Genomic DNA, 71,656 nt, shown 5'->3' on the forward strand with positions numbered 1-71,656 from the left:
CAGACTCGGGCTGTGTCATCACACAGACTGCTGTTGTGACGGACACCTGACCTCCCTTGTCACTGCCCTTTATCTTGTGCCTGGGCTGTAGCTTTGCTGACATTTCTGTGACCCACCTGACATGCTTTCAATAAATTCCTTTTCTGCTCAAGTCAGCGAATTGGTTTCCATTACCTGCAACTGAGAATTCCAATGAATCCAGTTACTTTCCACAAGAGTCGTAATTCAAGGAGCTCAGTCTTGCCTGAGTTTTCTTTAAGTGTATATTGGGCTAGCCTTCTCGCCAGCCGCTAATTAACACTGTCTACTGAGCCCACAAAGGGAGAGCAAGCCCTGAGGTGGAAAGTCTCCTGCTGCATCTTATATTTTGGTGCACAATTACACGTTCCATAATCTGCTGCTGGCCCATGTCCCACTTTTGTGTGAATTAGGAAAAGGCTTGGCCATCAGCTGGGGACACCTTGTGCAGGGGATAACCTGCATAGCATGTGCAAAGGCCCTGGTGGCACATCTCTTCACAGCCCTGCTGAGCTGCGGCTGGCTGGACTGGAGGGGAGAATGCGCGAAGCACTTGTTTACAAATGGACAGACTCCATTTGGTTTGGGCTCAGTAGGGAAATCAACTTGGAAGGCATGGGCTTCACAGAAGCTTGTAAGATGAATGAAGCACAAAATGGTTTGCAAGCTGGAATCCAAGGGTGGGTTTCCAGGGGAGTCTTAAAACATCCTGAATTTTATATAAAATGTGTGGGGACATACATTCTTTGTAGAGAAAGTCTAATTATCAGCTTGTCTAAGTGTTCTGTGACCTTCCTACCGTACACACACATAAATTATAACTCTAAAACCACTGGTATGACCTGATCTTTCATTTTACAAATAAAAAAAGGAAGAAATAGAAATGTTCAGAAAGGTCACAGAACTCATTAGTGGTCAAGTCAGAATGAAAATCCAGGTCCACAGCTTAAATAACAGAAATCTCTCTTTAGGTAGCATTTAGGTAGCATTCACATGGTCATGCCAACGAGGTGTCTTCAGTAAGAGAATTCCACCTGGTCTGGAATGTACCAGAAGTGGCAGGAAGCATGAGCAGTGCTGGTGTTCCAGACACCAGGCTCCCAGTGCCCCAGTCACCTTGCCCACCCCAACCTGGCCTAGAACAGGCCTGCCTTGGTGGTAGGGCACATCAAGGGCCACCAGGGATAAATCGTGCCCCACTACTGTTCCCCCGACTCTCCTGTTCACACACTTGCATGTACCTACACCCAGGGGCCAGAGACACAGGAAACCTGTCGGCTGGAAAGTCACAAGTCACCCAGCTAGTGCTTTAAAGCAAGGAAAAATAATGTTTTTAATTCTTTTTTAAATCTTAAACCCACACAGATATACTTGGCCCCCATATTACCATCAAGGCCATGTGTGGGTGGGACAACCTCGTACATTCACATTCACCTTTCTCAGACAAGGCCTTCCTTTCTTGGGTGCCTATGATATTCATTTATCAGCTTAAAAATATTGGGAACAGGGCTCCCAAACAGCAACCCCCAATGGCTTGTTTCTAGAGTTTACCGATTCCTTTTTCACAAAATCGTAGGAATTACCCCAACAAACACGACTAACTGCTAACATATGGGCCAGATACTGTACTAAGTACCTGACATACATATTATAATTTCATCTTCACACTAAGGATAAATACTATTACTATCCCTATTTTATAGATACAGAAGTAAAGCCAAAGAGGTAACTTGGCTAAAGTCACAAAACCAGGAAGAGGCAAAGCAAGGATTTATATCCAGGTCTCGTGGACTCCAGAGTCTCAGCTCTTAGCTGCTCTGCTATGTTAGGCTAAATTGCCTCTCAGGAGAGGGGGTGCTGGTTGGGGTTTGTGAGAATCCTTGATTTTCTCCAGGGCTCTTCATCAAAAGTTCTAAACACAAAATGGAAGGATGCCTTCCTTAAGTCCTAGGTCTTCCAGTGAAAATAGGGCTTCAGAGAGTCTTCAACTATTGGCCCTGAAGAACTTCAGAGGTTTCTTCTAATCTTCTTATATTACAGGTGAGGACATAAAGAATCAGAGGGAATAAGTGACATGTGTGGGACACACAACTAGCAGGTGGTCCCTTGACCTGCCAAACCAGGGCCCCAGAGTGGGAGACATTTTGTCCACTGTTGTATGGGGGGGGGGTGATTTTAGGGGCACACAGACAAAGCTTTAACTAATGTGGATTCTCAGGGCAGCTGGGTGGCTCAGTCAGTTGAATGTCTGACGTTGGCTCAGGTCATGATCTCATGGTTCATAAGTTAGAGCCCCACCTCAGGCTCTGCACTGCCCTCTCTCCATCAAAGTAAATGATGAATGAATGAATGAATGAATGAATGCAGTGGGTTCTCTTACTGAGAAAAATATCCCTAGACTCCCCTGTTAGTCCTGATTAAGGAGATTCTGTCCATTCAGTGTGTGACTATGTCTGCAACAGTTCTTCAACACTTGTTAAACTCCCTTTTTACAGAGAGAGGGGCCTTTGGTGGGAAACAGTATAAGAATCAGCAAGAATGTGGCAACATTGTTGTATTTGGTTTTTTATAGGTTACCCTATAATTATGCTAGGTGATACAAGTTTTCCATTTATACTTTAATTTAAAGTTTCCATTTAAATATATGTATCTAGGTTAAACAAAAATTAAGTCAATTTAAGGAAAACATTAAATGAATATTGGCCGCTTGCTATGATGCAAAGTAACCTCGAAAATTTCAATGAAAGTGCACGTTACTTCATCATCACTTTTTAAGCAAATGACAATAACTACAATTTTAAAGCAGAGGAGGACTCTAATCATGGTGTGTTCACGGGACCAGAAATCACGCTACGTTGGGCTTCAGCTCCATACTCTGACTTCCTGTCTTTATAACCCCGCCCTCATCACTCACGGGCCCTCAGGGAAACTATTAGGCCACCTTGGGAGGAGTCTCGAGGACAGGGACGGAGCTGTTTACAGCAACGAAAGAGGTGTGCCGCCCCCTGGTGGACAGCTTGGAAAGCTGGGTCGCCAGCTTTAGTGTGTATGCGCATAGGCAGGCCTGACACTCAATTGTTATGAGGTCCTTTTCTGTGTATTATATGTAAGCACACATGTAAACATAGATCTGTAACTGTCTTTGAATTTCACTTCAGGACAGTAAAAGGGGTTTTATGTCTGCTACGACTGAGAACTACTGTCCTAGAAAACTAAGACTTGCTCCCTACTTTGAGGGCTTACTTACAGCCAAGGCTGAGGAGCCCCTAAGGCAGATTTCATTGTACCAAGTGTTATTCCCTTGCCTAACCAAATGCTCTCTGGTCTTCTGTTCAAATCCTGCCTCCCACGAGGCCCAGGCCTCCCTCCCTCCAGCTCACAGCTCTCGCCCTCCTCTGCAATCAGCACACACTTCTCTAGAGCCTCTTCATCCAGGATCACTGTAAACACTCACTTTTCCAGAGTACCAGGACTTGAACTAGATCCACCACAATGGACTTTGTACAAGTTACCTAACCAATCAGAGCCTGGTTCCCCAGCTATTAAAAATACCCCTTGGTGCTGCTCTGAGATTCCACTAGACGATTCACATGAAGCATTTAGCATGATCCTGGCAGGGAGTAGATGCTCGGCGATGTCAGGGGATGGTGGGGATAACCGACAGCATCCCTTCCACCAACCCCTTTCCCCCAGTTTTATTTCAAGACGTGTCAGTAAATGTATACTGACTGATAAAAACAGTGTCAGGATTTGCAGATAGAACTTACACATTCACCAAGCTGACACAGTATCTGCTCTTGCCATCCAATTCAGCTAAAAGATTTTCAAATTAGAGAAAGCAGCAAATGAACAAATAAGAAGGCATGGGGTGCCCTCTAGTGGCATAGGAGGAAAAGTGCATTCTGGAAATGGAAAACAGAAAGATTTAGCATAATTATTAAGAAGAAGGACAAGTGTTAAACTGAACCACGCAGTAATGCCTGAAAGATACAAGTGGGAACTTACTCTCTCCTCAGTGGACCATTATGGATGACTTTATTATCTGACTTTACCCCACATGAAGTGGTTCACTCAAGGTCAGGTCATTAGTCAAGCATAGAGCTGGAAATTTAAACCAAAGATGCCAACCACAAATCTGGAAATCTCTCCCCTATTGGGGGGCAACCGCTCCAGAGTCAGAGCCAAAACTCAGGCATTTTACATCCTTCACAGGACTTAACACAGTTACGCATAAAATAGATAGTTGATCAGTTATATAATGAAATAGTAAACACTTATGAAATGATCATTCTGTGCCCAACACTGTGCAAAGTGTTGTTAATAGATTATTTCTTGTTCATAATAACTGTATGAGATAGCCTACTTTGCAGATAAGAAAACCAACTCTGTAACTTGCCTAAGATCACAAAACCTGGGCTCACACCCAACCACACTAACTCCAGAGCCTGGTCTCTTATCTACTAAACCACTAGTTTTCAAACTGTTTGGTCTCAGGATTCCTGTATGCTTAAAAAGTAATAAGGACCACAAGGAGCTTTTGTTTATAAGGACTATGTCTATCAATATTTATTGCCTGAGAAAGTAAAATGGGAATTTCAAAAATATTTACTAATTGATTTAAACACTGCAATAGGCTTCCTAATGTTAATATATTTTTGTGAAAAATAACTCTATTTTCCAAGATTTAAAAAAACCATTTAGTGAGAAGACTGACATTGTTTTACATTCTTATGGATTTCTTTACTATCTGGCCCTAAAAGGACAGCTAGTTTCTCTATCTGCTTCTGTGTTCAGTCTGCTGGGATATCGCACTTCAATTAGCTTCTGCAAAACTCCACTGTCCACTTGTGAGAGAAGAGAATACAAAGGGCAATAACATCTTAGTATTATTACTGAAATACTCTTGACCTCTCATGCACCCCTGAAAGGGCTCCGGGGACCCCTGGGATCTCCAGACGCTCTTGCAGAACCACTGCCATCTATAGGGCAAATGAACGAAGGGCCCTGCCTTCCTGAGAGTCACTTCTGCAGGGAGTTCATTCCACCTGAAACACTCCTATTGACTTCTCACATGCTTTTTCTTCCTTTTTCCTTTTTTTCCTCCATTCTTGTTCTTTTCCTGGTAAGTGCATGCATTCTAAGTCAACTTTTTCTTCCTCTATGCTCTGGATGCAGACCATTGGGGGGATGATGAACCTTGACACAGCATCCTACAAGCAGTAAAGAGGGGTTTTGTTTTAACCCTAGATGCCTCTAAAGACCAAGTATAAACTTTTAATTCCTATTATTCCATGTCTAGGGAAAAGAACTTATGAAATATCCTTATTCAATTTCATCCAGACTAAGACACCTAGTATTGAGCAGTGATACTTCCAGTCAGGTTTCACTAAGAGAAATAGTTCTTAGCAGCAGAAGACAACCATACCTCACACCTAGAGGGAATCTTGGCTCCCAGTTGCCAACCCTCCCCCAGCCCCCCATCAGCATCAGGGCAGAGGGTGCCCCCCTCCACCTCCACTGCCTCCAGTGATCCTCACTGCTGCTTCCAGACTACACTCCATTTCTCTGTCCTAAAACCCAGCTCGGAATCTCACATCCAGACTACATAATCCATTTGTCTGTCTTGTTGCAAAGACTGGGGTCACTTTCTTCCACTCTTGGAGATTTTGGCTCCCAGCTCAGTGCCATTCTAATACCACTCTGTTTATTCCTTCCAGGACCCTGCTCTCAAAATTACTGGACCATTCTCCCATGAGCTTGTCCCCCATCTGCCTGTCACTCATTCCTGTGGTCACCTGTTAAGACATTATCACTACCAGTAACTTCAAATTCTCCGTAACCTGACCTGCAAGCACCCCAGTCTCCATCTCCCCAGCTCAATACTACGCTATTCTCAACAACCTTTTGGTCCCCCAGGGATCTGCACTTAAAATCCAAACTCATTTTTATGGCCTGTAATGTCCTACGTGATTTGGTGCCTGCCTACCTCTCTGGCATTGTCTCCTAACCCTCTCTCTACTACTCACCATGCTCCAGCCCCACTGACCATTCTGCAGTTCCTCAAACATGCCAAATCCATTCCTACCTCAGGGCCTTTGCACTAACTCTCTCCTCCACCTGGAGAGTCCTAGCCCTGGATGTTCTTTGCCCTCCTTTCTCACCTCCTTCAAATCTTTTTCATAAGTAACTTCTCATTGAGGACCTCCATAATCTATTTAAAACTTCAGCCCATCCATCCATCCACTCACCCACAGGACATTCCCTCTTCCCTACTTTATCTTTTCCATGGCACCTATCACTATCCAGCATATGGTATAGCTTACTATTATTTTGCAGATAGTTGGTTTCTTCCAGCTAGGATGAGGGCAGAGATTTTTATCTGTTTCGTTCAGTGCTATATCCTTGGTACCTAGAACATGCCTGGCACATAGTGACCGCTCAATATTTTCTGCACAAATGAAGGGAATTGGGCTGTGCAGATTTGAAACAACAAAAATAAGAGCTTATTAAGTCATCTTATACACAAAATTTTAAACAAAGTACCCACTCTCCCTCTTTACCCAACTGTCCCCTTCAGCATCTCTCCACGCCATTTTCAGCCCTCTGCCTCCGCCTACAATGCCGGACTGAAGGACGATTTGTTTTACTAGTTATATGCCCAGTTTTCAACCTAGGAATGCGAAACACTGTGCTCAACTAGCTTTTGATCTTTCTAGGAAGATGAAGCTGCCTCTTAAGCACATCTCTGCTGGATACCTCCAGGTTGGTCTCCCATAGAGCCTCCGACAGGCTGTCCCTTCCAGTGTCAGTGCAAGTGTGCAGGAAACCAAAGGCCAGCTGTGGCCTGGGCTCTGAACTGCATACCAATGGCAGGAAGCTCCCACCTCTGCAGTGGCCCTGCAAGATGGAGGGGAGGGATGACACGTGCCATCACCATAGAAACCCCTCCCACTCCTCAGGCACCAGAGGAAGGCTGGGCCTGCAGTCTGTTCCACTGTGTGCTCAGAGAAGTGGCTCGTCAATCTGGCCTCTTCTTACAGGAAAAGAGGCCTCTTCATAAGGAGTGTAGTCACAGATCCTCCTGGGAGCCTGCGCATACAGGGAAACAAGCAGCCACTTTGCTGCCATACTTCCTGTTGTAATTCAATCCCATGAACTGTCTGTCCCAGGTAAGGCTGTGGACTTGAAGACTGCGAAGATAAACATCCCCTTGGCCAACGCTTATTCTGTCTGGAGCAGGGGAATGGAAGATCTGTTGCTTGAGCACTTGTGGCTAAGGTCTCCAAAAGTCACCAGGTACAGCATGTCCTAAAGGTAGTTCTGTGCTTGCTGAAAGATGCAGAACCAGCCATCAGGAGACAAATGAGGCCTAAGAGAGGAGGTGGTCAGCTTTCTGTGTGCAGGGAAAAGCCATGTCCACCATGGGAGAGAGGGGTTCCTCCCCCTCCTACGGCCCAGAGTAGCTCCAAATGAACCACACCTGAGGACTGGGACCTCCAAGACAGGGAGAATGGCATTTTGTCCCCCAGATGTGTACCTATTGTAGGCCAACCTGGGGCCATCCACAGAGCCAAGCAGGGCTCTTAGGGGAGCATTCTGGGAGCCTGAGAATCTGGTTCCTTTTCAGCGCTCTTACCAAAAAAAAAAAAAAAAAAAAAAAAATGGAAAGGGGGGATCACTGGCATATGGGGACTTGATCTTAAACACTGTTGCCTGCTCCTGGTACAGAGATTTCTCACCTGCTAGAATAGCCCAGGACTGTAGGGCCTGAAGATCCTCGGATGTAGTATGTCCAGGAAACCACCCCATCCTGTCCTCTGTGGCCCTCAAAGGGTATGGAAAGAACTCTGGTGGTTATTAAGGGAGGGAGCCCTGGACAAAGCAATAGGAGGCCCCACCCAGGAAAACCATGGAAGAGGCAGGGCTGCCAATCTTCTCAGAGGGCTGGAAGCTCCCCCGCCATATGGAAACGTGGTCACACACGCCTGTACACAGAGTGGATGCCACCAACATTGCACAGAGCTCCACGCCTAGACCGAAGCCAGGACACTGACCCTAACCAACACGCAACCTGTCGCATGAACAGAATCTCTTCTCCCCCCAGATGGCCTCCCCGGCACTGGGCTGCAGGAGGCCCACATGTGCCCAACATGTGCAGGGAAGAGGGGAGGAGTGTTCACCACCCATGTTTCAGTCCCAGCTCTAGCCCGTGCAGGAGGAGAGAAGAGCCTGCAGTGAGTTTGAGACTGAAGTTTTATTTTGTTTTGTTTTAATGTTTATTTATTTTTTGAGAGAGAGATAGTGAGCGGGGCTGGAGCAGAGAGAAGGGGGTACAGAGAATCCCTAGCAGGCGCCGTGCAGTCAGTGCACAGCCCAATGCGGGGCTCAAACTCACAAACCGTGAGATCACAACCTGGGCTGAAATCAAGAGTTGGACACTTAACTGACTAAGCCAATCAGACGCCCTGAGACTGAAGTTTTAAAATGATCAGGACTGAGGCTTACATTCAAAGTCAAAAATTAATTTTAACAAAAAGTAACCTAATTTTAACAAGAAGTAACCTTTTAACAAGAAGAAAGCTATGGAATCCAGTAAGATGCTGTTAAGCATCACCCACCACCCAGCAGGGAGGAGAAACCAACAAAATACGGTCAGTAGCAGTAAAAAAGGAAAACCAGTTCTCGAGCCCACCCTGTCTACACAGACCTTCAGAAGAACACAAATAGGACTGGAGCTGCCTATCAGGTCAGGGGGCAGGAAGCTGGTCCCCTGGGCTTGTGCTCTGCTCCCCCCACCCCCCCTCTCTGGGGAAACCTGGAATAAAGGCAAACTCCCTGGCCCTGACTCTGCAAGATGCTAACAGTGGGCGTAGTGTCATCATTGGGCCTCTAGAACCTGGGTCTCCAGGTACGGATGACATATTCATTAATTTCAGCAAATACCTGAGCACCCAGCATACGCCAGGCACAAGAATGTAAGAGCAAACAGGGCAGACCCGAGCCAGCTCCCAGTGTAGAAGGCAAGCCAGACAAATGGACAGACACAGCCTAGCATGTGAAGTATGAGGAGCAGTTTATGTGTCTGCAGCTTAACTGAGCAAACAAGAGGGAACCTAGCCTAATCTGGGGGTGTCAGGAAACGATTCCCGTCAGAAGAGTAGCTCAGTAGCGAGCAAAAAGATGGGCAAGTGTGAGCAAGCAAATCAGAAGAAGACTCATACTTGTCTCCCTCAGAACCACCATGCAGCCTTGGGAGTCATGCGGGCTTTATCTGGAGGGCAGTTGGGCATCATTTAAGAATGCAATGAGGAATGACTGCTTAATGGGTACAGGCTTCTTTTTTTTTTTTTTAAGTTTATTTATTTTTGAGAGAGAGAGAGAGACAGAGCATGAGTGGGGGCGGGGGCAGAGAGAGGGAGACACAGAATCTGAAGCAGGGTCCAAGCTCTGAGCTGTCAGCACAGAGCCCAATGCGGGGCTTGAACTCATGGACCGCGAGATTGTGACCTGAGCCAAAGTCGGACGCTTAACCGACTGAGCCACCCAGGCGCCCCATTGAGTACAGGCTTCTTTTGGGGAAGGATGGAAATGTTCTGAAAATAGGTAGTGGCCATGGCTGTATAACACTGTGAATGTATTAGAAGCCACTGAATTGTACACTTCAAAATGGTTGAAATTTTTAAATGGTGAATTGTGTCATATGAATTTTACCTCAACTAAAAACAAAACGTAAATGATGCCTGCAGGGAATTTTCAATTCCAACCAAAATGGAGTAACAAGAACCAATTTACCTTCCTGCCAGCCACTGAAAACAATACATGGGAGATGGTTTCCAAGAGAATACATATCAGGCAACAAAGGACAGCAGTCCCTGAGGAATGGGAAATAAATGAAGTGAGCCCCACCCCCGATTGCCCAGGTCACTGGTTTGAGAGTTTCTAGGCCAGAGTGGGGAAGAAAAAGAGCCAAGCCAACCCCTTGAGCTGGAGACACAGCAAGTGAGGGAAGACCACGGCAGCTAGTCAGCGGGCCAGAGCACTAGAGAGGAGAGCACTGCTCAGAGAGAACCCTGGAACTGAGTTCCCTCTAGGACTTCTGTGCTTGTTCGTGAGAAAACCTCCCAAGGGTTAGAGGGAAAAGCACCAGAGCTCACACAGAGCTGGGAAGCATGTCCGTTCCCAACAGCCAGGCTGGAAAATCTCACAATCCAGGAACTGTGGACAGAGTTTTAAGAGTCTTACCTCATTCCTCAAAACATTTAAAATAGAACTACCATATGATCTAGCAATCCCACTTTTGAGTATATAACACCCAAGGAACATGAACACAGCATCTGGAAGAGATACCTGCACTCCTGTGTTTATTGCAACACTATTCACAACAGCCAAGATGTGGAAATAATTTAGGTGCTCATCTACAGACAAATGGACAAAGAAAATATGGTACAGTATGTGTGTGTGTGTGCATATATATATGCACATATGTGCATATATGTATACATATATGTATACATATATGTATACATATACCTATACACACACACACACACACACACAATGTAACACTATGAAGGCATGAGGAAGAAGGAAATCCTACCATGTGCATCAACACAGACAAAGCTTGAGGGCATTAGGCTAAGTGAAACAAATCAGACAGAGAAAAACAAATATAATCTCCATTACATATGGAATCTAAAAAAAGCCGAATTCATTGAAACAGAGAATAGAGTGGTGGTTGTGAGGGACTGTGGGATGAAGGCAACAGGGAACTGCTGGTCAAAGGGGACAAACTTCCAATTAGAAGATGAATAAGTTCTGGGGATCTAATGTATAGCATGGTGATTATGGTTAATAATACTGTATTATATAATTGTAAGTTGCTTAGATCTTACCACAAAAAATGGTAATCATATGATATAATGAAAGTGTTAGCTACATATATACATGTATCAAATCAGCACCTTATACACGGGTGTATGTCAATTGTATCTCAAAGCTAGGGGGGAGGAAAAAGCATGGATATTGGGGCCAGACAGACATGAGTTTGATTCCAGACTCCAACAACCTATCAGCTGTGTCACTTAAATTTTGAGAGCCTCAGTTTCCTCGTCTCTAAGATAGGGATTCATTTGGTATGCCTGGGTGGCTCAGTCAGTTAAGCATCTGACTTTGGCTCAGGTCATGATCTCATGATTCGTGGGTTTGAGCCCTGCATCAAGCTCTATGCTGACAGCATCTGGAGCCTGCTTCAGATTCTATATCTCCTCCTCTCTCTGCCTCTCCCCAGCTTGTGCTCTGTCTCTGTCTCTCTCTGTCTCTCTCGAAAATAAACACTTAAAAAAAAGAAAAAAAGATAGGGATTCATTTGACAATTGTAAAGATAAATGGAAGAATATATGTTTGTTTGCTTTTTTTTAAAAAAAAAAGTATTATCTCAGTAGTAGGGGGAAATTAGCCCTAGTGTTGCCTAACAAACTTAAAAGCAAGTTAAGCCTGCTTAAGACTCTCTCTCTCTCTTGGGGCGCCTGGGTGGCGCAGTCGGTTAAGCGTCCGACTTCAGCCAGGTCACGATCTCGCGGTCCGGGAGTTCGAGCCCCGCGTCGGGCTCTGGGCCGATGGCTCAGAGCCTGGAGCCTGTTTCCGATTCTGTGTCTCCCTCTCTCTCTGCCCCTCCCCCGTTCATGCTCTGTCTCTCTCTGTCCCAAAAATAAACGTTGAAAAAAAAAAAATAATTAAAAAAATAAAAAATAAAAAAAAAAAATAAAAAGACTCTCTCTCTCTCCCTCTGCTCCTCTCCACCATTCGCACATGTTCTCTAAAATAAAAAAAAATAATAAAAAAAAATTTAAATAGTAAACAAAATGTTTTAAAAAAAAAAGAGGGGGGGCGCCTGGGTGGCGCAGTCGGTTAAGCGTCCGACTTCAGCCAGGTCACGATCTCGCGGTCCGATCTCGCGGTCCGGGAGTTCGAGCCCCGCGTCAGGCTCTGGGCTGATGGCTCAGAGCCTGGAGCCTGCTTCCGATTCTGTGTCTCCCTCTCTCTCTGCCCCTCCCCCGTTCATGCTCTGTCTCTCTCTGTCCCAAAAATAAATAAACGTTCAAAAAAAGAAAATTTAAAAAAAAAAAAAAAAAAAGAGGGGTGCCTAGGTGGTTCAGTCGGTTGAGCGTCTGACTTTGGCTCAGGTCATGATCTCACTGTCTCTGAGTTCGAGCCCCCCATTGGGCTCTGTGCCAACAGCTCAGAGCCTGGAGCCTGCTTCCGATTCTGTGTCTCCCCCTCTCTCTGCCCCTCCCCTGTTCACACTCTGTCTCTCAATAATAAATAAATGTTAAAAACATTTTAAAAAATAAAATAAAATAAAATAAAATAAAATAAAATAAAATAAAATAAAATAAAATAAGTTTACACAAAAATAAAAATACCCAGCGCACGCATGCGCGCGCACACACACAGGTAAAAATTCATGTCTGGCATCCAAGAAAAATTTCCAAGCATAGGGGTGCCTGGGAGGCTCAAGTCAGTGAAATGCTGGACTTCAGCTCAGGTCATGATCTCATGGTTCATGAGTCTGAGCCCCACATCAAGTTGTCTGCTGTCAGTGCAGAGCCTGCTTTGGATCCGCTGTCTCCCTCTCTGCCCCTCCCCTGCTTGCTTGCACACATGTGCTCTCTCTCTCTCAAAAATAAACATTTAAAAAATAAATAAACAAAAATTAAATTTAAAAAACCCATTCATGGGGCGCCTGGGTGGCTCAGTCGGTTAAGTGTCTGAGATTAGGTCATGATCTCACGGTTCATGAGTTCAAGCCCCACGTCAGGCTCTGTGCTGACAGCTCAGAGCCTGGAGCCTGCTTCCGATTCTGTGTCTCCCTCTCTCTCTGCCCCTCCCCTGCTCACAGTCTCTGTCTCTCAATCATAAATAAATGTTAAAAAAATTTTTTATAACAAATAATTAAAAACCTATTCATAGTAGCAACTAAAAATATTTTTCAAAAATTGCCAGGCATAGTAAGCCATAGGAAAACACAACCTGTAATGGGGTGCGGGGTGCAGGGCAGGGACCAAAACAACTGAAACTGAAACTGACCCAAACTGACACAGATGTGAGAATGAGCAGACAAGGACATTAAAACAGAGATAACTGTATTCCATATGTCCAACAAGTTAGGCAGAAACATGGAAGATTTAAAAAAAAAAAACACAAACACACACACAAAATCAAGCTTCTAGAGTTGAAAACTACATCTGAAATTAAAAGGAAACGATACCATCACATTTGCTGAATGGGAAAACTCACCCTGGCTACCGCCTGGAGAATGGCTTTGGGGAAATCATATTAAAATGGGTATAAAAAGCTGTTAGAACATCCCAGGGGAGAAACGGTGGCCTGAAAAGGAAGAACACCAGCATTGGAAAGACCTGAGCCTTTCTGGAATATTTAGGCCGTGGAAGTGGCAGGACTGGGTGACTGCTCGGGTGATCAGTCGGGGTGAGGAAGTCAGGAGGACCATGGGACACAGCAAGCAGTTCCTCAACACCAGAGCACCAACTGTGCCCCAGGTGGGATCAGCAATGGGCAGAGCAGATGCAATTCAGGAGGCAACAAGGACTCATGCTACCTGCAGGGGCCATGCCAGGGGCAGGAATGGTTCCTGAAGAGCTGAAGGGCAGGGGAGGGAGGCTGAACAGGGAACAAGCACCGGGAGGGGCCCGGATCATGCAAAGCCTCACAGGCCAAGGAGGTGAGTTCACATGTCCCCCAACGTACAGTGAGAACCTACTAAAAGGCTTTAAGTCAGGGACGATTATAGTTGCATTTAAAACACCACTCTGGCAGTGGTGGAGAACAGGTAAGAAGGGGCGTGAGCAGAAGCAGAATGGCCAGTTAGAGGGCTGTGGTCATCACAAGAAATCATAGCTTGGGTTGATGGGGGGTGGGAGGGAGAGGAGGGTGGGTGATGGGTATTGAGGGGGGCATCTTTTGGGATGAGCACTGGGTGTTGTATGGAAACCAATTTGACAACAAATTTCATATACTGAAAAAAAAAAGAAATCATAGTTTGCATTTAAGGGGTGGAAAGAAATGAACTAACTAGGAATATAAATTAGAAGCAGAAACCTCAGGCTGGCTGTGGGGATGGATGTGGGAAGAGAAGGAAGTAACAAAGACAGCTCCCGGGTTTGTAACAGGAGTAAACACGCCATTTACTGAGGTAGAGAAGGCCAGCAAGGGACAGATCGCAGAGGGAGAAAACTAGAGCTCCAGTTTAGACATATTAGATTTGAGATCTAGTAAGCAACTAGAGAGAGTTCAGGGGAGAGACCTGGGTTAGAGATACCAATGCAGCACAGAGGTGGGATTTCAAAACACGGGAATACAGAAGATCACACAGAGTTTGTGAAGAAGAGAGGCCAAGACTGAGCCCTTAGGGTCGGACATTGAAGAAAGATGTGGCAACAAAGAAGGGTCTTTAGGTACAGAAGGAAGACTATAGAGTCTGGAGGCCCCACCAAAAAGCAAACACATGCGAGAAAGGGCGGGGGGAGATAACCAAAGAGGGGAAGTGACCCAGGGCAGATGTCAAGGGATGACAGGGCAAACACCTCTGTTGCAAGATGCAGGTGGCTTGTAGAACAAATGGCAGCAAGAAGAGGACATTCCTGACTGTGGGCTCCCACATGCTCTACAAGGGGGGAGGTTCAGCACTTGAGAGACAGGGGTGGAAGCAGAAACAAATAAGTTTAAAGAGCAGAGCAGTAGGAATACAGCAGACTCACAAAGGAAGAATGGAGATTATGTAAACCTGCCAGGAAACGCTGCATGCCCAGGTCAACACACAAAGTTGGTTGATCCTGAACCCGTACAGATGCCCACTGACCCCACTGGGTCATTTTCCCCAGGAATGATCTTCAGCTCTATAAAGGCTCCCATGCCAAAGCATCATATCCCACCCCAGCCTCCTTTCAGGCTGTTTCAAAATCAGCTCCACCAGCCCAAACCAAGTCGCAAACTGGGTGTTCAGGCTTCCCAGAACCTTAGGGGATCTAGGTAAGGTTCAAACCTGATGCACCAAACCCCACAATGAAGCCTGTGGGGAAGAAGATAGGGATTCATTTGACCATTATAAAGACAAATGGAACAATAGATATTTTTCTTTAAAAAAAAAAAAAAAAAGTATTACCTCAACCTCTCCAGCCTCCAGAGAAAATAGCGCTTTTTCTTTTTTTCTTTTTTTTAAGTATTTATTTTTCAGAGCAAGAAAGCGTGAGTCAATGAAGGGCAGAGAGTGGGGGACATAGGACCCTAAGCAGGCTCTATACTGACAGCAGTGAGCCCAATGTGGGGCTCAAATGAACAGTGAGATCATGACCTGAGCCAGTCAGATGCCCAAGCAACTGAGCCACCCAGGCACCCCACATTTTCTCTTTAGGTGGTATAATCCTATTAATATATAAATTTTTATAAGTTTAAACAATGCTAGTCTTCCATAGACACATGCAAGATTAACTCTGGTAAGGAATGAATGGATAGCTTTATGGATATTTTTACACTCACAAATAAACCTAACCAGAATAATAACTAAGAGGTCAAGCCCATTTTGAGTGTTTGTGCATTAGCTCATGTACTCCTAACAACCTTTCAAGATAAATTCTATCATGGGTCTCATGAATGAAGTAAAAACAGAAGTTCAGGGAGATTAAAGGACATGCTCAAGGTCGCAAACAAAGTTCCTGAGCCAGGATCTCACTTTTTACTCCTTATCACTATGCTTTTCTGTCTCAAACATATTTAAATAAAAGGGATAATATTAAATTAAATATATTATTAAATTAAATATTATATTATTATATATTAATATTAAATAAAATTAATAATATTAAATAAATAATATTAAATAAAAGGGATCCCAGGCATCAGAGTAGCTCAGTCGGTCAGACATCCAGCTCTTGATTTCAGTCCAGGTCATGAACTCATGATTTGTGGGATCAAGCCCTGCATCAGGCTCTGTGCTTTCAGCACAGCTTGGGATTCTGTGTGTGTGTCTCTCTCTGACCCTTCCCCACTATGCATAAGCACACTCTCTCTCTCAAAATAAACTAAAAAAAAAAAAAAGTCATCCTAAATATAACCCACTTGGGATACTGAAAAAGTTCCATGGTTATCTCTCCACGTCCACATACATAGTTCCTTTTTAATGAATACATTTCATCCCAGTGTACCGTCTGTATCATATTTACCCATTATAAACTAAGCAGCAATAAACATCTTTGTGAACACATCTGAGCACCCTCATGTGAGGGGTATCCCCATGCATTGTTGATGCTTTCCTGTGCTTTCTCTCCACCATTTGCCACCCTGTCAATGCCAATTCCTCTTGAAGCCTTACTGTTCTCTGCCATCACTTCTTCAAGGCCATTTCATCATCTACGGCAGACTCCAAAATTGGTCTCCCCGCCTCCAGAGTGAAGTTCTGAAACCCCTTCCCTCTTTAAAACTTTTTCATGGCACCCAACACCCCTAGGACAGACACTAAACCCCCTTCCATAGTTTACAAAGCCACGTGGCCCTAGCTTAACTCTCCAGACTCTTTTGTTCCCAACTATGCTCCTTGCCCAAATCTCAAGTAGAAAAAGGGAAAAAAAAGGGGGGGGGGGGCGGGGTTCATCTAATAGGCTGTGTTCTCTTGCCTCCTGGCACTTGCAAAAGCTGTTCCCTCAGCCCAGAACACTTCTCTTCCATCAAGTGTTCATCCATATGTTCATCCTCAGGAAGCCTTCCCTGCCCTTCCCTAAACTGGGCTGGCAAGCACTCACCAGCAACTGGTTCTTCCTGCCCCTACATTCATCTTCCTATATCATGATGGCATTTCATGCCATTCTCCCCCACTGGGCAACAAGCCCCTGAGGGCAAGGGCAACGTGTTACTTAACCATCACAGTCTTGGTCCCTAGCACAAAAGGGCCTGAGTAAATGATTGGTTAAAGTAATGGCAAGAACAAAGTCAACTTGGGAATTTCCATGGTTGTACCAACCCTTTTGTGACTTGATAATGTTGCTCAGAATTAGTATGATAGACAATATTAACATTAATATATTTAAAAAGCTTTGTGTTCCTATTGAAGGTTAATTGGAACTTGAAACCTGAAAAATGCCAGTAGAAGAGTATGGTAGGTATGGGTGAACCTTATGTAGATCAGAGCACCTTTAAGATCCAGTGTGGTCCAACTGTCCAACTTGACAATAATGAACTTTAATCTTAGAGCATCATCGGTTAGATAGACTAGAATTGCAAACAGGGCTTCTCATAAGCCTTTTTTTTTATTTTTTTAACATTTATTCATTTTTGAGAGACAGAGACAGAGCATGAGTGGGGGAGGGGCAGAGAGAGGGAGACACAGAATCCAAAGCAGGCTCCAGGCTCTGAGCTATCAGCACCGAGCCCAACGCGGGGCTCAAACCCACGAAGAATGACATCATGACCTGAGCAGAAGATGGACACTAAATGAACTGAGCCACCTAGGTACCCCAAGCCTTTTCAAGTAATAAAGCCAAACACCTTATATTTAGGAAACTGTATACAAAACAGCAACAATCCCCACAAAATAAAAATTATATTAACGAAGAAGCACCTGTTTAAAGTTCAAGTTTCAACCAACAATAAGTGCTTTGTATTCTGATGGACAGCACATGAAGAGAGATTACTCCATGTTCAGTCTGACCAAGGACAGTTAACTAGCTGGTAAAGGACTGACTAGCTGCCACGCTCTCAGTCCTTTGCTCACTCCACAAGAGATCCTTTCCCAAAGTTTCTGAGTTTATTGTGGAGTATGAAAACCACTCAATCATGCTCTGCTTTTCACATGGCCCTGCTATATCTGAGGATGCTAGATCCAATACTCTTCCTTAAAGCCATGTGTCCTAGTAGCCCTATTTTATGTTCTTTTAAAAGTCTTTTTAGGAGCACCTGGGGGGCTCAGTTGGTTAAGTGTCCAACTTCGGCTCAGGTCAAGATCTCGCAGTTCATGGATTTGAGCTCATCATCGGCCTCTGTGCTGACAGTTCACAGTCTGGAGCCTGCTTCAGATTCTGTGTCTTCCTCTCTCTCTGCCCCTCCCCAACTCGTGCTTTCTCAAAAACAAACATTTTAAAAATTAAGAAAAAAAATTTAAAAATTAAAAAAATGTCTCTAATTCGAGTCAGACTGATTCAATTATATTTAAAAGATAAAAGTTTTAATCATAGGTTTAATTTTTTTTAATATTTGTTTATATTTGAGACAGAGTTTGAGCGGGGGGAGGATCAGAGAGAGCGAGAGAGAGAAAAGCAGAATACAAAGCAGGCTCCAGGTTCTGAGCTCTCAGCACAGAGCCCAACACGGGGCTCAAACCCAAAGGCTGTGAGATCACAACCTGAGCCAAAGCCAGATGCTTAACTGACTGAGCCACCCAGGCGCCCCTAAAAGGTAAAAGTTTTAAATTCAGCATCAGTGTCTATATGTGTTCCTGGTATTTCATGCCTATCTTGCCACTTCCTGGTTTGCTTCCTAATAATGAAGACAATAAAGTACATGCTGAGAGGTGTATGTTTCAGGGAAAAGTGGCAGCTTCTAAAATAAATTGTTAAAACAAACAGAAGCGTTTTAAGGTAACTTTTTCAATCAAATAAACTATTACCAGATTACAGACCTTTGTTAAACACTCCCACTAGTTTTCAGTTTCAAGCAAATTGCATAGGATACCAGCAATGATGGAAAAGAAAGGTTCAAATTTTAACTTGACTATGTATGTTACATATCTCTCCAGGGAAAGACTTCCTATATAGGTTGGTATTAAGCAAGGATCAATTTAATTGCCTACATGGACCAAGCAAGTAAAGTGATCAGAGAAGAGACAGAAGCAACACTTGAGTTCTCCTTTCAGGCCATCTCGCAAAGGGTCTGTAGGACAGAAAGCCCACACTCCACCTGCAAGGTAGCCTACACTCTGCTGCCAGTCTCAGTATTGGAAACAAGGGCCAACTATTACCAAATCTGCTTTTCCAAGAGAAGCTCCAAAACCAAAAGGTATGTGAAATTTTGGAATTTTAAATGGGGGCAACATTTGGTTTTTTTTGGGGGGGGGGGGATCATCCCTCTCATCCCCCCCCAAAAAGAAAATCCATGAGCAACTGTTTGTAATCTAATATTTTGATTCCAAACACAGATTTGGAATCAAAGTAATAACTCTTCATGTCTCTAGCTTATCAATGAACTTCTGAGCTTCACTGTCCTCAACTGAAAAATAGGGTCATAAACACAATAATGCTTATTATAAACACTTCAACCAGGTCACAATATAGTGTGAACAACTAAACGGAGTTTCCTACAGGTGAAGAGTGGATATTACCATCCGTAAATTATCTGCTGCAATCTTTAAAGCACCTAATTGAAGATCTCAGAAGATTTAGAGCCTTTCAAATTCTGATTACTGAATACTGAGATTTAAAGTCATTAGAAACCAAACAGAACCAGCAATAAAGAATGCTTAGCAATAGATATTTAACGAGCTAGAAGTGGCTCTTCTAATTAAGAGATCTAATAACTGTCACTAGTTAATAGCCACAGAAAGGCAATAAAGTACACATTTAGGGATGTATGTTTCAAGGAAAACAGCTTCTGAAGGGAAGCAGCTGCTAAATTCACGATTAAAACAAACCAAAAGGTTTTAAGGTAAGCTTTTCAAGTCAGATACACTTCCGTTGTCCGATGACAGACCCTTATCAAACACTTCCACTAATTTTCATACTGTTTTAAGTAAATTCCACAGAAAACCAACTACAATATTAGGAAGAGTCTATTAAAGAATTTCTTTATTAATACAAAACATACAAACTATTAAGTGCTAAGAAATTTAAATATCTAAGTCATAGCAAACAGGTGGCAATTCAACATCCAGGGTCGACAGAACGCTTGGAGACTGCAACAGATCTAGAAAACAGGAATTTCTTATTCAATATCTGCAAACCCTTAGGTCATCGTCCATCTCAACATAGACATTAGTTGTCAATTTTATCTTCTTATTTTCCCCTTTGCATATTGAATCCCTACCCCACCCCAGTTAGACATTGCACGCATGCATACATACACATACACTCTCACACCCACACACTGCTTTGAATGTGGCTAAGATCCCAGAATTAATCTTCATTAGGAAATGAATCTTAGACATGCCTGAAACTATTGTTTTTAAGGACCCACACAAGAGCCAACAATATCACTAACTTATAAAATGGAATACGCTATCCCATCAGAACAAATAGAAAACATACTGATGGTTTTTAATCACCAGTTTGAACCAAGGCCTCAAACCTTGGCCGTAAGGTTTTGTCATTCTATGCTACTGTGCTCAGGGGTCTTGGTTCTAGATTAGCTTTAGATATAACTTGGAATTCTCATTCCAAGCAAGTTTGTTATACTTCAAGTTATAACCTAAGAAGCCATAGGCTAAACTTAATCTTGTTTTCTGTATCTAAGACTGTCTACATTCCAGAATGACTTAATTTTGGCTGGGCATTTGAGACTGAAAACAGTACCAATTGAGAGTTTTCATTACTCTGAAACCCTATCCCTGAAGTTTGAAAGACAGAAATTACCTGTAGGTTAACCTTCCATACAACTCTGCCCCCCATGATAATGAAAGTATTATGACACAAGTAATTTGCAGCTCTTCTAGAAGGACACTTGTTCACTTACTAGACTCCCATGGTTGAGAGGGCATCTTCAGAGGTGAAGGGGGGCCCAGGTGTAACAGCTTTTCAAGTTCCCTCTCCTCATCAAGGATCATGAGAGGCACTCCATTCAAGGGGAGGTGTGCAATCTGGTGCTCTTCAGGCAGGTCAAAACTCTCAAAATCTGCCACAAAGACAAAGCACTTTATCAGAGCAGTGGTTCTCAGAGTGGTCAGTGGACCCCTGGGGATCTGAGACCCTTTCAGTGGGTCCGTGAGGTCAAAATATGTTGTTAATAACATTAACACATTCTTCCACTGTGCTGACATTTGCAATGATGGTACAAATGCAGTAATGGATGGAATTGCTTGCTGTGCCTTAGCACAAATCAAGGCAGCGGCAATAAACTGTATTTTGTAGTCCTTATATTCCTCAATACCACTGGCTTGCAGTAAAAAATGCCAGCTTCACATATCACTTTACCACATGCAGTAAAAAGTATTAATTTTGTCAGCTCTCGACCCTTAAGAACATGTCTTTTTAGTATTCTGTATGATGAAATGAGAAGTACTCCATAAAGCACTTCTGCTGCATACTCAAGTACCACAGTGAGCTCAAAGAAAAAAGATTTGTGCCATTATTTGGTTTTCAAGCTAAACTAGAGGCTTTTATCCTGAAACACTGTTTAGTTGAAATAACAATGGAAAGACAAACTGTAGTTGCTTAGACTTGGGTATTTGTAGCACATTTCCTTAGAGGAATAAAGAAGTCCATCACCTCAAGGAAAACAGTATCTGTTGCCAACGACAAAATACACAATTTCAAGGAAAAAAAAAAAAAAACACTAGAATTTTGAAAAACTTATCTGTAATCATTAGCTTGACAACTTCCTAATATTACACGTTTCCAATGAGATCAGTGGTGACATTAATGAGTGCATATTTGACATTGCATAATGAAACACTTCAACATTTGGATGATCTACATTTCCCCGTGAATCATCATTTCTACATGATCAATGCATGATTAAATGTATCTTTTATTTTTGCATTTAAATGCAGAACAGCCCAATGGATTTTATTTTCGGAGTACGAAATGTTCACTGACAGGGTTTCAGATTACACATTTCAACCATACATTCAGAAATTGCCACTTGTTAGGTGTTAGTGTTATAGGAAAGAACTCTCCACACTTATCTAAAAAGACTATTAAAATGCTCCTCCCTGTCCTAACTACATATCTTCAGGAAGCCAAATTTTTTTCCATGTACTTCAACCAAAACAAGAGATGCAATGGATTGAATGCAGACTTACAATACAAGTGTTTTATGTTAAGCTAAATTAACCAAGTTTTCAAAAATATAAAACCAAAAAAATATATATGTATACACACACACACACATATACATATATATAAAACCATGTCGTTCTTCTAGATGTTTTAGAGATGTTTAAAAAAAAAGTTACATAATGGGGTTTTTTTTTGAGGGTTTGTTTTTTTTTAATCAGTGTTAATTCCCAATACAGGATATTTAAACAACACACAAAAGGTCTTTGGGGTCTTCACTAACTTTTAAGAGTGGTCACAGACGTAAAAAAAAAAAAAAAAAAAAAAAAATCAAGAACCATTGTGTTAAGTAACACTCTTTATAATCCAAGTGTCTTACTTCTTAGAATTATTTCAAAAAGATTTTTCTTAGGGCACCTGGCTAGCTCAGTTGGTAGAGCATGCAATTCTTGATCTCAGGGTCATGAGTACGACCCCTATGTTGGGCATGGAGATCAAAAAAATTAAAAATTTTAAAGTAATTTTGAAAGAGGGGAGAGAGAGAGAGAAAGCACACACGAGTGAGGGAGGGCCAGAGGGAGAGGGAGGGACAGAATCCCAAGCCAATTCCATGCTGGACTGACCATGGAGGCTCAATCCCAGGACAGACCATGAGATCATAACCCAAGGCAAAAATCAAGAGTCAGATGCTTAACCAACTGAGCCACCCAGGTGCCCCTAAAAAATTTTAATTAAAAAAATACAATAGATTTTTGACAGTAACTAAACTAGAATTTAAATATTGAGTCTTTCCTTTTTTCAAGGGGGTTAGCATTTCCTCAAAAGAACAAAGATGGGGGAGAACCATTATTTTCTCTAGTCTGAAACTTCTCTAAAGCCTAAATACTAGGAATTACCCTACTCTTTCCAAGACTGCTAAAACCCAGAAGTTAAAAAGGAACTGCGGGATGGTGACTACTTAATCTGAAACCAATGAATTATAAAGGAAACCATAAACAGACAAAAGACTCCAGAAGAAAAAGTCTGCAACCTAATAAAGCTAATCTCCTTTATCCACAAAAGCTGCTGAAAAAGTCATTATCAAAGGAAAACAAAGATACAAACAGGAAGTTAAAAAAAAAAACTATAGAAGGCCAATGATCAAATATGCTCACTACATGGACATGCACCCCAATTTAAAACCATAAGATACCCACTGCCTTTTTGATAAGGTTAAGAGTTTTTAAACATTTGCCCGTTAGAGACTGTAGGGGAAGCAGGCATCCTCATCCACTGCAGGTGGGTTCAATAATTTATGCTATTTTGGGGGGCAACTTAGTAGCTCTTTCCTCAAACACAGCATATTGTAGTCATCCTTCTTGATCAATATGTATAAATCTACCTCACCATTTTCCTTAATGGCTGAATTGTTATCATTAGCATGGAAGCACTACATTGTTTTTAAAAATTTTTTTTTCCACGTTTTTATTTATTTTTGGGACAGAGAGAGACAGAGCATGAACGGGCGAGGGGCAGAGAGAGAGGGAGACACAGAATCGGAAACAGGCTCCAGGCTCTGAGCCATCAGCCCAGAGCCTGACGCGGGGCTCGAACTCACGGAACGCGAGATCGTGACCTGGCTGAAGTCGGACGCTTAACCGACTGCGCCACCCAGGCGCCCCTGGAAGCACTACATTGTATCAAAACTTAATCACCTCCCCTTTGAGATGACTCAGCAATCCTTCAAGTCCACTCTCCAGCTATCCTCACAAACTCACAGTACAATTTCGAGGACACTAACTGCAGAATTGTATTATATAAAAGCCAGGGACAAGCTGGATGTGTACAGGATGACTAAATGCCTTTGGATGAAAGGCCGAAAGTTCCAGTTCAGAAATGCAGAAGGCTCTGTGTGACCTTCCCGAGTTTCAACCGTATTGTTCTTCTCTCTGCCTTCATTTCCCAGAACCCCTCCAGTCCTCGGCTCTACCTCAGTATCTCTGCACACACTTCTGTGCTGTGTTCGTGCCCTGCCCCTCCCCTTCTTCACCTGGCTATCCCCAGATAGCCTTTAAAACTCAACTTCTGTCACTTCCTAAAAGAAACCTTCCCCACTCTTCCAGGTGAGGTTCAGTTCCCCCTAAGGGACCAGTTTTTCTCCTTGCTCACTTACAGTGAGAGGATTCGTTTGGGGTTTCCCTCCCAATCACGGGCTCCCTCAGGGTGGGACCTGTCTTTGTTAACCACTGCACCCAAAGCCTGGATACAGTAGCCTCTCCTCAAATGGGAAAAGCTTGAAAAGGTGGTTCTGTAACAGAAAATACTTGATTCACATAGCAGGTTGAAGGAGTAGAAACACGTTTTCACAGACTATGTGGATTTTTTCAGACATTGTTCAACTCGACATAAAACCCACTTTCAAAAACCCTTGCCAGGAATAATGTCCACTTTACACTTGTTCACTATTAGTGAACACATCTTATCTCCCTTATGTGGGAAGTTTTTGAGGTCGGGAACAATGTTCTCCACACCTTCGCACCAATTCCCCTTCAGACCTCAGAGGTTCCTTACAAAGAAATCCACCACCAAATACATTTGTGCAAAGACCAGATTCAGAGAGTCTTATTACAATTTGGGGTCAGAGGTCTATTCATATCAAATTAGAGCTGAACAGGATTCTAAGAGAAACTCAAGACTAAAGCATTTTTGTAATACAAAAAAAAAAAAATATATATTACCTAAAGGATTGAAGGGAATGAATTTTTCTATTTCAGGATAGGAGTCATCCAAGGCTGGAACAGTGCTTTTTGCTTTGACAGTCTTCTCAGTTACCTAAAACCACCCAAGAAAATATGAATGAGAGTGGAAACCTTGTCAATAGATTAGTACAAGAGATCATAAGTCTTCCAGACATGTGACTGCTTCACCACTTTTACACGGACTTCTAAGCAACTGTAATCCTTAGTTCTCATTAATTACATACAAATACAATCCAGCAAGCAATTCTAGTAGCACGGCTAAAGAGTTTAGTCTGTTATTTAAGTATCAGCAACTCTCAGCCTAAGTTACCAAGAATACAGAGTTAATTCAGAGCTAATCAACTCAATCACTCAACCTGACACAGAAAATGGGCAGGAGTCACCCAAATAGAAACTAATCCTAGAAGCCATTTTTGGCTTTTGGAAGTGTGCTTTCCATTTGTGTTTCCATCAGTGTCACCTGATTTATTTGCTTAGTTAATATTAAGTTGAAATACACACTGAGTAAGAGCCAACAAAAGACAGTCAAGGACTTTGGTAGCCTGGATAATTCTCTAGCCTAAATTGGGCAGGTAGGCAGTCTACAATAGGCCAAAGCAGAAACCTATGTATTATTGATTTAATCTTACATCATATGTGTATACTAAATATTTTCTTTAATTTATTTAGAGAGAGACGGGGGGAAGGAGGGGTAGAGAGAACCACACTGCCAGCGTAGAGCCCGATGAGGGGCTTGAACCCAAGAAGCCCCGAGATCATGACTGGAGCCAAAACCAAGAGTCAGATGCTTAACCGACTGAGCCACCCAGGCACCCCTAGAGGAAATCTCTAAAGTAGGGTTTCCCACACTTCAGTGCTACGTCACATTCTCATTATTTTTGTCATAGCCTTGCAATACTTGAATTTAACATTTCTTACTCAACTTAGTTTTTAAAAAAGACATCTTGGCGGCGCCTGGGTGGCTCAGTCGGTTAAGCATCATCTGACTCTTGATTTCGGCTCAGGTCATGATCTCATGGTTCGTGGGTGCAAGCCCCACATCAGGCTGTCTTGGCAGCACAGAGCCTGCTTGGGATTCTCTGTTTCCCTCTCTCTATGTGCCGCTCCCCTTCTCTCTCTCTCAAAAATAAACATTTAAAAAAAATAAAAATAAAAAACATATCTTGTCCTAAATCACATTACAAGTTTTATTTTGATCTAAATTATTAGTGTTCCTCCTAATATACATTAAGACAATTATTCAAATAAAGTGTTAATCTACATGCTGAAGTCATCTTTCACAGCAAAGTCTTCTTAGTCTGGGATGCACTGACCTGCTACTCATGCACACACACAAAGGTCAACATGTTTGCAAAGTAGAGTACCTGGTGCTCACTCTAGGAGACTGGGAGGAGGGTGGCAGCACATGAGCTATTATATTAGCTATGTGACCTCTTGCAAAGTACCCTCCCTCTCAGTACTTTCTGTATCTGTAAGTAGATACCACCAACCAATCTGCTTCAACGCTAGTTAAGAGCAGGTGAGGCAACAACATTCACCAGCTGCTTGTGAGACTTCTAATCTTGAGGCACAGAGGAAGTCCACAAAGAGAACAGGATTCCCTCCTGCTAATCGGTGTTTGGTAGCCTATATTTCCTTCTACTCACAAGAAAGGTAGGGTGCCTATAGTCATTTTAAGAGCCAAAAGTTCTAAAGTGTTTAGACAACCAGTTTGCAGCCAACACTTACCTTTTTGGCAGAGAAGTTTGGCTGCTTCTGTTTGAGAGGTCCATTGTTCTTTACTGAATTTTCGGTGGCTCTGTTGACAGTTCCCAAAGCCTTTCTGGTAACTTTAGGCAAGGTTGCTTGAGCATCAAACATTTTGCCTACACGTGGTGTTGAAACCTGAGATCTCCCATCTAAAGTTTTGACTGCTGAAGAAAAAGTCTTACCATAAGATTATTCAGGCAGTAAAACCTGCCCAACTTGAAGACTGATTGTGTGTATAAACTTGGCCTAATTCTCATCCCCAGACTCAATCCCAATTTTTTTTTTTTAATTTTTTTTTCCAACGTTTATTTATTTTTGGGACAGAGAGAGACAGAGCATGAACGGGGGAGGGGCAGAGAGAGAGGGAGACACAGAATCGGAAACGGGCTCCAGGCTCTGAGCCATCAGCCCAGAGCCCGACGCGGGGCTCGAACTCACGGTCCGCGAGATCGTGACCTGGCTGAAGTCGGACGCTTAACCGACTGCGCCACCCAGGCGCCCCTCAATCCCAATTTTTGACAGTGGCTTGGCCATATGCCTAACAGTACTTCAGTTTTGTACGCTCTTAAATAATCGCTTAAGATACTTAAGATACTCTTTCATGTAAAGAGTTAAAAATAAATAAAAGAAACCCAACATAAGCAAATCGCAATAGGAGCATTCCCCAATACTTGATGCCTCCCCTCTGCTCCCGACTCCAAGCCACGCCCACAATTGATTCCGGTGACTCCGGACTCAACAGTGACTCCGACTGCAGCCCGTTTACTTACGAGGCTTAGACCGCAGCTTCTGCCCGTCCTTGGGAGCCACACGGGTGCCCGGTTCTCCATTTTCCTTATCAACAAAGATCAGGGTAGCCATTATGGATCAGCTGCGGGTGCGAAATATATATTAGACCCTGGGGGTTAGGAAGATGAGAGAAGCGATGATGTAGGTAGCAAAAACCAAACTTTCTACCCTGGGCACGCCACTCAAAAACTAGAACTAAGGAGACAGCGAAGCCCGTTCTTCAGGCAACAGGCATTTAATCCAGCTCTTAACTCCTGAAGCCTGGGTCAGAGGCTCTAAGTTCCAGAAGAGTCGGCGGTTTAGGGCTGGCACAGGTCCTAGTACTCATCAGAATCGAACTGCCGAAGGCTGCGTCCGCGGTCCCAGTCCGCGGCTCAACCTAGCTCGGCGCTAGTGACGATCCCGGGAAGCCCCAGGTCCTCCCACCTCCAGCTCCCAGCCCACCTCCTTCCTCGCGCGCCCCGCGCGCCCAACACTCACGACCACTCGGTTCGCCCACGTAAGAGCCAACAGCCAAACTCTTCCAAGACAGCCTGCCGCGGTCGCGCCAGACCCGGCGTTTAAACCACAACTCACGCCCCTATTGGTTCATCCGCCCAGGAGGCGGAACCGTGGGTGGGGCTCCAGGAAGAACCAATGGGAGGAATCTAAGCTCCTAGCTCACCGCCTGGAAAGCTTTTTCCGGGAAGTTAGCAGCTTGCTTCCTGGGAAGAAAAAAAATCAAACCTGCTGACACCTTTAGTTGTAGGTGTTTTTAACATGCTCCTCACAGAGATAGAAAGGGAGTGAATATGGTCTTCTATTCCAATAAGTAAATGATTATCATGATATCAAGATACAGAGATTTGGGTTTTTTTCCCTGAGACTCTAGGACAGCCAGGAAGTTCTTAAATGATTGTGAGGTTCAAAAAGTCAAGGCAAAGTGGCAACAGAAGTATTTTCCTAAAGTCTTCAATTAACTATTTGTCCAAAGAGTAAATTGACCAGATCAAATAAAAAAGAAGAGGCAGTACTAGAGGAAAGGCATTGCAGTCATTAGAAAAATAACTGAGATGGGGCGCCTGGGTGGCGGAGTCGGTTAAGCGTCCGACTTCAGCCAGGTCACGATCTCGCGGTCCGTGAGTTCGAGTCCCGCGTCAGGCTCTGGGCTGATGGCTCGGAGCCTGGAGCCTGTTTCTGATTCTGTGTCTCCCTCTCTCTCTGCCCCTCCCCCGTTCATGCTCTGTCTCTTTCTGTCCCAAAAATAAATAAACGTTGAAAAAAAAATTTAAAAAAAAAAAAGAAAAATAACTGAGGAACTATGGATACATACAGTTGTATTTCAACAGATGTATGAAAAAAGAAAAAAACAAACATATAGTCGAGTGGGAAAACAACTTATTCCCTCTAAGGAACACCAGAAGAGCAGAATTAAAAATTAAGAAGCAGTGTAAATACAGATAAATCAAACAGCAATGTTTGTGTCATTCCTTTAGGTTTGTAATTAAGAATTGGGGCGCCTGGGTGGCGCAGTCGGTTAAGCGTCCGACTTCAGCCAGGTCACGATCTCGCGCTCCGTGAGTTCGAGCCCCGCGTCAGGCTCTGGGCTGATGGCTCGGAGCCTGGAGCCTGTTTCCGATTCTGTGTCTCCCTCTCTCTCTGCCCCTCCCCCGTTCATGCTCTGTCTCTTTCTGTCCCAAAAATGAATAAACGTTGAAAAAAAAAATTAAAAAAAAAAAAAGAATAGACTGATTATTCCCTAATTGCAGAATAACCCTTAACATTTCAGGCTAGGATGCCGCGTCAGGAATCTGGCTCATGAACAAAATGATGATCCTCATGAATACATAATTTAGGTTTCCTTTCAAATTCTATTTTTAATAGGATTATTTTAAACTTCTGACATCTCAACAATACAGGCATCAAAGCTGCCTAGAAGGGCCTGGTGGGAGAGGGCAGAAAGATGAGAAAAAGATCTGGGGAATAATAAAAATACAGAAAAGGAATTCTAATTTCCAAGTTAAGGAGAGAAATTATGCTTGGAAAAATTAATGACCTTTTCCTATTTCTATAGTAAATGGAAACAGATTGAACAAATACAAGGTAAAGGAATAAATTCAAAAGACCAAAGTTGACCAGTGTCATCCAATCCCTACTCCCCACAGGTCACCAGATACATTCTAACTTGGAGGTAAGTTGGGAGAGAGCAGTTGAGCCTACATTATTTCACAAAAGGTTTCACACTACACCTGACATAGATGCAGTTCTCAATATATGTCAGTTCATTGGCCCTTTTTCCCTAGCATTTCAGGACCAGAATTGAAGGATTAATTCGTTCAATAAATATTTATTGAATGTTAACTAAATGCTAGACACTGAGCTAGGCATCAAGGAAAAAAGATCCTAACTCAAGAAGGTAAAGAGGACAAAAAACATTTATACCTTTATTGCCCCTTCCCTGTCCTTTTTCTTTGATTCCTACTCCTCCCCTTATTTTCACCCTGCATCTCCTCCTAAATGTTTCAGCTCCATATTACATCATCAGCACACAAAAGTGTTCATTTCGAAACCAATCTGTACAGTACTAAAGCTTCAAAGTGGGGATTCTCTATCTCCTTAGGTCTTTGGGTGCAAGATATTTATCTCCCCAGGGTCAGTCTTCCCCTACAACAGGAAGCATGGTCTCCAAAGTTCATGCAGTAAATGTAAAATGCTATAAACCACTCTCTGTGTGATCACTGCTTTCTCACCAGTGATGCCCCAGACTCCCTACTATTATTGGAATTACCCAATTAGTAAATCACCCTCACCTTATAACAGCACCTAGATCCTAATCAATCCCAGTTAATTCTAATTGAGATTTACAAACAGCAACCCATCTAGTACTGACCCTTGCTTCCCTACAACCCTCCTCAAAATCCTCCAGGAGGAACCCAAACCTTACAAAATACTCTTCCTTCTTGTCCAGCATATTTTATGATTCCTCTAGGAGATATGCTTCCTGGATTGGGCCTGTTTGGTTTTTTTTTGTTTTTGTTTTTTGGGGTTTTTTTTTTAAGATTTCATTTTTAAGTAACCTCTACACCCAACATGGGGCTCAAAATCACAACCCCAAGATCAAGAGTTGCATGCTCCACCTACTGAGCCAGCCTCATGCCTTGTGCCTGGTGGTTTTAAACAGGCCTCAAACCTTCCAAGCAAATTGCAATAATTGTTTTAAAAGATACAAAATAAAACATAGGTGATTCAGAGACTACTTGCTTTCAGGCCATTCTCTGATCTTTTCTATCCCTTCACCTACTGCCCTGTAAAATCAAAATTAGTGTTTACGTTCTTCAACTCTAGGCACTGCAAAGTTTTAATAAGAAAAAAATAGATTACAATTGGCTCCTATTGAGGCAAGGATGTTAACTATTTTCACTTTTACTGTTAAAAGCAATACATGTTGAGGCGCCTGGGTGGCTCAGTGGGTTATGCTTCCCACTGCAGCTCAGGTCATGATCTCAGGTCATGATCTCCCTGTTGATGGGTTCCAGCCCCCATGGAGCTCTGTACTGACAGCTCAGAGCCTGGAGCCTCTTTTAGATTCTCTCATTCTCTCTCTCTCTCTCTGCCCCTCCTGTACTGATGCTCTCTCTCAAAAATAGTCATTTAAAAAAAATTAAAAAAATAAAAGCAATACATGTTACTTTGAGGAAGAAAAGATAACAGCACAAAGAAAACCCAAGAAATTCTACTACCAAAATGTTTATTTTCCAGTATTTTATCTTACTTCATATGTGCACTTTAAAAGGAGGGTTTGGTTATCAGATACTATTGGTTTCCTGAAATAGAAATTGTTTTATAGTATTTTTTTCTAATGGTAAAACACAAGATCACTTGAGTGCAGAAAGTCACAATTACCTATTATTAGTCCCTTATGTTCTCATAGCACCTGGTATTCCTTTCACAGAGACTTTTTACAACTGTAAATTATATGAAATTATTTTAAGTGTCTTTTTCACTCTGCATGAATAAATTCGAGGACATAAAGTCACTTTTTCTTCACCACGTCCCCAACTTGTTACACAATACGCGGCTACTAATACTAATTGTAACTGCCTTTTTTTTCCCCGTAATACGTCACGAACTTCCCCATTCATTTTACAGTTCTGTAGAAAAACTTAAGCTGTTGCCTTTCCTACGGACTTTTTTTTTTAACATCCTAAGATTCTGCGATTCTAAAAGAAACAATAATCCAAAAGCAGACAACAGGAAAACAACTGCTGAAACTAACTCCCTTCACAGTCCTAGGGCGCGGGGGGGGGGGGGGGGGGGCGGGAACCTCGAGATCTCGCGATTTCAACGGCGCGTGGGAGCCTGAGTTCCCTCCCCTCCACAAGATGTTAATGCGCATGTTGCCGCTCGTCCGGAAACTACCGAAAGTGGCTGCCGGGAGAGGGCGGGACAACAGGAAGTAAACATTGACGGACTGATCTCGTCTCTGTCGGAAGCTTTTGGGGTCGGCTGTGGCCGGACTGGGTGAGGAAATGTGGGAATTTGGGGATCGAGAAGAAGTGAAGCTAGAAAACTCTGGAAAATAGGCTGAAGGCTCCTAATTCTTAGATATATCCTTACGGAAGTGATGAACGCCAGGTCGAGGGGGAAACGGGGATTGGGGACCGAGAAAGAAGCCGCCGTCTTAGGCCTCAGACACTTTACTTGTGCCCAGCCAGACCAGGACTGCGTCTTCAGTGGTTTTTAGAGTATGAATTATCAGATGTTGGAGGTGCACTGTCCAGCTATGTTAGGGGGACAGTGTTGTTGGGGATTAGTCTGAATACCTATAAAATCTGTCAGATTTTAATTTTTTTTTAATGTTTATTTATTTTTGAGACAGAGAGAGACAGAGCATGAATGGAGGAGGGGCAGAGAGAGAGAGGGAGACACAGAATCGGAAGCAGGCTCCAGGCTCTGAGCCATCAGCCCAGAGCCCGACGCGGGGCTCAAACTCACAAACCGTGAGATTGTGACCTGAGCTGAAGTCGGACGCTCAACCGACTGAGCCACCCAGGCGCCCCCAAAAAATCTGTCAGATTTTAAAGACTTACCGTAGTTTCTCTTATATTAAGAGAAACTGCTTTTTTTTTTTATTATTATCTTAATATGACTACTGGAATGCTTAAAATGATGTATGAGGCTGGCATTATATTTCTCTTGGACAGTGCCACATTGAAGGATTTTAAGCTTGTGCAGTAGTAGGACATGGTATGATTAAATACGTGTTTTGAAAAAATAACACTGCAGTGTGGAGAACTGATTGGAGAGACTGACAGAAGACCCATAAGGAAGGAAAGTAATAACTTACACTGAAATGGTAGCATTGAGAATAGAGAGAAGTAGATAAATTTGAGTGCTATTCAGAAGGTGAAAATAACAATACTTAGTGATGAAATAGATGTGGAGATTAGCTGGGACATATATGTGAAGAAATGAATGGTATTTTTCATTAAGAGAGGAAACAGGGGCGCCTGGGTGGCTCAGTCGGTTAAGCGTCCGACCTCAGCTCCGGTCACGATCTCGCGGTCCGTGAGTTCGAGCCCTGCGTAGGGCTCTGGGCTGATGGCTCAGAGCCTGGAGCCTCCTTCCGATTCTATGTCTCTATGAAATTCAGATAAAAGATCTGGAGAGGAGATGTAAGTTGGAGAGCCAACAGTGATATATTATGGCTATGAAGCCTTAGAAATAGATGACCTAGTCTACTGATGGAGTCCTGAGTAATGAAAGAGACTCTAGCACTGAGCCCTGTAGAATGCAAAATCAAACAACTAGGCAGACCTAGATGAACTTGCAAAGGAGACAGGAGCAGCAAGAGAGAGTTAAGAAAAAACAGGAGAGTATAGTGTTACTTACGCCAAGGGATAAGAATATTTCAAGAGGGAAGGAACAGAACTGAAAAATGTATAGTGGATTTAGTACATTGATCATTGATAACTTAGTGGTAATTCTTTAGAGAGGTAGAGGATGGAAGCTATATTAGAGTGATTGAGGAGAGAAGTAGAAGATGAGGAAATAAAGTCAGCGGATATAGATAATTCTTAAGGCATTTCGTCTTTAAGGAAAACAGGACATTGTTTACTCATGTAAGGTAATGTGTTGGTAAAGTCTGAGACACACATAGAGAAATTCAGGAATGTTAATGAAAGAGTCTTATGAAATTTTGAGTACACGTCTATATATTTCTCTGCATTTATAAATTAGAGTTGAGGGAGGAACTACAGATGGTAAATAGAGACCTTGTGGAGGGGAACGAGACCCTTCCCTTACAGATACTATAAGAACTTATGAAATATATAAGCCAGACTGTAGTATATGTTATTAGGATGTACTTTTAATAGTTTTACTGATGAATTCATGAAGGCCTACTTTATACTAATATGTATTTCATTCTTTTCATAGAGGGGTCCAGATAACCATGTCAGCTGCAGCTGTAGATGCAGTTAATGCGGCCCCCCTGTCGGGGTCCAAAGAAATGAGTCTGGAGGAACCAAAGAAGATGACCAGAGAGGACTGGAGAAAGAAGAAGGAGTTAGAAGAGCAGCGGAAACTGGGTAATGCTCCTGCAGAAGTTGATGAAGAAGGAAAGTAAGTTATTTCATTATTTGCATGATCTGTTCATTCAGAATTCAGATTTATGGGGCTCCTGGGTGACTCAGTCGGTTAAGCGTCTAACTCCTGGTTTCCATTCAGGTTACAGTCTCAAGGTTTGTGAGATCGAGCCCCGTGTCTGGCTCTGCGCTGACCCCACGTAGAGCCTGCTTGGGATTCTCTCTCTCCCTTTCTGTTTCTGCCTTTCCCTCGTGCACATGTGCACGTGCTCTCTCTCTCTCTCCCTCTCTCTCAAAGTAAATAAATAAACATTTTTTAAAAATTCAAATTTATGTCCACGTAGTTGAGTAGTTTTTCATCCTTTGCTTTGACAGGAAGCTATCTTTACCATTTACCTTCTTTTTGTTTTTATTATTTTATCAAATTCATATATGTAAGGTTTAATAAAAAAATATTGAAGGACTTACAATGAACAGCAGTCATCCCTTTCAACCCCTCCCACTCCTTGTTCCACCTCTGCAAATCTTCTAAATCTTTCTGTTTTGAGTTTTTCTGGTTGATACTTCCACATCTCTAAATAATGTACCTACATCATTGTTTTAATCAACTCTAGACATTATTAGCTAGCTTCTTACTCTTTTATGAGACATTATTTACTAACATACATCCGTGTCTTCCATATCTATCTCCTCACTTCAGATCTATCACTATTAGTTTCTATATTGGAATTTTTTTCAATCTAAAATAAAGTATAAATTACTTTGCTTATTTTTCTTTTTTTTTTCTACATTATAGAGATACCAAGCATATTCTCTTCCCTCTCCCTCCCACTGCATTATCTCTGGCCTTAGAGTCTATAAAGGCTACCTTTGTAATTGTAATATCAACTATTTTCAAACTTTTTTTCTTTTTTACATGTTTATTTATTTTTGAGAGAGAGAGGGAGACAGCATGAGTAAGCACAAGTGGGAAGAGGCGGAGAGAAGGAGAGAATCCCAAGCAAGCTCCACATTGTCAGCACAGAGCCCTATGCAAGGCTCGATCTCATGAACCGTGAGATCATGACCTGAGCCAAAATCAAGAGTCAGATGCTTAATCAACTGAGCCACCCAAGCACCCCTCAAACTTTATTCTTTTTTTTTTCTTTTTAACATTTATTTATTTTTGAGACAGATAGAGACAGAGCATGAGCAGGGGAGGGTCAGAGAGAGAGGGAGACACAGAATCCAAAACAGGCTCCAGGCTCTGAGCTGTCAGCCCAGACCCCAATGTGGGGCTCGAACTCACGGACCGCGAAATCATGACCTGAGCTGAAGTTGGACGCCCAACCGACTGAGCCACCCAGGCACCCCCAAACTTTATTCTTTAAAAACATATATATATATTTTTTAATTACAGAGACATCAACCCTCATATACCTCAGTATATTTCTTCAGTGCCATGGTATATTGATCCATCAAAAAGACCTACTTTAAAGCACCAGAGACCACAACCAGAGAAACAGAAGCAATACAGCTCATCTGGAGAATGGTACAAGAGGGGTGTAAAAGAGGTATGTGGGCAACTTTTATATATATCCTTTTGGAAATGGAGATTTTATTTTAAGAACTTAATATAAGAACCTTCGATACTATGTTAAATTGAAACAGATTATATAATCTTTTACCTGAGATTAAAATTCACAATACATACTATTTTAGTCTGTGTTTTCTTTTATAAATTTTATGTTGCTAAAGTACTTAATTTTCTCATTTGTAAAGTATGGAGACTCTAACTCGTTTTTCTCTCAATGAGTCAGTCACTTCATTAGATAATATAGTAGTGAGAGCCAAAATTATTTCTAATTTATTCAGATAATTAGAATATTTTGTTTTTCTTTATATCCATTTATAGAATTCCATAACTACTAAGTACCGCAAGGGAGCATGTGAAAATTGTGGGGCCATGACACACAAAAAGAAAGACTGCTTTGAGGTAAGCTCACCTTTGAGAATTTTAGAAACTTGTCAGAGTCTCTTTTATTCTTCCTTGTCAGATTAATTCTATTTTTCTAAAATTACCTAAATTTTGGTACAAGTTAAAAAAAAAACTAATTTGAGTGAAATTAGATTAGCACCATCAGAATTTACTGCTGGGAGAGTAACTGATAACTGAACAGACCATAAACTCCCATGGTGTGTTTATGCTTGCTTTGTAAAGGTCATCTGAAATTTTCCTCTGGGCTACAGGAACTTAGGGAAAGACTTTATTTTATTTTATTTTATTTTATTTTATTTTATTTTATTTTATTTTTTTCATTTTATTTTATTTCCCAGAGACCTAGGCGAGTTGGAGCAAAATTTACAGGTACTAATATAGCTCCAGATGAGCATGTCCAGCCCCAGCTGATGTTTGACTATGATGGGAAGAGGGACCGGTGGAATGGCTACAATCCAGAGGAACACATGAAAATTGTAGAAGAATACGCCAAAGTTGATCTGGTGAGCAAAGTTCCCTGCTTTCCCACACTCCTTAAAGAATGTACATTTTGCTGTACCACTGGTTTAGCAACTCTATTTTTTGTCTTCAAGCAATATAAAAATGGTAGCATTTTTATAATAGTAGTAGTAGGCCTAATGGAATAGTGAAGATGAAGTGGGCTAGCCCTATTGGCAGCAGTGTCTTATTTGATTCTTTTTTGTTTTTTGATTCCTGAGATTGCAGAAGATATTGGAAGCATGAGAACAGATTAGTATCTAAAGCTTTTGGCTTTTTAAGGTTATAAACTCTTGCCCCCCCCATATACACACACACACTGCATCTTGCCCATGGACCTATTTTTACCATTGTCTCGCATAGCATTTGAGAGAGGTGAGAGGGGAATAGGATAACTCATTTCAGAAAATCGAATTTTATTTTAATTCAACTTCAGTTTTTTTCTGTTATGATTTTACCTATTCATCCCCATTCCTTAAAATCCATAGTCACACTGCCTTTTCCTTTTTTTTAAGTAGAGTTTACATTTAAAAATCATGGGATTTCGTATAATGTAAGTTTCATCTATTCTTGAACAATGATATGGTAATCCTGGGTCTGCCTGGCAAGAGTCAGTCATCTGGAGTCAGGTGACAGCTGCTCCTTCTGAACTTAGCTTGTTCTCTGCAGTTTAATCACTGCTGCTGTTTGGCTCAGTTTATATTAATGCCTGGTTCAAACAGGAGTTTGTAACTCCTGTTTAGAAACCATAGATCTGGAGCTACAAGAAATCCCAAAGAGACGACCTTGTTTAGTGAACTTTCTGAATGCAATAAATTTGTTGATTTTAAATATAAAAAAACTAAATGTTCATTTGAATGTTGTAAAGTTAATTTCAAATGTTTCCTTTTTTATTAGGCAAAACGAACACTGAAAGCCCAGAAACTCCAAGAAGAATTAGCCTCAGGGAAATTAGTGGAACAAGCTGTAAGTAATAAAAATGATCAATAAAAAAATTCAAACTCTTAGCAAACAAAAATGAAAATTGAAACAAGAATTCATTTTATCTCTCCAGTTAGAAAAGATTTTAGCAGGGGCGCCAGAGTGGCTCAGTCAGTTAAGCATCCAACTTCAGCTCAGGTCATGATCTCTCACGGTTCATGATTTCGAGCCCTACATTCAACTGTCTGCTGTCAGCACAAAGCCCGCTTCAGATACTCTGGCTCCCTCTCCCCTGTGTGCACGTGCTCGCTCGCGCGCTCTCTCTCTCTCTCTCTCTCTCTCTTCTCTCCTCTCTCTTCTCTCTTCTCTCTCTGTCTCTCGCAAAAACAAAATAAACATTAAAAAAAACAACAAGATTTTAGGGACAGAGAAGTGCTATTGAGAGGAAAGAGTAAAACTGGCACTCATACCATTCATGAGAATATACCTTGACACAATCATTTTGTAAAGAATGTTGCCATAAAATATTTATATATGTTTTCTGGAATTAAATTAGTAGATCTTTCAATCCTGAAGAGTTTTCTAGTAATCAGGAGAAAATCATATATGCAAAGATGTTCATTGTAGCACTTTTTAAGATAGCAAGAAATTGAAATAGCTTAAATAGGAACGGGGAATTGGTGAAGTAAACTGTCCTGCATCTGCATGATAGAATGGGGGCATGGCTCTTTTTTTAAAATTTTTTTTAATGTTTATTTTTGAGAGAGACAAAATGTGAGCAGGCAAGGGGCAGAGAGAGAGAGAGAGAGAGACACAGAATCTGAAACAGGCTCCAGGCTCTGAGCTGTCGGCACAGAGCCTGACGTGAGGCTTGAACTCATGAACCACGGGATCGTGACCTGAGTCGAAGTCAGATGCTCAACCGACTGAGCCACCCAGGCGCCCCTGGGGCATAGCTCTTAAAATCTTTATAACAACAGTGGGTAACACTTACATTTAAGTAACACATGAAAAAATATTGTAATATCACATAGGAAAAAAGATAAGAATACTAATTCTCATCCAGTGTAGAATTAGTAAATTTTTCTTTGTATTTTTACTATTGCTTCCTACATTTTCCATAATGACTATAATAATTTTATAGGTGAATAAAACAAAATTTTTGACTAAAAAAATTTTATAGTAAAAAGATGTATTGCAGCCAATTTTTTATTCATGACAACTTAATAGTTAATGTATATTATGCTTATTAAAAGTTTTTTTTTAACAAATTTATGGCACACATAAAAAACATTTGGAGTTTAAATTTCTAAAAGGAATTCTTGCCAAGTATGAATTAGAAACAGACCTAAGTAAGCACCAAGTGAACAGTCCCTGAGGTCACTTAGCGAACAGTCCCTGAGGCTCACAGCACAGGTTAACAGATAGATGCTAAAATCCAGCTCTGTCCTTAGCTAGCTAGGTGATTGTAGAAAAATTAATTTGCTTCTCTGAGCCTCAGTTTGTCATCTCTCAAACAGAGATAACATGTACCCTTCAGGAGGTTTAGCATTCATATCACATAGTAAGTAAACATTTGGTAATTCATAACTGTTGTTACCACCAATTCTGGAAAAAGGAAAATGGCCTGTTTCTTTTGTTCTAATATATTCTCTGTTGTTTATCATAAACATAGTATAATTTAGTTGCCCAGTAAGCATACTTAAATGTATACAGGGGACTGATGATTTTTGACCACTTCAGTACTTGGATATTAACTACATACATAGGAGAAAAGTCTACTGTAGAGATTGAACTTTCTGTACAGCATCATAAATTTTTTTGTTGTTGAACTCGCAACTTGTGGGAACTCCAAAAAACAATTATTTGTTTTAAAAAACAGAGGTGCCTGGATGTCTTAGTTGGTTAAGCATCCAACTCTTGACTTTGGCTCAGGTCATGATCTCACAGATCATGAGATCAAGTCCTGTGTCAGGCTCTGTGCTAATAACACAGAGCCTACTTGGTATTCTTTCTTTCTCTCTCTCTCTCTCTCTCTCTCTCTCTCTCTCTCTGCCCCATCCCTGCTCACGTACACTCTCTTCTCTCTCTAAAAAAATAAATAAACTTAAAAAATAAAAGAAAAAACGGGCACCTAGGCAGCTCAGTTGGTTAAGAGTCTGACTCTTGATTTCAGCTGAGGTCATAATCCCAGGGTCGTGGGATCGAGCCCGACACCAGGCTCCACACTCCACACTGAGTGTAGAGCCTGCTTAAGATTCTCTCTGTCTCTCTGCCCCTCTCCTCCTCTCTTATTCTCTAAACCAAAAATAAAAATAACTGAAGAACATTTAAAAGAACACATAATTCTGGGAGGCCTGGCTGCCTCAGTCAGTAAGGCTTGTGACTCTTTATCTCAGGCTTGTGAGTTCGAACCCCATGTTGGGTGTAGAAATTACTTAAAAAATGAAATCTTTATTTAAAAAAATGATTCTGAAAGTAACACATATGCAGTGAAAGAAATTTTAGAAAAATTATAAGGAAGAAAGTATCTCCTATTTTAACTATTAACATTTTGAGGTAGGCCTTTCTAGTTCCCACTCCACCTACCCCCATATATCTATATATGTGTGTAATGATAATACAACTTGTTTTTTATGTGGATTTCATCTTTGCATACTTATCACCTCTTTCAGTTAAACGATAGAGGCAATGAGGTCATGTTTTCTGTGTAATTAAATAAATATAGACCTATTTGTTTTTATATAAATTCACATGGTATTATATAAAACTCAGAGTAATTTAAGAAGATATGCAGTAAAAAGTCTCCCATCCTTGCCTCCATTCATCCTATCTCAAAACCTCACCACCCCCCCATAATCTGTTTTTCTTGTGGATACTTTCAGAGTTTCTTACATAAATACAAACAAAAACAAATATATAATGTTATTCCCATCTCTTTCTCCCTTTTTAACAGCAAAAAAAATAACAGCAAAAAAGAAAGGGGGGTAGCAAATTATATGTTTTTTTCCTGCAGATTGAATAGAATCACTTTCACGGTTTTTTGGGGGAGGGGGGAGAGTTCAAGCATGAGCAGGAGAAGGGCAGAGGAAAAGAGAGAGAGAGAGAATCCTAAGCAGGCTCCATGCCCAGTGTGGAGCCAGGAACGGGCTCATCTCATGACCGTGAGATTATGACCTCAGCTGAAACCAAGAGTTGGACACCTAACTGACTGAGTCACCCAGGTGCCCCAGATAGAATCACCTTAATGGATGTTCAGTGTTCATCAAGTATAGTAATATATATAACCAATTATCTATTATTAAGTTGATTTTTTTTCCCAAATTTTTGATACTATATATGACACTATAAATCACATTCTTGTACATATCTCTTTATATAATTGATGTATTATTCCCTCAGAGTAAATTCCTTAATGTGTAGTTGTTGACACAGTGAGTATTTTATTTAATATTTTGGTGTCATATCACTTAGATACCATTCAGGAGAGCATGCTCTCACCAATATATTGTATATGTATCTATATCTATCATTCTATTTATATAGGGAGAATGGATAGATAGATAGATAAATAGATAGATAGATAGATTGATTCACACACACATATATTTTCATATTCCCCCACTATACTATAAGGTACTCTTTTTAACCTTTGAAGGTTTTTAAAGGGACATGATAAAATACTGATTACTTTGGTATAGGCATTTTGTAGAATTAGAGAAAATCCTGACCAGTTGCTAATGAAGAAAGAGTATCTTTGTGCCAAGGATCTCACGTTTCTTAAATTACAGTATGGTGTCATCTGAGTAGATTCCTTCATTGCCTAAATTTTACATAAGCTGTTCTGGTTCTAAAGATACTTATTACATGATCCTGTAACATTTTCTTTTTGCACTTGATAGAAAACTAGTAAGGTTTAGCAAAAATGGTGTCTAAAGGTTAACATATAAGAAATGAATATATATTGATTACATTGGTCATCTTGATGTTCCTCCTACCCTTGTGTGATTATAATCCTATATCATTGAAAATTCTCTAGAAATTTACTGGCTTTGTAGACAGTCTGATAAAATTATTCATAAGTACATACTTGTATTCAGAACTTATGTGTTCATTACAATGAGAAATAGGAGGATTTGTTCAGTTAGATTTAAGTTATATTATTTTACCTAAGTATTTAACATGTGAATCAATAAGGGCTTCTGGGTGGCTCAGTCGGTTAAGCATCCAACTTCAGCTCAGGTCATGATCTCACACTTCATGAGTGTGAGCCCTGCATCAGGCTCTGTGCTGACAGCTTGGAGCCTGGAGCCTGCTTTGGATTCTCTGTCTCCCTCTCTGCCCCTCCCCTGCTAGTGCTTGCTCTAACTCTCTCTCTCTGAAAACTAAACATTAAAAAAATGATAATAAAAAATAAAGTGTGAATCAGTAGATTCAGTGGAATAAAATAACAAATTCTTTTTCTTCTTGCATAATGCAGAATTCTCCAAAACACCAGTGGGGAGAAGAGGAACCAAATTCTCAAACGGTAATAAATATTTGCCTTGTCTGGCAAATTTTTCAATTTCTGATGGCTAATGGCTAATAACAATAATAATAATAGCTTTAAGGAATATAACTGAATAAGAGTTGGATTAAAGGAAAGTAAGAACTAGATGCTGCTCTTTTTTTCTTATAATTTGTTTTTCCCTCTTTCCACTTCCTTCAGGAAAAAGATCATAATAGTGAAGATGAGGATGAAGATAAATACGCAGATGACATTGACATGCCTGGACAGAACTTTGACTCTAAGAGGCGAATTACTGTCCGGAATCTCAGGATTCGAGAAGATATTGCAAAAGTAAGCCTTGCCAACTTAACATACACACTCAAAAAATATTTGTCTTCCCACCCCAAATTTTGTCTACTCATCTGGTATCTGGATAGTATATAGGTAATATAGTCATTCCAAGATTAGGTATCATTCTGTATTTTATCTTCTGTACCAGGAAATGTATACACACAATTGATCGTGATTGACTCATCTGCCTAGTGTGCTGAAATCTTTTTTGACAGAAGTAAACATTAATGCAGTCTTAAACCATTTTCCCTTCTAGTATTTGCGGAATTTAGATCCAAATTCTGCTTACTATGATCCCAAAACTAGAGCGATGAGAGAGAATCCCTATGCCAATGCAGGAAAGAATCCAGATGAGTAAGTATCAAGTTAAATGTATAGATTTTGGGGAGCCTGGGTGGCTCAGTCAGTTAAGCATCCAACTTTAGCTCAGGTCATGACCTCACGGTCTGTGGGTTTGAGCCCGGCATCAGGCTCTGTGCTGACAGCTCAGCTCAGAGCCTGGAGTCTGCTTCATATTCTGTGTCTCCCTCTCTCTGTTCCTCCCATGCTTGCTCTCTCTCTCTCTCTCTCTCTCTCTCTCTCTCAAAAATAAGTAAACATTAAAAAATAGAGAGATTTCAAGGTAGGGCGGGGGTGGGGGGAGAGTTTTTAATCATAAAACTGAATCTGAGTTAAAATAAACATCATCTATGGTTGGGTCAGAAAAGAATGAACTTTCCTTAAAGAAAGCAATTTCTGAAACAACTTGTTTTTTAAATTTGCATTTACAGAGTGAGCTATGCAGGGGATAACTTCGTTAGATACACAGGAGATACCATTTCAATGGCTCAGACACAGTGTAAGTGTTTGCTCTAAGTCAAGGTATTTTTATAAGCTCAAAAGAAATTTGGGGGCATTTTTAAAAGTTTGTTTTTAACAAGCATGCAATAAACGTAGCTGACAAGTCATTAAAATGTCTTTGATTTTTGTAGTGTTTGCTTGGGAAGCCTATGACAAGGGATCTGAAGTGCATCTGCAGGCCGATCCTACAAAACTAGAGCTGTTGTACAAGTCCTTCAAAGTCAAAAAAGAAGACTTCAAGGAACAGCAGAAAGAAAGCATCCTGGAAAAGGTAATTTTGACCAAAATGCTTACAAAAAGAATGTTCGTTAAAGAGAAATGACTAGTTAATGATCATTCAATTTACATTTGGAATACAATGCACATAAAGTCCCTTTTAGTTTGTTAGGAACAGTCCTACCCTCACATTGACTTGAAATCAAGTGTATACATTATCAGTTTAGCTGTATCAGGAAGCTTTTGTGGGAAAACAACAACAAAAACATAGCAGTTTAAAAGAAACATTGGTTATTTCTGAGGATTTTGTATGTCAGCTGGGTCTCCTGGTCTGGGCCTGCCCATCTGAAGCTGGATGATCTAGAATGACCTCATTCTGGTCTCTAGCAGTTAGCAGGCTGATTGTCCTAAGAGACCTCATCTGGAATAGCTCATGTCTGCCCAGGGTGGGCTCTCCTCCTTTGGTAGGCTAGTCCAGCCTCATATGGCATTCTTGGGGTACCAGAAACTAGCAACAAAAATATGCCCCACTGCACAAGTGCTTTCCAGGCCTTTGCTTGCATCACATTTGCCCAGTTTCCCACAGGCCTGAACAAGTAACATGGCCAGGCCCAGATTCAAAGATGGAGAAACAGACTGTCTATCTCTTGAGGGGAATAGCAAAGTCATGTGGCAAATGGGCACACATACAAGGTTAAGAGGAATTGATGGCCATTTGGTAATTTGCCACGCTCAACACATAGATAACAACTGAGACATCTTTTATTTGCCTATAAAAATCATGTGGCTTTTTCTTTTTCACTGTACTTTGTATAACAGAGCCCATAAAAAATATTGCTTTCATGTTTCTGATTAGAAACAAACTGATCAATAGAGATTTGAATGAAAACCTTTGCTGTAAAATGTATTTAATAATATTCAATGTTCTTTTAGTATGGTGGCCAAGAACATTTGGATGCCCCTCCAGCTGAATTGCTTTTAGCTCAGACTGAAGACTATGTGGAGTACTCAAGACATGGGACAGTCATCAAAGGACAGGAGAGGGCTGTCGCCTGCTCTAAGTATGAGGAGGATGTGAAGATCCACAATCACACAGTATGTGTTAAACTAGAACCATCTGGTGTCCTTGTTAGCATTTTTCTCTGAGTTATATTTTCTTTTTACAGCTTCATAGCAAATCATTGTTAGGCTTGTTTTCCTTTTTTTTTTTTTTTTTTTTTTTTTTTTATATTTTTATTTTATTTTATGAAATTTTTCTAAAAATACAAAAACTTTAGAATACTATTATGTTCACCCGCATACCCACCACCTAGATTCAGAAATATTTTGCATGTTGCCATATATGTCTGGACATATTTGTCTGGACAGAGGGAGGGGTATATGCATGCTGGTATATACATATACCCACATATATATATTTGTATCTTTTTTTTTTTTTACTAAAATACTTGAAAATTACAGATATTATGATATTTCACTGATAGACACTATATCATGTATTTCCTAAAATTAAGGATATTCCCCTACATTATCACACTTTAGAAAATTATCATGGACTCCTTAATATCCTCTAATCTGTAATTCTTAATCACATTACCAAAATATACACAAAAATGCCTTTAAATAGGCATTGTTTTTGCTTTTGTTTTTGTTTTGAGTCAGAATCCAATCAAAGTTTATTTTGGTTGTTATGTCTCTTTTTCTCTATCTCCCTCTATCGAAACTCCCCTTTTTCAGGACAGTGACTCCTAAACAGATCAGGACAGTTATTTTGTAAACTCACATTCTATTTTGACTGGTTCAATTACTTGTATGATATCATACGAGTTATTCCTCTATCCTCTGTATTTCCTATAAACAAATTCAAATCTAAAGACTTGAGTAAAGTTAAATATTTTAACAAGAACATAAGTGATACAGTGTAATTCATACTGCATCACATTATAAAACATGTGTACCCAAACTACAATTGTCTAAGTTGGATCAAAAACAGAACTACCTATAGGAGCCAGGCTGCTAAATCATATGAGTGAAGTGACTCAGGCAAATTATACAAACTAGAGAACACAAACCCTGTCTGAAAGGGGCATCCACTGGTCAGCAACAGCCAGTTCTTGCCAAGTAGGAATGTGGGCCCAGAATTTCCCAGTCCTTCTTAATTTTTAAAGAGAAGTCAGATATCCTAATTTTTTTTTAAAGTTTTAGGAATAAAATGTAAGACCATTATAATTTAATGCCTGCTTGTCACACTTGAGAGCAGGCCACCTTGTCCCTATTAGCTAGCCCTGGAATCCCCATAAGTTTCCTCCCAAGTTAACCTTTTAAAGGACTGTATTATTTTATGCTCATATCAACAGTGTATGAGAGTCCCTAGTTTCAGGTTCCTTTTTAAGTAACAGCTCTCTCTCTGCAGCATATCTGGGGATCTTACTGGAAAGAAGGCCGATGGGGATACAAATGCTGTCACTCCTTTTTCAAGTATTCCTATTGCACTGGAGAAGCTGGAAAGGAGATTGCTGTAAGTAATTGTAAAGTGTAAAGTGTAAGTAAATTGCAAGTGTAAAACAACAAAAGTTCGTAAGTCAGAATCTGTATGAAACATATTTCTCATGTTTCAAATTTTAACTTTTTCTTCAATGATCGGTAACTATGATTACTCAAGTCAAATGACTATATTTTCCCACAGAATTCAGAGGAATGTATTATAAATGATATAACTGGAGAAGAATCTGTTAAAAAACCTCAAACGCTCATGGAGGTAAGTCTATAATCATTTGTCCTGAATTTTTTTTTAATGTTTATTTATTTTTGAGAGAATGTGCGCATGCATGGGGAGAGGGAGAGAGGGGAACAGAGGATCCGAAACGGGCTTTGTGCTATCAGCAGAGATCCCAATGCAGGGCTCAAACTCACAAACTGTGAGATCATGATCTGAGCTGAAGTCAGACACTTAACTGACTGAGCCACCCAGCACCCCATGTGTCCAAAAATTTTAAGTGCTGGAGGGCAGACTTCAAAATTTGCACCAGAACTTTGTTTTTGCATTAATAACCCTATATTTCAATCCTCCCTATCAGATGCATCAGGAAAAACTAAAAGAAGATAAAAAGAAGAAAAAGAAGAAGAAGAAGAAGCATCGAAAGAGCAGTTCAGATAGTGATGATGAAGAAAAGAAACATGAAAAATTGAAAAAGGTACTTTATGAAGTCAGAGCAATGACAGTATTCTTTATTTGTACGGACCTTAATAAATTATCTAGTCCTGTCTCCAAGCTCATTTTAAAAATCCCAAGTCTGGGTGATTTGCTCAGGTCACCTTGTATCAGGCCTAGAATGCAAATGGAGATTTTTTTGTCTTAGTATTGCCTGCTTCTCAGAATGTTTGATAAAAATCACTAATGTACAGAAGAAATGTTCTTTGTAAAGCTGTTCTTTAAGAGTTATTGACATATGTCCAGAAAGAATTGCCTTCTAGCTCTAAAATTTGTGTCAGCAAGTCCTTGGGAAAAGTCAGAGTTGTAGTTTCCACCAGAAGTATCAGTTTTGGACTTATGTTAGTAAAGTGAATCTCATTGAATCTTTGTTATTAAGTAAAAATTTTTTAACATTGAAAATGTGGTAGACTATTTCCTGCTGTATGAAAATATTGTATCAGCCAAACAGTGATTCGTTGTAGCTTGAAGGTAGTCTGGCTGACTCTCAAGCTCTTTCAGATAATCTAGGTTTTTCATATAGCAGTTTACATTCAGTGGGGTCTTTTGGTACTCTGCTACTATTGGTGGTACTCATGTTTTTTCTTTCACCGTAGGCCCTGAATGCAGAGGAAGCCCGCCTTCTTCACGTCAAGGAGATTATGCAGATTGATGAGAGGAAGCGGCCTTACAATAGCATATATGAAACTCGGGAACCCACTGAAGAGGAAATGGAGGCCTATAGAATGAAACGTCAGAGGCCGGATGACCCCATGGCCTCCTTCCTTGGACAGTAGTAGCTAGTTATAGACAGTCACCCAAGATAGACACATAGATACATTGTTTTCAGCTTCTTGCTGATAATTGTAGGTGGAAAACCCCTTGACTACTCTTTTTGCTGCCTGACTTTAATAAAGCTTCCAGAAGTCCTTTTGTAAATTCATTTCTTTGTACACCGAAGAAACAAGAAAAACAAAGAGCAATTCATTAAGTGTATGTTAAGATTTTTTTTTCCAATTTTATATTAGGTGATGTGGAAAGAGGCCTTGGCTCTTTACCTAGCAAGAATGTCTTCTACTCAACATTATTAAGGCTTAAACTGTATCTCCACAATTCATATGGCCCTTTATCTAGTTAACACGCATTTTGAAGGCAGATTAGTTACTCTTTCTCAAAATCAGGGTTTCATTTTTTCAAATTATTAGTAACTATAATTATAGTTATTTGAGAATCCTTTGTTTTTGCCTTCTAAGGTTTCCCTGGTCTGAAACTAAAAAAATTATTCTATCTTGGGTTTTAGGTTACTGAAAGGAAACCTGTAGAACATATGAGTAACTTTATCTCCCATGTCAATCTGTATAGTAATAATTCTGTTTTCTACTTGGTTATAAAATTTTTATTTTTAAAATATTTCCTTGTACCTTACATCCAGAATAACAGAAAAATAATATTTTGTCATCTTTGAGCCAGTGTTGTGATGGTCTTTTATCATTCTGGACTTGAGCCTTTAAACACAGAAATCCTTTCCTCTATCATAGAAAATACAGTTTGTGATACTATTTGTTGCTTTAATTGTGATTGCCTTTATGTGAAAATAATGAATATTAAATTTTAAAAGATTGTAGAATATCCATTATACCTAATATCTATAGTAAGCAGGTGTCTGTAAAATTTGCAAAAAGCAAAACCTGAAGTTGAAAGTTTCTTCAAAGAATTAGGATAGCTTGTAGGGCTATTAATAACTGAGACCGCCATGATCCTCAGGCCTCTTCCAAGACCATCATGAAAATAATACTGACAGAGTGGGCTCAATGAAAACAGCCTGTTTCAAACCCCTGATAGAAGTACATTGGCTTTTTAACAGCTCACCAAAACTGATTAGGATACAGCTTTAAGTTACCATCTCAGAAATAGTAACAATCGAATTGTCAAGTACTATGAATATAGTGTGTAGATTCAGACTACTGTGCAATTAAAAAAGCAATGCAAATGGAGGTAATTCTTAACCTATTTCAAGAAAGTCAATGACATGTGTTCATATTCCTACCTTACCATGGGGTGGCTCCATAAAGTGACAATGTCTATTTTGTATTTTATTTATCTTTTGGTAATAAAGATACATAATTAGAATACTTAACTGAGTGGTTTGTAGCATTATTTCAAATATTTAACAGAAAAGCAGTTTATGGGACTGTCAGGGGGCTTAGCTTCTTTAATTTTGAGTTAATTTTTTTTTTCAACGTTTATTTATTTTTGGGACAGAGAGAGACAGAGCATGAACGGGGGAGGGGCAGAGAGAGAGGGAGACACAGAATCGGAAACAGGCTCCAGGCTCTGAGCCATCAGCCCAGAGCCTGACGCGGGGCTCGAACTCCCGGACCGCGAGATCGTGACCTGGCTGAAGTCGGACGCTTAACCGACTGCGCCACCCAGGCGCCCCATAGCTTCTTTAATTTTGAATTAAAAAATTTCAGGATCTTTTTAAGTCAAAAAATGTGTCACCTGACTTTTCTGGGTCTCTGTTCCCTCTTCCATGAAACCTAATTTACTGATTTTAGGAAGAATTCTATAATATCTGAACTCACGTCTTATTTCTTCATTTTGGAAAAAAGATAACACCTGGAACATGATTCATTATGTGAACTTTGATTTTATTTCCCTAATAGCTGCCTGTTGAGTGTTGGAACTATGTACTGTAATTTTTGTATATTATCTCTGCAAAAGAACTTCATGGACTAATGGATAATCTATTTTATAATAAGCACAAGGGCTTAATTAGTCCAGGTAGCTTGCTCAGGTCCTGATAAGTAAAAGTGTTAGGGCCAGGACATAAAGCCAAGTATCTATTGACTCTAAAGCCTACTCCTTTCTCTAGTACTTAAAGCCCTGCTTTCTGGACCAGAAAGACTGGTCTTTTGCAATTTCTTCTGTTGACAGAAACCTCAAGCAGGCTTCAGTCTACCAGGTTCACCCTGAACACCTGAAAATGATGCATCTATCCCACATTCTCTGATACTATCCCTTTCCCCAGTCTTAATGGGATGCTTCTAACAAGACTGACTATAGAAAGATTATTAAATTGTTCTTTAAGTTTGTCACAATTCTGGAAGGAAATATCCCCCAAATACGAAGGAGGTCTTTCTTTCTGCAGTTTTCTAGTTTCTACTTTGGAATTTTTCCTCTAAAAATCTAATATGGGTTCATAACTTTAATATCATGTTAAAACGAATTTTAAATAAAATTGAAGATCTTTTCTCCAACATGAATTTTTCTGAGGAAATTCATCCACATGCTCTAATTTATGGGAAGGGGTGACCTTCATGGGCAAACAAGACGCAAGCTCTAGAAGTTCATCTCCACTGTGAGTATCTTAATGGAATTTACAGCCTCGCATTTGTCCGAATGTTTAACATGGGGTACAAGGAGTTTCCTTCCCTTTCCCCCTTGCTTACACATAGAAAATGCTAATTTATTGAATGTTACAATCCAAACCCAAAGCTTGACGCACACAAAATCTTATTTTAATGCTCTGAAGAACTATGTGGACTTTACCATACTTTCCATTCCTTAGATTCTACATTCATCCTCTCTGGCAGACACAAAAAATCCCACCACCACCCACCCCACCCCCCCCCAACGTACACAATTAAAAAAAAAAGAGAGAGGGCCACGCGCATGCTCCCTACTCAGGTCAGCCGAGCCCTCCGCCGGTGGCTCAACGCGCCTGCGTGCAGAGAGACACCTCGCTCTGTCTGCAGGCGGGAACCCACAAGGAGAACCCGGATGGAACCCTGGCGCGGCAGGGGTGGAGGTCGCTGCGGACGCTTCTGTCTCATCGCGCCTCGTAGCTTCCTGCTCGGGGACCAGACCAGAGGAGTCGCCGCCCTGCCCGGTTCCGGCGCCCACAGGCTGGATCCCAGCCCTAGCGGAGAGCGACCTGGAGCCGGAGACGGGCGCCTAAAAGAAGCCCGAGCATCCCTTGGGCCTGCGCCCAGGCTCGGAGACGGGCGGGTGGAGACCGAGCGGAGTCTTCTTTTCTCGCCGCCGGCGTCCGTAGCTTTCCCGGGCCGCTTCCCAAGCGCGCCGTCCTTAATAATGCACCAACAGGTCCTACCAGTTACGAGCTGCGTGTGCTTTACATGCACGCTTAATCATTAAAGCTCCCAACAACCCTGTAAGGTAGGTACTATTGTCATCCCCACTTGAGGAATCGAGGCTTGGATGGGACCCAGCCTCCAGGTGACAAAGCAGGATCCTAGGCTTTTGCCTCTGGAGCGTGTTTGCTCAGCTACTATATTTCCGCCCCCTTTCTCCGGGCTGTTGCCTTTAACTGCAAAGTGTACTGATGAATCCCGTCCCCCGGACACCCCACCTCCCTTGGACTGGCATGGGCGATGGCTAGAGAGAAGTTGAGTCACGTTTGGTTTGGAGTTACAGGTTTACCGTTGCACTTGGGTTGTTGTCACTGCTGAAATATATATTTTAGCATTTCCCAAAGATTTCTGTTATATGAATGTTCACTTTTAACTGTTGTGATACCTTTTCATATATACCCTTGTGCCTCATGAACTTGCAAAAACATTTTTGTTATATCACATCTTTCACTCTGCATCTTGAGATAACTCCCAAACTCTCAAAAGAATCATTCTAAAAACGAAGTATGTCTATTTGAATAAGATAATGCTCTTTTTGTTTACTGTTATGGAAAATTCCCCACATAACATAAAAATAGAATAGTGTAGTGATACGAACCCATCATTCAACTCCAACAGTTACCAACTCAAGGCCAATCTTATGCCTTCTGTCTCCACCCCACTCTGTGTGTGTGTGTGTGTGTGTGTGTGTGTGTGTGTGTGTGTGTGCGTGTGTGTACGCGCGCGCGCGCGCGCTGAAGTAGGGTATTTCAAAGGAGATCCCAGATGTCTTTTCATTTGTAAACCAGTAAGTCTGTATCTCCAATAAATGAGGTTTTTTTTTTTTCACACAAGCATACCATTATCACATCTATTTAAATGAACAATAATTTCTTACCATGATGATTCCTTTTTAACGTTTACATATTTTAGGATATTGTGATTACTAAATACCACAGAGGAGCAAATGAAAATTGTGAGGTTCTAAAATGCAAGAAAGCCTCTTGGGCGGTAAATTAATCTTTAAGGATCTTGAAAATTCCTGCTACCCATTCTCCCTTTTTGAGGGGGATAGGAGGCATGCTGCAAATGAATTTCTCTAAAAATTCTTTTGTTCAAAACAGGTACATTGTCAGTCAAAACATAGTTGGTAGCATAGTCAGGGTGGATTGGAATAGACCCTTAACTGGTCCTGTAATAATTTCTAATGAGACTGAAGCAAAGCTTTTCCATTCACTTCCTCTGTTCCCCAAAACACACATAGCAAATATACATAAGAGAATATAGAAAGATAAGCGTTTTTATGCTGTCATAATTTTATTATCAATTAGGAGAGTTTCTAAACAGAATTGTCCCTGTAGTCTTCATCACTTGACAAAAGAAAGCTTAAGATCAACCTTTAAACTTCAAATCATCTGTATTGAGTGGCAGACATCTGATTTTTAATTGACTCAACAGACAGCTATATGGCATGTCAACTTATTAGTTTACATAGAAGTACATTTTAAAGCTAGTTAATTGTGGCACAGCCACTAGAAAGTGTTTTAAGTTAATATTCTTGGCTTACTTATTGTGAGGTTTTTTTATGGCCAAAATGGGCATTTGGATTTAAATGTGTCCCTGTTAAGTTATTTCAGCGACATTCTGTAGTGTAGGACTTTGGACACTTGGAGGGTCACTTGTTTATCTGGGAGATAAAACCATTTTCTTTTTTATATATTTATTTTATTACTTTATTGATAGAACCCACAAGTGGGGGCAGAGGCAGGGGGGGAGAGAGAGAGAGAGAGAGAGAGAGAGAGAGAGAGAGAGAGAGAATCCTAAGCAGGCTCCATGCTCAGTTCAGAGTCCAATGCAGGGCTTGATTGCACACCCCTAGGATCATGACCTGAGCTGAAATCAAGAGTTGGATGCTCAACCCACTGAGCCACCCACATGTCCCAGAACTATTTTTCTAAGGTATATTTGAGCCTATCTGTGGATTATACCTTTGCTCATTGCTAAGGAGGGAGAAAAAGAGAAAAGGCCTGGCTTTCTTTCTTTTTAGGTCCTTTGACTTTCTTAGGAGGCTGTCATCAACTCAGAAACTTAAATGCCTATTAAAGCATTTAGACTTTACTTAGCAACCTAGAATATCTGCAAGGTAGGGGTTGGCCCAAAGGATATGTCTTTATTCCTCTAAATATGACTATTTACTATGATATGTATTCGCATCACCAGGACAAGATTTACAGTCTTTTCTTTTTTAAGTAATCTTTATGGCCAACATGGGGCTCAAACTCAACAACCCTGAGATCAAGAATCACATACTGTACCAACTGAGCCAGCCAGGTGCCCCAAGATTTAGAGTCTTTTGTCCTTCTGAAGAAGCTGATTTATTAGTTCTAAAATATGCAGGGAGATACATAATTTCAAAGGAGTTCCCAGTGATTATGATGAGTATCTCTTATTAAAGATTACTGTTCTAGTTACTATTTGTAAAATTATCTAAAATGTTTATGTAGAATACAGATTTTGGGCCCCTACTGTAGAGCTAGGAAATCAGAATCTCTGGGGGTGGGGCCACGAATTTGCATGTTAACAAAAAACTTTGCTGATTCCTCCATTTACTAAGGAGGAACCACTACTTTCTGGTTCTTGTCCTCAGATTGAAACAAATCTTAATCTTGGGAATACTGCTTATTTTCATTCCATTGTTTCAGCTTCTTTCTTGACTGCCTTTACTGATGGGTAGTTCTATGAAAAAGCATCATGAAATTCCTATTGTAAAAAGGGTGTCCTTCTATGAGACATTTTTCTGAAGTCTCAGTAACAAGAATAGTTGTGTTTCTCTTGAGCAACTTGTTTTCCTTTTGTGCATGGACAATATGAATCATGGACTGGTAGTGTGTTACACTTTGGAAGCAAGGAAGCTCTGAGCCAAATCTGTGTCAAAGTCTGCTTAATCAGACCCATTTGAAATTCTCTGCTTAAGTTGGAGTCAAAGCCACTCAAGCATCAAATAGTTTTACAGACTTGTCTAATCCTTAACTACGAAAAAGAACTAGTCACTGTGTCAAAATATGCCCTTACAGCGCTTAGTGAATGATTCCCTTCTCTATATCCTTGTTCATAACTGCTGGTGTCGTATGTCCTTGGTGTAGAATGAAAGGAGGGGGTGGTAGTGAAATGCCATTTCAGGGAATACAAAATGTAGCAACTTTGTTTGGAACATACATCATTGAGAACAAATTAAGCCATAACTGCAATTCACCAATAGAGGATTTATGAGTATTGACAAATTACGTGAGTCCACATCTCCCATACGTAGCTTGCTGGCAAGTCATTTATTCCAGGGTATTAGCTGTGAGTTGATAGCTTTAAGTTGGACTGCCATGCTGTCATGGTTCACTTTGAATGGACATGTTATAGGATATTTCTTGACATTGTACACATGACAGGATGGCATGTGATGTGGCTTTGTTTTAATTCAGTTAGCCACTGATTTTTAATGTGTGGGTTATATTTTACTCCCAAAGCAAAATTCTGCAGCATCTCTGGAATACTACCTGAGAATTTTGGGGTGCCATGTCGAAGAAGCGAAAATGGGATGATGACTATGTTCGTTACTGGTTCACCTGTACAACGGAGGTTGATGGAACTCAACGCCCACAATGTGTATTGTGTAACTCGATATTTTCAAATGCTGACCTCAGACCATCGAAATTGTCTGACCATTTTAACAGACAGCATGGTGGTGTAGGTGGGCATGATCTCAATAGCCTGAAGCATATGCCAGCACCATCGGATCAGAGAGAAACCTTGAAAGCATTTGGAGTTGCGTCTCATGAGGATGCCTTATTACAAGCATCATATCAGTTTGCGTATTTATGTGCCAAGGAGAAGAATCCTCATACAATAGCTGAAAAATTAGTGAAACCATGTGCATTGGAAATAGCACAAATAGTTTTGGGACCAGATGCACAAAAGAAGCTTCAGCAGGTACCTTTATCAGACGATGTGATCCATTCTAGAATTGATGAAATGAGCCAGGATATCTTACAGCAAGTTCTAGAAGACATCAAAGCCAGTCCTCTCAAAGTGGGTGTTCAACTTGCTGAGACAACTGACATGGATGACTGCAGTCAGCTAATGGCATTTGTACGATACATAAAAGAAAGAGAGATCGTAGAAGAATTTCTCTTCTGTGAACCATTGCAGTTAACAATGAAAGGAAAAGATGCATTCAATCTCTTCAGAGACTTCTTTTTGAAGCATAAGATAGCACTTGATGTATGTGGCTCTGTTTGTACTGATGGTGCCTCTTCTATGCTAGGAGAAAATTCAGAATTTGTTGCTTGTGTGAAAAAAGAGGTACCTCATATCGTGATCACACATTGCTTGTTGAATCCCCATGAACTTGTCACAAAGACCTTGCCTACAAAACTGAGAGATGCTCTGTTTACTGTGGTGAGGGTAATAAATTTCATCAAAGGACGAGCTCCAAATCATCGGCTCTTTCAGGCTTTTTTTGAAGAAATTGGAATAGAGTATAGTGTCCTCCTTTTCCATACTGAAATGAGGTGGCTTTCCCGAGGTCAAATACTTACTCATATTTTTGAAATGTATGAAGAAATAAATCAGTTCCTTCACCACCAAAGTAGTAATTTAGTTGATGGCTTTGAAAATAAAGAGTTTAAAGTTCACTTAGCATACCTTGCAGATTTATTCAAACACCTAAATGAACTTAGTGCATCTATGCAAAGGACTGGGATGAACACAGTATCAGCTAGAGAAAAGTTATCTGCTTTTGTTAGGAAGTTTCCATTTTGGCTAAAGCGAATTGAGAAAAGAAATTTTACCAACTTTCCTTTTCTTGAAGAAATAATTGTTTCAGATAATGAAGCAGCCAGCATTGGAGCAGAAATAACCCTGCATCTGCAACAGTTGAACAGCTTCTTCCATGGATATTTTTCTGTTGGAGATCTTGATGAGGCAAGTAAATGGATACTGGATCCGTTTCTTTTTAATCTGGATTTTGTTGATGATGGTTATCTGATGAAAAATGATCTTGCTGAATTACGAGCTAGTGGCCAAATCCTCATGGAATTTGAGACCATGAAGCTTGAGGATTTCTGGTGTGCTCAATTCACAGTGTTTCCAAGCCTGGCAAAGACAGCTCTACAAATCCTTGTACCATTTGCAACCACATACCTTTGTGAGTTGGGATTTTCATCACTTTTACATTTTAAAACAAAGTCCAGAAGCTGCTTTAATATGAATGATGACATCCGTGTGGCTATTTCAAAAAAAGTTCCTCGTTTCTCAGACATCATTGAACAAAAGCTACAGCTACAACAGAAGTCACTATAAGCTGATACATTTTTTAATGTATAATTTTTAATATATTCTTAATTTCATTGTAAAATTAAACTGCAATGCTGATTCTTTTCTATTTATGGTATACCAAATCCCATGGAAAAGTTCGGCTTGTTTAACTTTTCACTTTCACGTGAGGCATGTGAAACTGTTCTGAGAATAAAAACACAAGCAGCAGTAAAGACTAAGTACCACCACCTAGTTGATACATAGAATTCTTCTAATTCTAAGTGTGTGTTTAACCTGATGATGTGATACATAAAGACTCACAAGCACTAGACTATCCAGCTAAATGGTACACTAGGCTAGGAATGGAGCCAGAGAAAAGAGAAGATTTCCCAGAACATGCCTCTTCATCTTAAGAGTAAAAGTTGAAGGACCAAATGACAGACTGAGGCCTTGCATCTCTGTGAGTGTTGTTATGGGGAAGTTAATGGGATCAGAAGAGGATTATGAAATGTTATAGTGGGAGAACGGATGATTCTAGTTTACATAAGATTTACTTTTAAATGTCTTCTTTGGAGTTAGTCTTGCAGTGTCCATTCCTCTAGCTCCCGTGCTCTAAATATCATGACATTAATAAATATCCTAATATCCTATTAGTCACTCTTTGTCTTCTTTTAAATTGTATCAGGACCCCAAGTCATTGAGGCTGTTAAAAAGAAGATACCAGAGCCTCACCCTAGAGATTCTGATTTAGCAGGCCTGGGATAAGCTCAGGGCCTTCATTCTTAACCAGCTTTCTAGATGGTTCTGATGGATTCTTTGGACCTCTGGCCTCATCTTATTTTTCCTTTACCCCAGTTTTCTCACTTATTTTACATCTCATGCTATGTGTATTGTTCTAACATAGTTCAAAACTTCTGAATAGACCAGAATATAAATAATAAATAAATTGGCATGAAATCACTGTAGTAATTCAGGGCCATCAAAAAAATCCCTATGGGAATTTAAGTTAATACACTTCTGGATAATAATTTGGTAAAATATGCTTTTTAATTTTAATAAACTTACATTTTTATTTCAAAACTTTGTTATCTTATCAAAGTAGCATGCTAAAAAATGGGTCTTATAATGAAAAGCCACAGTTCCTTTCCTGCGCAATTACTGTAACCGTCTCTGCTTTAATTTTTTGTGGTTCCACCCTTCTGTGTTAGTAACGTGTTTATAACAAACACATATGCCAGTTTTGTGTTTTGTTTTGTTTTGTTTTTTATTAAGTAAACTCTAACATGAGGCTCAAACTCACAACGCCGAGACCAAGAGTTGTGTGCTCCACTAACTGAGCCAGCCAGGTGCCCCAATATATGCCAGTTTTGATTTATCAGCTTTAACTTTTTTAAGTTTATTTATTTGAGAGAGAGAGAGAGAGAGAGAGCACAAATGGAGAGGGGCAGAGAGAGAGAGGAAGAGAGAGAATCCCAAGTGGGCTCTGTGCTCAGGGATCCATCTCACAAACCCTGAGATCATGACCTGAGCCCAAATCAAGAGTCAGACACTTAACCAACTGAGCCATACAGGCACCCCAATTTATCAGCTCCTCTAGATAATAGGTAATTATTGAATTTATAAAATGTTCATCTCTCCTATTCCCAATGTTTTATTATTGTAGTATTAATTTTAGTTCCCTTCTTGATTATTCATTGCCCTTTGGGGATTTTTTTCCCTCTGGGAATTTACCTCCTAGAAAGAATTGGGGATATTCGCAAAGTTTTATTTATAAGGCAGGTAGTTACAACATTTTTGTAATAGTGAAAAATAGGGAGAAAAGGTCCTGAAGGGGAATGGAATCTGACTTAGGTGCCACCTGCAAATTGAAGTTTGTATTTTCTACACAAAACTCGACTTCATCACTATCCATCAAAATACTTTTATCAATAAACATACATATATGCTTTTCATCTAAAAACATAGTTGCATAATATCAATCCTATTTTTTTTCTAGTATAATCTAACATCAAGAGCAGTGGGAAGAATTTCCAAAGCTAATATAGGAATAAATCTGGAAGAGAATGTATAAAGTTTCATACGTATGTGTATCTAAGGATAGGAAGGAAGAAGGATGGGAGCAAGTGCATGTAATGAAGCGTGGAAACAAAAAAGCAGGACTAGAACACAAAGCCAGAAGCAAGTGACCTTTGGTGGCCAGTATTTCATTAAGTCCACTAGAATTCTGTCTTCAACTAAATTCATTAATTTCTGCTCTGAAACAAAAACCCAAAGGATTTTTTTAAAGTTTATTTATCTATTTTGAGAGAGAGAAGAGTGAGCAGTACAGAGAGAATTTCAAGCAGGCTCTGCACCATTAGCTCAGAGCCTGATGCAGGACTCAAAACCATGAACCGTGAGATCGTGAGCTTCACCAAAATCAAGAGTCGGACACTTAACTGACTGAACCACCCACGTGCTCCAACTAAAAGGATATTTTAAAGGGAATAGCTGAGCTTTTAATTCATTTTTGAATTCAACAGTTTTATTTCCTCCTGATCAAATTAAAGAAACTAGTGTCTGCTAAATGGAGAAGAAACTTGGATTTTTTTTTTAATTAAAAAAAATCTCCCACAAAGATACATGTGTTGGCACTTATAAGTCATGTGTTGGTTTCTTTTTCTCCCAAGAAAGAGATAATTTTATTTTTACTATACAATTAAAGTCATTGGAAAATTGCAAAAGGAATCAGGATGAAGACGTAATCTTTATGACCAGCAGATGTCACTCTCTGTACATTATGGGTTGAGAGTACATGTAACTGCATCATAGATTTTGCCAAATATCTGATCTTAAACATCTCTAGAAAAAGGATTAGTAGCTCAAATTAAAAATGTCCCCCTGTGCCTCTCCTGGCTCAAAATTGGCAGACAGAACAATGGTGGGGCATTGAGAAACTGGTAGGAAAAAGAACATATAAATGGCTTTTTCTCTAAAACTGACTTGAGCATATGAATCTTTTGACATCTTAGCTACTTTTCTAAGCCATCAAAGGCTACCTGAAATGGGTGGATAGGTCAGCACGTACTCCTTTGCTATTCCATGACAGTTAATAAGGCTAACAGAAGTACCAAAGGCAAAGCCATACCCAGATAATGTGTCTTTTCCAGTGAGAGTAAATTGCTGTCACTTCCATGATAGAAGAGATCTAATGTAATACACCTGCCACTAAGTGCCCATATCAGGGCTCATTGTTGGTCTCTGGTCTCTGCTGTTGGCAGGTCAGGCACTCAGTAGGTCAGTCTTGGTGAGGGGACGTCCATGTTGCTGATCCTGTGTATAAGCCAACAACCTTGCCAACATGGCCACTCTTGTACTTGGGCCCATTGAGCTGTCATTAGGATGACTGGAAAAAGAGGCTAATAGATACATCTTGTCCTAATTATTGAGAGCCTCCTCTGTCTTTATATAGGTTCAGCTAGGCCATTGAGAAGCCCTCAAGCCAAGGTCAGCTGTCATAAGAGACCCATATATACTTTAGTATTCCTGCTACTCTCAGTCATTTGCTGGAAGCAGCCCAGGGAAGTGTGAACCAGCCCAGGTTTGGTGATGAATTTCAGAGTACAACAGCTGGGGCTCATGGTTAATTATGTCCCCCTGTAGTTGTGTGTCTAGAAAGTACATTCTTATGGATGTACAGTGTCCTTTGGTGAACATTCACTGGAGCACAATAATCTTCAATTCTCTGCTTATTCTAAGAGTTCCATCCATATACTTCAACCCCAGATCTTGTCACTTGTCTTATAAATCTGTTCTTTCCAAGTCCTGAACAGTCATCAAACCCTTAGTAACTGCCCTGGGATACTAGAGTTTAGATCATACTTATGGACAGTGCTCGCTTCAGAAATAGTAGACAACCAATTGTAGTGCTCAGAATTCTCCTTAGGGTATTTCAGAAACGTACCCGATTGAGGTGGTAATGCACCAGCCTATTGGGCAAAAATAAACTATAAACCAGACCTAAAATTCTTGTTAGTCAGCTGGTCATAAGTAACTGGTCATGTAGCCAAAGTTAAAGACTGAGGAAAAGGAAACCTTGTAACAGGAGTAAGTGTCCATGGAGTTGACCCTTGCTTTGTGCACTTGCTTGTGCTTTCTAGACCTGCTTGATCTCTCTGCCTTGTATGCCATTTCTCCTTGATGATTGATGGCTGCTGTGCACAGTCCAGTTAATGGCTTGCTGGATCACACAGCTCCCATGGAGCTAGTTCTCAAAAGGGAAATCAGCTATCTTCAAAAGAGGGTGTGGATTTGCTCCCAAACCCTAGAAGTATATGCTTTGATTCTCCTGTTGGCATTTGCCCAAGGCTCCACACAGAATCCTGATTTGCCGCATTATGTGTCGTTGGATCTGCTGATCTTAAGTTTCAAGTGACAGAGTAGCTAGCGCTACCACATGGACTTTCTACAGAGCCTTTTCCAATCCACGCAAAACGGTCAGTGTTACGGTAAATGGGTCAGAGTGATAGACTCAAATATGGTGTATATTGCCTATAAAAGCCAAAAGGCCCACCAAGCATCATGCCTCTGTTGCAGTGGTAGGTAATAGAGGATACAGCCACTTGGGTTTCAGCTCGAAAGATCTATTGCAACATGCTCCAGACCATTAGCACATCAGAAACTTCACCAAGCCACATGAGTCCCTGGATTTTTACGGGGTTTACCTCTCACTCTCCAACCTCACATGCATTTTACTAAGGCATCTCAAGTACTGTTTACTACCTTCGTGTCAGATCCAGTCTGCATTTCATCAGTGAAGTGGACCACTGTGATATACTGAAATGTCAGGATGACCCCAGTCTCCCCTATTGTAACAGACAGTAGGTTAAGGTAGCCCTAAGGGAAGACAGTAGAGGTGGTCTCTTGGTTCTGCAAGGTAAAAACAAGCTGCTTCTGGTCATCATTGCAAATTGATATGTGGGGGGGGTGACGTTTGCCAGATCACTAATGGTATATGAAGGGCCATAAGGGTTATGTTGATTTTCTCTCATAAAGATAGCACACCTGAAACAGCAGCTGTAATTGGAGTCCTCACCTGTTTAAGTTTACAGTAATCCATAGTAAGTCTCAGATCCATCAACCTTTGGCACAGGACAAACAGATGAATTTAAGTGGAGACATGATAGATACCAAGCCTGTGGTGCATGAATCTCTTCAATTTCCTATAAGGATGTGCTGTTGCTTTTGGCTTGCTGCCTTGGTAAGGAGAGGACTTTCTAGGGTCTTCTACTGGACCGTTTTTACAACAATAACCCTCAGTACATGGATCAGAGAGGAAATTTGGGGATTCTGCCAGTTATGATGTATGTGTAATGTAATTAACATGTTTAAGAACTGGAGATACAACCACTGGGTTCACAGACCTACTAGGCTTTCTTTAATTTTAAGTTGGGCCAATATTCCATTCATTACCTGACCACCATTAGCCCCCATGTTGGCTGGTGGACCATCGTAGTGTTTTGAGGTCCCAGAAATTAGTGCCATTTCAGGACTAGTGCTTATTAATCCCCAACAGATCTGAGGATTTTTTTTTTTTTGCAGTATACAGTCACCCCATTCAAGACTGCAACTCTCTGAGGAAGTATTGAAAGAAGGTTTATAGTATCTATTGTGGCAGTTTTGAGTTCTTAAGAGAACTCAGCATGTCCTTCAGTCAAGGGGCTCTGGTCTGACAGCTGGTTTACGTCTGCAAGCTGGAGAAGAGGCTATGACTCTCTGTCTAGTGACTTTAGTCAGACTTCTGAGCACCAGACCTAAAGTTTTTCCTATTGTATGAATCAAGTAATATTTAGTAGACTTCCCATCTATTTCGTTCCTAGGTCCCTATGCCAACTACCTACTGCATTAGAGTTCTCCAGAGAAACAGAAAGAATAGGATGTGTGTATATATACATAGGAAGAGATTTATTATAAAAAACTGACTCACATAATTATAGAAGCTGGCAAGTCCAAAATTGGCAGGGTGGGCTAGTAGGCCAGACAGGCAGGAAAGGGATCCAGTCTGAAGACAGTCTGCTAGAGATTGCATTCTTGATTGGGAAAGTTGGTCTTTTTATTCTATTCAGGACTTCAACTAATTGGGTGAGGCACACTCATCTTTTGGAGGGCAATCTTCTTTACTCCAAGTCCACCAATTTAAATGTTAATCTCATCCAAATATACCCTTGCAGACACACTCAGAATAACATTTGCTCAGCCAAATTGACACATAAAAGTAACCATCAACAGCTACTATCAATGATCCCTGGTGGTCAAAACATTCTGAGGGCTGTTTTGTTCCTGCTGTGTATTATGTTAAGTGCATCCGCCTTGTTTCTAGCAACTGAACACTGCCATTTGGCCTCTGCTACTCTATATCCCTTCAAACCCAATGAAATTAATGAACAGCATTGAATCAATGACAGCGTCTTCTACCATTATACCCACTAACAGAGAACAACCACCACAGAGATTTTCAAAAATATGGATGATCTCTTTAATGTATTGCTCAATACCTTAGTGAAGGAGTGTCCGCTGGGTCTTCTCGAACCATACCGTAGGGGGCAGTAGTGGGTGAGGGAATTTGAAGGTCACACACAGTGTATTTACCCCAACATTTCTCTCTCCCTAAATCTTTTAATTTCTTTCTCTACATTATGCCAAGGAAGTTCTGGGATTTGAAACTCCTGATATTCAGGTCACTGTTGAGTCCAAATAAGCAAACTCTTAGTACAAGTTAGCACATTAGAGAACCCCTGATAAGTACACCCATATCAGTCATTTGGCTGTTATATTCTGCTTTCTTGGGTCTAATGCTCTTAGACTCCCATTCCACACGTATTCACTGGGTTTCTGCCTATATAAGTTAGAAAAATCTTGCCGTTATCTTGGATGATAAAATCTTTCCTTCAGGATCAGACTCTGAACTTGTTTCCTTGTAATACGCTGGATCTGACCCTAGTTATGGGCCTAGTGGCAACAAGGAGCAGTGGCATAGATCTTGAAGAGCAAAAGCGACTCCTTGAAAACCACCTGCCTCAGGTGAGGTTGTTACACAGACTTTAAGCAAAGGAAGCCTAATCTCAGACACGGAAGGTGAAGACAAGGAAGGTTCAGAGTGACTTAGGGGTTAAGATTTTCAACTTCCTCTAAGCCTGTGCAGATGTCCTCATCCCAAGTCATGGAATCAGACACTGTCCCAATTCTCATCCAAGCTTTCAGTGGAAGACATAGACTGTGAATTCAATTTACATTTAAATTCTGCAACCCTCACAATTAAATATTGTGTCTGAGTTTGCAGCTACAAAAGATTTGAGGTACTTCTAGGGCTACCATGGACTCTCCCTAACCAGGACTTGAGCTGAGACTTTGAAGACCCGAGTATGTCGTTTTCTTTGTGTAAGCACTACTGCATTCTTAGAAGAAAGCATCCCACCCCACAGAGCTCGAAGTCCTCATTATTCCCAGCAGCCACTTGATCTCCCAAGGCACCTGCTTCAGGAAGTTGTTCATCACAATAATCTGCAGCCAGTAATTTGATTAATCAGTACCGCTCTGTGCCACGGGTTACCAGCATCCCATTGCCATGACAAGAAGCTCAATATCACATTCAAGTCTAAAGACGTATCCAAACACCTGCAAAAATTGCATCTTTGGGCATCTGTTTCCTGAGAATTCTGGTACCAATTTCTGTATCAGTCAGGAGACACAAACTCTACTGATTACTCTCACAGAGAGAATTTAATATAAAGAATTGTTACCCAGGTATTAGAAAACTGGAAAAGCAAAAGTAATACTGTAGTAAAAACATAGAAAGCAGTTACCAACCTGACGGCCAGAAGAAAGAAGAGCTTGGGATTAATAAAATTTGGTAGCTTGGATAAAGGGTCCCATGGAGCTGGGACAGGAAAGGCATCTGCAGGCTGTTACCAGTATGTCTGAAGAAGCATAATGAGGCTGGTTCTGAAATTGTGAGGAAAAATGTAAACTTGAACCAGCTGCTCCCATAGGAAATAATTCTGTCATTGCCAGAGTGAGGAAGTGTTGTTTGGGTGACACTGACTGTAACAGGAAGCAAAAGAGAAAAGAGCAAGCAAGATCCTTGCCACTCCTCTAGAGTTCCAGTCTCCCTCTAGTGCCTCCTGTTGGCAGACAACAGAAGGCCAGCTGGCAAAGAAGAAACCATTTGTGGAGTCCCGGCCTGGGCATCATAGAGCAGCAGCATTTGAAGCTAAGAAACTATAGCTTAATAGCTGTGTGTGTGTGTGTGTGTGTGTGTGTGTGTGTGTGTGTGTCATACTTCAGCATGCATCTCTGGACGATAACTCCCTAATACTAATACTCAGGTCATATTCAAAGTTCCTCCAATTGCCCCCCAAATATCTTTTTAATTTTTTGAAACACCTTTTAGTTTTTTTAATGACATTAACGTTTCAAAGAATGTTCCATTCTCTGAATTGTTTTCTCTTATATCGTTTAACCAGTTCCTCTGTTCTCTATTTTCTGCTAATCAGAATTTAGATATGAAGGCTAGATTATATTCAAGTTAAAATCCTTAATGCATCATATAATGTCAGACTGTTATATCCTTGGTAATATTGAATTTCCTTACATGTTAACAGAGCATTCCCCAAATGTCTCCATTTCTTAAGAGTGTGTTTTATTTCTAATACAGAATAGAAGCATGTGGGAAATGGAAAAAGCACAGTGAAGGCCGTACCCCCCACCTCATTTCTCAGCCCCACATATCCTCTCCAGAGGCAGCTGCTGTTACCAGACTATCTTTAAAGAGATAGTTACACATAAACTGTGTGTGTGTGTGTGTGTGTGTGTGTGTGTGAGAGAGAGAGAGAGAGAGAGAGAGAGAGAGGGAGGGAGGGAGGGAGGGAGAGAAGCTTTATTCTTCATAAGCAATAGCACGCATAAGGATTTTTTATTTTATTAAAAATTTATTATTTTTTATTTTTATTACGTGAATAAGACATGTAGAGAGCTAAGTGTCTTCTGAGTGTTATTTCAAAGCAATCTGTAGAAGTCTTTTGAAATACAAGATTTAGAGAAATTAGTCTCCTTTCACTGCACAATAGCAGATAGATTAAAAAAGAACTTCCTATCCACTAGCTAAATCTCACCTATGCAGTTAAATTATGCCTTGTTTCCTCAGTCTGGGAGTTCTGCTTTTCTTTCCATTATTTCTCATAATCCCCCCTCAAATTATGCAGGCAAAACGTGGCAAGGCCTTGGTTTCTTTACTCATTCCCATGCTGCTCTCTCTCAGAGCTTGATTCTGCAAATCCTTAGACTTTCCTAGCAGGGCATGTCCCTGAAATCAAATGTCTGTTCATTTCTGGTCCCCACACTGACTTGAAAAACGTCATCAAGAGCTTTTTGCATTAGACTCCAAAATGTCTCTCCAACTGAAGTCCCTCGAGTTACATCTGGAAAGTGGTTGGATCTTTTCTGGGTCATTTCCTGTTGAACATAAGTGGTATCTATTTTGGTCTGACTTCATTTGTGCTGGGACTTTTGCAGGCCCGGGGCTTTAACTCTCCTGAAACCTTAGGCCAAAGGAGCCTCTCTGAATTCTCTGGTTTTTTTCCTTCCTGCAAAGACTGATTGAAGTCTTCCTGCGAAGATTTTGTGGAAGCCCTTGTCCCGCTGACTGTGGCCCCAGTAGAAGAACTTAGGGCTGGACAAGGGCTGCGCTCTCATCGCACCTGGCCCCCGCTCACTGTGTAACCTTGAGAAGATGGGCTGCTTCTGTGCCTCCATTCCTCAGCTGTATGATGGGAGAAATACTAGTCCCAAACTTGGAAGAATAGAACAGAATACTCTGTGAAATGTTTTTTATTAACAGAAATTATATAATTGTGGGGGGGGGTCACTATTATTAACTCTCTCAACTCTCTGACACATCCCCAGATCCAACTCATCTCTCAGAGCAAAGGAAGAATTTCCAAGAACTGCAACACAGTATATTCTGTATTTTTTTCTTAATTTTATTGAGGGGAAGGGTATACAATAAATACTAGATTCCCATGGTTTAAAAGTCAAATTATTCCCGGGCGCCTGGGTGGCTCAGTTGGTTAAGCATCCGACTTTGGCTCAGGTCATGATCTCATGGTTCATGGGTTCGAGCCCCACATTGGGCTCTGTGCTGAGAGCTCAGAGCCTGGAGCCTGCTTTGTATTCTGTGTCTCCCTCTCTCTCTGCCTCTCCCTTGCTCACACTCTGTCTCTCTCTCAAAAATAAATAAACATTAAAAAAAATTTTTTTTAAGTCAAATTATTCGAGGAGTGCCTGGGTGGCTCATTTGGCTAAGTGTCCAACTCTTGGTTTCAGCTCAGGTCATGATCTCACGGTTCATGAGTTTGAGCCCTGCATCTGGCTCCACGCTGACAGTGCAGAATCTGCTTGGGACTCTCTCTCTCCCTCTCTCTCTGCCCCTCCCCCACTCTCTCTCTCTCCCCAAATAAATAAATAAACTTTGGGGGAAAAAAAAAGATTGGGACCCACCTTACATTTATTAAAAAAAAAAAAAAAGCCAAATTTTCCCATACTGTGAAAAATAACTCTTCCTCTTAACAGTGTTTTCCAGTTCCCCTCCCCAGAGACAACTTCTTGGGTCACAATGTTTTGTCTATCTTTCTTGAGACAGATTATGCTTATACATCCTTGTGTGTTTGTGTGCATTTTCCTCGCCTTTTTTTCTTTTAACTTGGATGATAGCAAACTATACACACTGTTCTGCTCCTTGTTTTTCCCCCTAAACAACGTACCTTCCAGATAATTCCATAGTAGTACATAGAGCTCTGCCTCTAGGTACGTATGCATAATGATTAATTATTTAATTAGCTTATTTAATTAGTTCCTTATGGCTAGCCATTTAGATTGTTTAAGTCTTTTATTAGTTCAAACACAGTTGCAATGAATAACTTCATGCACACTTCCAGGATGAGTTGTGGAAATAAAACAGCTGTGTCAAAAATAAACTGTATTTTCAATTTTTACAGATCTACAAACTTTCCTTGCAGTTCAGCTATCATCTTGTCTGATTCTAAGTGACATAGTACCCAGGGCAGCCAACACTCACTCCAACGTCACGATCTTTCTGTGGAATGGCAGCAAGTTCTCTCTTTCAGCAGCTGTCTCCCCAGTGCTGCCACATTAGCAAGACCCCATCTGGAATTATCTCATCCTGGAGAACTGCACAGCCCCAAAGCCCCTTGTTGAAAGTAAACATTGACAATCTGGGTCTTGGCCATTAGCTATTTGGAATGATTCATTTATCATTTTTAACACTCTTTTGTACCAAAATTGGAGAAAGGAAAGGGTGGAAGAAAAGGCAAAAAGAAAGGCCAGGAATGCCTACATTTTAATCATGGATGGAAGTCAAAAGATTGTGGACTTTCTTTGTCTTGATTCCACAACTCACTACCACAAGTCACTGAAGGACTCTGCCCTCTTTGTCTGCATGAAGACATGAAATGAAATGAAAACCAAAGACCAAATTATTCCTCAGGACCTTCCCTCCTTTGAAGATTCAGATGCAGTGTAGCTCAGGGGCACTTGTTCTCCCAAGTTCACCGTATTGAAAAGGCAAGAGATTTCATAAATCTGTACGTGATTAATGTCCAAATGGGTGGTACAGTTGAGAAAACATTTAGACAGTGGTGTGCTGGTAATCAGGCTGCAGGCTGGGTTGAAGGAAGAGAGTCTTGATTTCTAGCCTTTGCTGATTTCTGTCTTGTAATTATTCCCATTATGACAATTACAAACTTAAGATATGTCACTTAACTCAGAATTGGAAAGGAAAGCACAGAATTGGCTGCTGTCTCCAGCTAACCACTAGTTAGGAATTCAAAGAAAGCATTTTCTTCAGACTGTTCTGTGTTGAGAGGCCCTTCATGAAAGAGAAGAGATTTGGGGATGCCTGGGTGGCTCAGTTGGTTGGGCATCCAACTTCGGCTCAGGTCATGATCTTGGGGTTTGTGAGTTTGAGCCCCGTGTTGGGCTCTGTGCTGACAGCTCAGACCCTGGAGCCTGCTTCAGATTCTGTGTCTCCCTCTCTCTCTGCACCTCCCCCACTTGTGTTCTGTCTCTCTCAAAAATAACATTTAAAAAAAAAATTAAGAAAGAGAAGAGATTTGAAGTAGGCACTGAAGGATAGTGCTGTAGGAGTCTTCCCATGGTAAGTGACAGGAACAATTCACACCAGCTTAAAGAAAGAGAATGTGAGAATGTGAATGTTGTAGCACAATATCTGCACAAAGGTTTTCAATAATGTAGTCAGAGCACTCCTCCCATCTTTCGGTTCTTACATCTGCTTCTATTTGTATATTGATGTCATTGACTCCTCCTTCAAGCAGGCTCCCTCCAAATGGCAGAAAAAATGGCTAGTGCAGCCCAGGGCTGTATCCTTACAATTAACAATTAAAAAGAAAAGCAGTACTCCTTTATAGAAATCACATGGAAAGACTGATTATCTCTGCTTGAGTCTCATGCCCACCATTTGGACTTTTAACTGGGCACAAAAGTAAGGGGTACCTGTCCACATGCCCCTGCCCCTGCAGCTAGAGGGCAGGGAGGGTACTAAGATGGACCACTTTTTCTCTACTGCCCAATACACATGAGAATCACCCAAATAGAATTCCCCAAATGGACAGAGGAATAATGGGCAGGTAAAAGCCATGAATCTCTAGTAGACATATCGGTAAGGTTGTGGAGAGACAGAAGAGGGGTGCTAGTTAGAGGGAATTGCATAAATGGAGGTACAGACACATAAAACTTGAAGGAGTAGTTGGGAGTCTGCAAAAAGATGACTCTGACCAAAGCAGAGCTACCCATAGGGCAGTAGTTCTCAATGGAGGGCGATTTTACCCACCTTGGGATATTTGGCAATGTCTGGAGATATTTTTGGCTGTCACAACTGGAGGTGGAAGGATTGCTGCTATCATCTGTAGAGTAGAAGACAAAGATCCTGCTAAACATCCTACAATGCACAGGATAGTCCCCCCAGTGAAGACTTACTGAGCCTCAGATGTAAGTAGTGCAGAGATTGAGAGATCCTGACACAGGAAAAATAGAAGTGTCTAGGAAGATGTCAAACCACAGAGGCTTCCAGTTAGGCTACAGAAAGGCTGACGGGTTGAGGATTTATCCTATGACCATTGCACAGGGAAGTATTATAAAGGTGTTGGGAACAGCTAGTGTAGCTCTTACATACAGGTCCTTCTGCCCCGTGCCTCTCTCACTCCTCCTTTGCCACCTTTGCATGGCTGGCTCGTTTTCATCCTTCATAACTCAGCTTAGATGTCACCTATTCAGAGATCTTCCCAGACCGCCCAGTGAAGTAAATTCTCTCACAGGACTCTACACCACTGTTCTCTCCCATGGTTCATGGTTCCCTCTTCTTTTCCTTCATAACTCTTTTTTTTAATGTTTATTTATTTATTTTGAGAGGAGAGAAAAAGTGGAGGAGGGGCAGAGAGAGAAGGGGAAGAGGGGGCACTCATGTGCCTTCTCTGACACTCTCAGCACCTGTGGTTCACAGCATGATGTATCAGGGCTCTTGTGAAGGCACACAACTGTAGCTATTTTAAGAAAACACACATTAATAAAGAGAATCAAGTAAATTCAGAATCCTTGCAGAGCAAGTTCTGGCCTGGTGCTCCGAGAAGGATTCCCAGAACACTACACAGTACTGACCCCCCAAGGAAGCTACTATTCCTACCACAATCTGGAAGCTGGCATTCAGGGAGTCACCGGCCCAGTCTCTAGCTACAGGAATACACAGTTTGGGGTGTAATCTGGGACCAGGAGTTACTGCCCACACTCCAGGGCCATAATACATATGGTAGCTCACCACCAGCACAATGGATCCCTCTCAGACTGATGCCTCCTTTCCCCCAGACTCAATTGCTTTTCTTAACTCAATTTTGAATTCGGGTTTACACAAGTGCACAGGACTGGCTAAACATAAATTACAATGGGAACCCCAGCAGTAGAAACATTGGGAAGTGAGTTTTTAGCTTTCCAGCCTCTGTAGTATAGGAAGACACACCAAGAAAGGTTTGGACAGATGTGGAACAAGCCCATCTCCCACCTGGCACATGGCTGCCCCTGCTGGTTTGTAAGCACTCTATGGCCATAAATGTCACAATGTCACCCATCTTCTCAATATGCTGAGCATGTTCTCCAAACATGAATAGTGTTATGGAATGAATTGAACTGAACCAAACAAACAGGAAAATCCTCATTTTGTACACTGTATGTTTCCTGCAGCGCTTGTTGCATTATGCCTCTTAGACCAATTTGTGTTGATTCATTTTCCCTATAGACCAGAAGTTCACTTCTTTGTCCCCACACTCATAATAGGTAACAAATGTTTGCCGACTGAATTAAAGACAAACAGGCTAGAGGAGGAAGTTCTGAGCGCCATTTCAGCTTCAGGCAGCTCCTGCAGCTCCTGGAACAACCATTTCATGAACTTTTCGGATTTCCTGCCACATGAAGTCATCACCACTAGGCTCCTAGGTTTCAGGTCTCCTCCATAAGTTGGAAGAACATCCGCTCCCATTCACTCAGCCAGGAAACATCCATTAAGTGCTTCCCTGGTACTGAGTGTGGCACCACTGCCTCTTCCTGTGCTTCTCTCTAACCACTTCCTTACCGACAAGAGCGTGTCAGGAATTTCAACCTCTGTGGCAGTGGAGCCCCATGGGTAACACATGGAGATTCCTACTCTACCCTAGAGTCTTTTAGGTTGAGAATGGCATCCATGCATCATTCAAAGGAAGGTTTCCTTACCTTTTCTGATTCCTGAAATATGTAGAAACAAACCAAGGTACCCAGAAGGAGTGGTGGACAGAGGTCCCCTCTCCAGCCATCTATGAATCAACACACTAAACCCTATTTCATAGGTCATCTTTCCTTTGTTTAGACCTCATACTTCCCCTACTCCCAGACAAGTCTCAGTTCTCCCTCAGGGCTCAACCCAGGCCTTCCTCTGAACACCCAGGTTTATATTCAGTGTTTTCCTTTTCTGTAACACTCATTTCACTTGTAGCCACTTGTGTCACCCCTACTAAACTCTAAGCTCCATGAGGACAGGCACCAAACCTATTTGGTTTATCTCCACATCTCCAGCACCTAACTCATAACACATAACCGATATTATCAACTGTTTGTTGAATGAATAGCTGTTGAGCCCACTAACTTTCATCCTCAGACAATATTTATGTAATGTTAGTAATAATTCTCTACATAGTTCAGTGGCTTATCAAACACCTTTATGGGTGAGTGTCCCAACTTTGGGGAGAAAGAGAATACAATAATATAATCATTACTCTCTACTTTTCAGAAAATAAAACACCATCCATCAAGTACTGACTTGACTTAGGTGGTGGAATCCGCAGAGGTCAAATGCATACCTGCATTAAAATTCTGAATGTGGGTCATGTATCATCTGCTAACCAGATGCTCTGACAGCTGAGTGAAATAGTGGTAGCTTGTAGAAAAGAACAGTGGAAAGAACAGGAAAAAGTTAAAGCCAGACCTCTATGATTTTTCTTTCCTCCGGTATCTGCTTGCAACCTAAACAGATCACTCTGTCTATTCTGAGACACTCAGCAATTTGACTCCAGGCCAGAGAGTTTGTGGAGCCAGTGAGCCTTTGCTTCTAAGAGGAGGGAGAGGAGGGCTGGAACACAGGGGCACTATTATGTACATGCACACTCACATCTGGACAAATCTACACCAAGGCATGTGTACATATACAAAGTGAGCCACTGCACAAACAGGTGCCACACAGAAAATCATGCACATACACACTGATATGTGGTTGTGCACACTCATACACACAT

At 41.0% G+C, this 71,656-nt stretch overlaps 3 protein-coding genes across 7 annotated transcripts; 2 read left to right on the forward strand and 1 right to left on the reverse strand.

Annotated features, from left to right (window-relative positions):
- Nucleotides 1–19,848: 19,848 nt before the first annotated feature.
- PTTG1 (PTTG1 regulator of sister chromatid separation, securin) lies at nt 19,849–27,852 on the reverse strand. Of its 5 annotated transcripts, none has more exons than XM_030328123.1 (6): nt 27,767–27,852; nt 27,268–27,368; nt 26,477–26,658; nt 24,728–24,821; nt 20,749–20,907; nt 19,849–19,983 (listed from the first exon to the last, which is right to left on the reverse strand). In XM_030328123.1, exons 2-6 carry the CDS (start codon nt 27,356–27,358, stop codon nt 19,907–19,909), a joined length of 603 nt encoding a protein of 200 aa, XP_030183983.1. In that variant the 5' UTR covers nt 27,359–27,368; nt 27,767–27,852; the 3' UTR covers nt 19,849–19,906. The 5 variants fall into 5 exon arrangements, with proteins under 5 accessions (XP_030183983.1, XP_030183959.1, XP_030183968.1 ...); XM_030328099.1 differs by having other exon boundaries at nt 26,477–26,661; XM_030328108.1 differs by having other exon boundaries at nt 26,477–26,661; nt 27,268–27,395; nt 27,767–27,844.
- Nucleotides 27,853–31,699: 3,847 nt separating this feature from the next.
- SLU7 (SLU7 homolog, splicing factor) lies at nt 31,700–48,472 on the forward strand. The gene is made up of 16 exons (XM_030328084.1): nt 31,700–31,786; nt 33,704–33,889; nt 35,252–35,405; nt 35,747–35,827; nt 36,169–36,333; nt 37,226–37,294; nt 41,730–41,777; nt 41,958–42,089; nt 42,346–42,443; nt 42,860–42,927; nt 43,061–43,200; nt 44,079–44,240; nt 45,559–45,663; nt 45,832–45,903; nt 46,223–46,339; nt 46,953–48,472. Exons 2-16 carry the CDS (start codon nt 33,720–33,722, stop codon nt 47,130–47,132), a joined length of 1,761 nt encoding a protein of 586 aa, XP_030183944.1. The 5' UTR covers nt 31,700–31,786; nt 33,704–33,719; the 3' UTR covers nt 47,133–48,472.
- Nucleotides 48,473–50,070: 1,598 nt separating this feature from the next.
- ZBED8 (zinc finger BED-type containing 8) lies at nt 50,071–56,425 on the forward strand. The gene is made up of 2 exons (XM_030328145.2): nt 50,071–50,514; nt 53,987–56,425. Exon 2 carries the CDS (start codon nt 54,036–54,038, stop codon nt 55,818–55,820), a length of 1,785 nt encoding a protein of 594 aa, XP_030184005.1. The 5' UTR covers nt 50,071–50,514; nt 53,987–54,035; the 3' UTR covers nt 55,821–56,425.
- Nucleotides 56,426–71,656: the final 15,231 nt, after the last annotated feature.

Source organism: Lynx canadensis, chromosome A1, assembly GCF_007474595.2.
Source record: "Lynx canadensis isolate LIC74 chromosome A1, mLynCan4.pri.v2, whole genome shotgun sequence".
In the NCBI taxonomy this organism is placed as follows: domain Eukaryota; kingdom Metazoa; phylum Chordata; class Mammalia; order Carnivora; family Felidae; genus Lynx; species Lynx canadensis.

Bases quoted from the DNA above. Each gene is read 5' to 3' on its own strand.
- PTTG1 (XM_030328099.1), bottom strand. From the start codon at position 27,358: ATGGCTACCCTGATCTTTGTTGATAAGGAAAATGGAGAACCGGGCACC. The intron at 26,662-27,267 runs GTAAGTAAACGG...CTTTTTCTTCAG, and splicing joins GAAGCTGCGGTCTAAGCCTC to CAGTCAAAACTTTAGATGGG. The intron at 24,822-26,476 runs GTAAGTGTTGGC...GGGTGGTTTTAG, and splicing joins CAAACTTCTCTGCCAAAAAG to GTAACTGAGAAGACTGTCAA.
- SLU7 (XM_030328084.1), top strand. From the start codon at position 33,720: ATGTCAGCTGCAGCTGTAGATGCAGTTAATGCGGCCCCCCTGTCGGGG. The intron at 37,295-41,729 runs GTAAGTAATAAA...TGCATAATGCAG, and splicing joins GGAAATTAGTGGAACAAGCT to AATTCTCCAAAACACCAGTG. The intron at 42,444-42,859 runs GTAAGTATCAAG...TTGCATTTACAG, and splicing joins GCAGGAAAGAATCCAGATGA to AGTGAGCTATGCAGGGGATA.
- ZBED8 (XM_030328145.2), top strand. From the start codon at position 54,036: ATGTCGAAGAAGCGAAAATGGGATGATGACTATGTTCGTTACTGGTTC.